The sequence below is a fragment of the Ochotona curzoniae genome, unplaced genomic scaffold (assembly GCF_017591425.1).
Source record: "Ochotona curzoniae isolate NIBS_2020 unplaced genomic scaffold, NIBS_Ocur_1.0 contig_2294, whole genome shotgun sequence".
Lineage (NCBI taxonomy): Eukaryota > Metazoa > Chordata > Mammalia > Lagomorpha > Ochotonidae > Ochotona > Ochotona curzoniae.
The window spans coordinates 272,307-341,602 of record NW_024465405.1 but is presented as its reverse complement, the minus strand read 5'-3'; the positions used below and the strand labels follow the sequence as shown (position 1 = coordinate 341,602).

Sequence of the window (69,296 nt, the reverse complement as noted above, 5' to 3'; positions counted from 1 at the left end):
ATATTTTAAAAAGCTTTATTTATTTATTTTAAAGGTAGAGCTACAGAGAGAGAGAGATGTCTGCTATCTACTGGTTCACTCCCTAGATGGCCACAATGGCCAGAACTGGGCAGAATTGAAACCAGGAGCCAGGAAGTTCTTCCAGGTTTTGCACCCTGGATGTACGACCCAAACACCTGGGCCATCCTCCATGGCTTTCCGAGGCCATAAGCAGGGAGCTGGATGGGAAATGGAGCAGCTAGGACATGAACTGGCTCTCACATGGGATACTGGTGCCAGTAGAGGATTAGCTTTCTATACCACCACATTGTTCTGTTGTGTTGGTTTTAGTCCTACATTTAGTTTACTGTAAAGTCAAGTATTATTTTTGAAGATTTATTTTTATTTGAGAAATAAACCTACAGAGAGGAAAGAGAGAGAAATCTTCCATCTGCTGGTTCACATCCCAAATGGCCACAACAGCCAGAGTTAAGCCTATCAGGAGCCAGGAGCTTCTTTGGGTCTCCCATGTGGGTACAAGGGTCCCAAGGCTTTGGGCCTTCTTCTACTGCTTTCCCAGGCTACAAGCAGGGAGCTGGATGGGAAGAGAAACACAAACTGATGCCCATGTGGGATGCAGACGCCACAGGTGGAGGCTCAGCTGGCACAGCATGGCACAGGCCCCACATTGTGGTTGTCACACGTGTTTCCCTAATGGTAATAACATGGAGCATCTTTTCACATGCCATTAACTGCTCCTTGGAGGAAATGTCTATTCAAATCCTTCGCCCATATTTTATTTATTTTTAGTTTTAGGAGTTGTCTATATATTCTGCACTTTAATCTTCTATCATATGTATTGTGGAGTTTTTAGATCATTTTGTAACTCCATAAAAGTTTTTTATTCAAACTTTTAAAAAAGACTTATTGATTTGAAAGGCAGAGGAATGGAGAGGGAAAAGCACACACACATACACATACACACACACGCACACACACATCTTACACCTGCTGTTTCACTCCCCAGTGGCCGCAGCAGTGACTAGGGCTGGTCCAACCAACACTAGGAGCCAGGAGCTCCTTCTGGGTCTCCCACGTGAATGACAAGGTCTTGAGCACTTGGGCCATTTTCTGCTGATTTCCCAGGAACGCTAGCAAAGAGCTAAATCAGAAGTGGGGAAACTGAGGCATGAACTAGGGCTCATGTGGAGGCCAGTGCTGAAGACAGTGACTTAAACCGTTATGCCACAGCACTGACCTCACATAATTTTTTTAAAAAAAGATTTAATTATTTTTATTGGAAAGTTAGATTTACAGAGAAGTAGAGACAGAAAGATCTCTCATCTGTTGGTTCACTCCCCAAATGGCCACAATGGCTGGAGCCGAGCAGATCTGAAGCCAGGAGCCTTCTGAGTCTCCCACCCGGGTGCAGGGTCCCAGGCTTTGGGTCATCCTCAACTACTTTCCCTGGCCACAATCAGGGAGCTGGATGGGAAGTGTTGGGACTAGAGCTGGCATCCACATGGGATCCTGGAGCCCGCAAGGTGAGGTAGCCTGCTAGGCCACCACACTGAGTCTGGTGCTTTTTATAAGTTGTCCCATAGCAGTATGTAAAGAGCTTCCTTCATCTTGCTTTCAGAGGCCCGTCATCCCTTGACCAACCCCTTCTTGATGTACCTTTCATCCTGATGTTCCAGTAAATCACAGGTTGGATTTGCCGATGCCATGTGAGTGCGTGCCAGGGTACATTCCAGGGGAGAATGGTAGGTGGGTCTTTTATCTGGATGAATATACTACCAAGTCTTCTTCCAACAGGGTTACACTGATTCGTGCTTCTACGGAGGCTCTTGGAGGGCGCTGGCTGCCACCTGCCTCACCCACAAAGCTCGCCGATTCCACGCCTTTGGGTAAGGGCCAATGTCGGTGGGAGGGTGTATGGTAGCCCCCTGCAGCTTGAATGTTGCGTGTTTCCTGTTGGAGGTGAGGTTGGTTGAGCCGTGTGTATTTCAGTCTACACCCTGGGCCCCTGTCTTTATTGGGTTGTTAGTCATTTTGGCACTGATTTGTTGGTGATCTGGCTTGTGAAGGTTTTTTTCACTCCCCCTCAACTTGACATTTATGTTTTGACTTGGCTTATAGTGGCTTTAAAAAGACTTTATTATTATCATCATTATTTGCAGACAGAGTAGTTTGAGAAGTGATCAGGTGAACGGGGAGAAGAGGGAAGAGGAAAGCCCCCCGAGAGAAAGCCGAGAGGTGGGGTGCCTCTTGGGAGGAGAGAGGCAGAGCACTCTATTATCATTACTACTACTATTTTAAAGCAGCTTGTGTTTTATGGGAAGTTGAGCAGGAGCTTGTCTCCCTTCCCTGGTTATTAGCACCTTGCATTTGAGTGGGACACTATTTACATCTGATGAGCCAATATTGTCCCTCCTGCTACCTGGAGTGCCTGGTTTCCAAGAGAGGCCGGTGGGGTTTCAGAGCATGTGTGACGCTGTGTGCCACGATGACGCTGTCATAGAGGACAACCTCCCTCCCCTAACCCCCCCCAGCCTCTCTACCCACCCTCCCATGCCCCATGCCCTGCGGTCCTTACACACTGTTCTCTACAGCGTAGGTATGCATTTAAGGTTGCTCCTGGTTTGTTTGTGTTTGGATAGCTCATTCATACTCTTGCATGATGCGTCATGGCTTGCCTATCCACTTGCTCATCAAAGGACAGCTTGGTAGCTTCTGACTTTTGGTTGGACCTTATGTATAGTATGCAGAGGCGTATGTTTCTGTGGACAGTTTTCTGGGCAGGAGCCTTGATGATAGGCTCCCTGGCCACCAGAACTGTTGAGAAATCTCTGTCCTTTCTACTGAACCAGCCCATGGCACTGTGTTACGGCAACAGAAAATTGGCTAAGACAATCTCCTGATGACAGCTCCCGGTCAAGTGCAGTAACATTATGCTTGCATGTTCCTCTCCTGTTCTGTTTGTGTCTGTTGAATTCGCAGACACAACTAAAAGTACCTAGTGGGTGGGGGTGAGTGGCTGTCTCCTCCCTGAAAGAACCAGTGTGTGATGACGCAGCCAGGAGCCAAGGACAGCCGTCACCTACCTGCGACAACGAAGGCTCCCGGCCCTGCGCCATCTAGGGACCTCGGCTGTGACAGTGCTGTGGCTGTGGACTCCTGTGGTGCAAGTTGTCCACCTTGTGGTGCTTCCTTGTAGCCGGCCTAGGACACGGGTCCCAGTGGGTGTCCTGGAGGACAGGACCCCTGTAACCTCACAACCAGCCCCTTCACTAACCAGCCCCTGGCTGTGTCCTTTAGCCTTGCCTCTCTTCCCTGGGGCAAGACAGGAAGAGCCAGGAGCAGATAAGGTCCGGCTGCTAAGCTGCTGGTCTGGTGGCAGCAGCGGGAACAGAATGCGCTGGGCCTGAGAAATGGTTACTTTTCACTCGGCAGATTTTAAAATCGTTACTTTCCCTCTGCCCTTGCCAGCCCGAAGCCTGGGAATTTTTTTTCCCATCATCACAGTCAGAACCTGGTGGGGTTGCTAGAGTTGAACTCTGTGGAACCGTGGGCCTCAAGTCCAGGCCAGGTGGTGCCAGCTCTCAGGCCAGGCCACCCTCACCATCTGGCGACATCTGTCACCAAGAAGACGCCCAGCTGGCTCCTGGTAAGTCCTGGCTCCTCCTCCGGCGGGCGATGGACCTCGGCGAGTTGATGACTTTATGCTGCTCTGCTTCCCTGCTCCTTGGATGGCTCTTTGCTGGCTGTCTGCGGGCGGCATTTTGTCACTCAGCATCTCGTGGGAACTTACATTGGTATGCAGATTCCCTCTTGGGTTTTTCTTTGCCAAGGGATTTTCGCCCTCTGCCGAAAGTGATAGATACACAGATGTATCTATCTGGTATAGAAATACAGAAAGACAGGTTACAATGGCCCAGAGCCTTACCAAACCCTCAGACTTTCTGTGGTTTTAAAACTTCCCTAGTAAATTTTTTAAAGTTAATTTGTTTTATTTGAAAGGCAGATTTATATAGAGAGAAGGAGAGATGGAGAGATCTTCCATCTGCTGGTTTATTGCCCAAATTGCCACAATAGCTAGACCTGTGCCAGTCTGAAGCCAGGAGCTTCGAGCTTCTTCCAGGTCTCCCATGTGGGTGTAGTTGCCCAAGGACGTGGGCCATCCTTTCCCAGGCCGTAAGTAGGGAGCCTTATGGGAAGTGGAACAGCTGAGATAGAACCGGTACCCACGTGGGATGCTAGAGCCACAGGGTGAAAGATTAGCCAATGGAGCACAGTGCCAGACTCCCTACCTTTCTTTGTAAAAACTCTACCTTACCTGCATACCTGTGTTGGTATCACAGAAGCAAGGCATGCCCATTATGGAAAGCTTGGGAATACCAGAGTATAAAGAGAACAACCTAAATGACCCCTAATCCCATGCAATTCCTGGAGCCTTTTCCACCATACGTTGTAAATACTCAGGTTGAAGGCTGAAGAATTGCAACCAACAACCTGTCAAGGATACACTTGCTGTGGATGCTGCAGACGCCTACAGAAAGGATGTGTCTGTGGCTTGGGAATGCGGCCAGGCGGGAGTGTAATCTTTGAAACCACATGGGCCTGGGTGCAGACCCTGCACCTCTAGCTCCCTGGGCAACCTTGGTCTCTGGGTCTCAGCTTTCTCACCTGCAGGGTGGGGTTGACCTGGGGTGGAAGACAGCATTTATTTCCACACATTTGGGAGCCAAGTTGTCCACTAATGGAAGGAAGGCTGAAGAGGAGCAGTGGGGTCCACACATGGCAGCATCGTGGCAGGGTATGGGGCAGGCAGTGTCCTGAGCCTTTCATGGTCCTGTGTATTCCGGTGAGAGGCCACCTACAGGTTCAGCTGTGACTTCCGACAGTGAGCAATTCAGAGTAGTGTTTTCATAGAAGGACGGTGCAGGAATGAAGACGGAGAGACCGAGTTGAATCATTGCTGCTATGTAGACCCTCGTAGGAACTGGCTCAGTTGGTCCTCAGAGGTAGCTAAGGTCTTTGGGTGGATGGTTATGACACACAGGGTGTCCACTCCCACGTCATGGGTCTGATAAGACCTTGACGGAATGTTCCAAATCAGGCTTGCAGAACCAGGAGTGACCCACAGCCAAGAACAAGATGATGATAGCAATAACCTGATGATACTTCAAGGAAGCCCTTGGCAGATGGAGAATGAAGAAGGTTCCAGAAAACTTTCCCACAAGGTCAGTGTCTTGAAAAGAGTGGGGTGACCCTCTGGATGTAAAATGTGCTTAAGTCAAACCCCAGGAGGGCATGTTTCCAGAATGTTCGCCATACAGCGATGAGGAAGCTAGGCTGGTGTCCTTGGCCCTTGGCTCCTGACCACACTCAGTGGGTATAAGAGGGCAACTTGCCCATCTCCCCACCCTGTAGGCAAAGCGTCTGAGCAGCCCAGCCTTGCTGGACAGTGGGGCCTTCCTGCTGGAGAGCCTGTGGTTGACTGCTGTCCCTGACTTTTCCAGTCCCCCACCCCCCAAGCTGTTCTGCAGGCCATGCTCAGCTCACAGCCCCTCCCTGTCTTCAGAGCCAGCAGCGGTGGGTGGAGCCCTCACACCCACTCCCCTGACTTCCTCTTCCGCCCCTAAGATGTCTTGTGATTCTGGGGTGGGGGATGTCCCACCCCTGGAGAGCTAGATATGTCTTCCAGTGGTTAGCTCATTAGCAGCCTTCATTCCCCTCACAGCCACGAGCTGTGGGGATTAGGGAGTGCATGGATATTTAGTAGATGAACATTCTAGAATCCACACAGACCACTCTCCCTTCCCCCTCACTCCAAATGCTGGTTGCTGCTGAGCTCTCCCTCCTTACTGCTGGCCATCTGGGAAGCTGCTTCTCCAGGGTCCACCATCACCCTGAGCCTTGCACTCAATGTGCGGTCTCTTTTCCTCTCCCCTGGCAGCCAGGGACACTGAGGAACATCACCCAACTGCTGAGCAGAATGGGGCGGTGGGAGAAGAGGGTTGCTAGCAGGTGGACGTTCTTGATGTAAATTCAGCCTGCCTCTCTGCACCCCCAGAGTTCAGAAAGATCATGAAGGTGCTGAGTGGCCATCAGTAGATCTGCTGGGGGAGGGGACTTTGCAGTAGCCTCAGGGCATGGAGCAGCAAGTGCACCTGGAGATGGAACCAGTGACCTTCTCCATCCCAGCACCAAGCCATGCCACCTCGGAGTGTGCCTGTGAGGTCGCCTAGGCTGGGGCACAGCTGGAGAACACGAGGAAGTGAGGGATGCCTAGAAAACCCCCCTGCACAGGATGCAGCTCCCAGCCCTCCCATCGGCACCCCTCCCTCCCATGTGCAACCTTCCCTCGCCCCGTGTAGGGTGCTGCTGGGGCAGTCCCTTGTGGCTCTAAGTGCTGGGGTCCCAGGCGATGGCAGGTTGCCGTGGGGACAGACGGAGCTGTCGGCCTTCCCCTCTCGGGGTGTAGCCCCCTCGTTGCCAGGTTTGCCTTCTAGTGACCACGCAAGGATGCTGGCAGTGTTGTACTTGGTAAATCTCTGCCCGCTTGATTGGTGAAACTATCTCATCTTCCTTTTCGGTTCTTTGATTACGTGTGAAGATGTGTGTTCAGCCTGTGCACGCTACTTCTCTTGAATGGGTTAGTCATAGTGAAAAGGTTCTTTCAAATGTCATCAAACCTCGGCGAGGATGCGAGGAAGATTGCAAGCCTGCGTGCGAAGCACAGAGTGTTTGGTTGTCCGTACTGCTTCTGTTCTGAGACTGGAGGCGGAGGGAGGGGGTAGGGGAGAAATGCCAGGAAGAGGAGAAAGGGAAACGAGAGACCCAGGATTGCTTTGCTTCTTGTGAGGATTTCATACCAGGATAAGCCCAGTCCCGTTTAGGTCCCCCTGGGTTCTGCCACACTGTGCACCGGCCAGCCATTCTCAAGGCCCCCTCTGCCCTTCCCCCCTTCACAGATATTAAAAACTAAGGACTTGGGCCCGATGGAAGATCTTCCTCTCTGACTCTTCTCCTTTCTGTATATCTGCCTTTCCAATAAAAATAAATAAATCTGAAAAAAAAAACCAAAAAACTAAGAACTTTTAAAACTTTTGCTTATACAAATTACATCCATGAGCACTTTATCAGATCAAAGTCTTAAACTACTTACATAAGTAACTATAAACATAATTACATTTTTGAAAACAAAAGTGAGAGGCAAGGCATTATTTCAATATTTTTACTTATTTCTTTGACCTCTGGCTTGGTAACAGACAGTTGGCCTCCGTCTCTACATTCACTGTTGTAACGGCACAGCCATGATACTTCTGAAAGAGTCTACTCATGAGAGGAAAAACTCAACATTACTGAAAATGCAGTTTTGACTTTGTGGATCCAATATAGTTCCACAAAACCCTCCAGAAATCCTCCAGGGGCAGCTGGGCTGTTTTGAGAAACAAGCATCTGGGCAGAGCACTGATAAAAGCTTCCTTCTCCCCTCAGGAAGGCCCACACCATCTGCCCGCGCCTTGGACACGGACTCCCTTTCAGACAACACATTTTTAAAAAAATATTTATTTTTATTGGAAAGTCAGATTTACAGAGAGAAGGAGAGAAAGATCCCCCATCAACTGGCTCACTCACCAAGTGCCCGCAATGGCCTCAGCTGAGCTAATCCCAAGCCAGGTGCCAGGGGCATCTTCCGGGTCTCCCCCGCGGGTGCAGGATCCCAAGGACTTGGGCCGTCCTCAACTGCTTTCCCAGACCACAAGCAGAGAGCTGGATGGGAAGTGAAGCAGCCGGGACATGAACTAGTGCCCACATGGGATCCTGGAAGATGCAAAGTGAAGATTTAATCATTAGGCTATTGCGCTGGGCCCAGGGAACACATTTTTATCACCAGAATGGGAACACTTTCTAAATGATCTTTAATTGGAGAACGGCATAATATATGCAGATCTTTCCACCTAGTAGGATATAACGTGGCTCAAGTTCATTATCAAAGTTACATAATAGCACAAAGTTACAAATGAGCTCTGTGCTATGCCTGCCCATCTCAGGCTTCCAGCACTTACAGACCAAGTCTGAAGAGCTCGGAGCCTGAGGCACTGCTTGGAATGCCTGCGCCCCAGCTCTGCTCCTGACCTTAGCTTCCTGGAAGGCATCAGGTAGCCCCTCAAGCACTTGCCCTCCTGCCAACGTGGGAGCTATAGATTGGGTTTCCACCTGCGTGCTTTGGTCTGGTCCAGCCCCGGCCATCGTTGGCATCTGAGGAGTGAACATGAGGCTGTGAGAGCTCTCAGCCTCCCTTTTTCTCTTCCTTTAAAGTGAAATAATTAAAGAACTAAAGCGCCAAGAGTGGGTACAGGACATAGTAGGGTAGGGCGGTGTCCAGAACTTGGAAGTGTTTACTCTTGTTTTTGGTTGATTGTCAAGGATTATTTCAATATCTAAGTTGTTTACTTATTGCAAAAACAAAAGCAAAACCAAAAGCCAAAAAATAAGTCCCCTCTAGTCAGCCTTGCTCCCTGGGGGTGCAGAATTAGGATGCAAGGTGGGCAGGTGCCTCCAGGCTTGCAGCACAGGAAGGAGGTGGAGGGAGCAGGGACACACCTGCTGAGGGAGTTCATCACAGAGGGAGGGGCGGGGCTGGGGGAGGACAGAGGCCTGGGGATGTGTTTCACTTCCCATGGCCAAGACCCTTTGCTTGAGAACAGGGTCAGGGGACACACTGGGGTCCCGGGGAGCCAGCGGAGGGCTGCTGGGGGGCACACAGGGATTGTGCCTAAAAGGGCCCAATGGGGTCAGCACCTGGTCAGGTGGATGCAGAGGCTTCCTGTGTGGGTGAGACTGGGGTCAGGTGTTGAAGCAGGAGTTGGGGAAGACTTGTTGAAACCAAACACATGGTACTTAAAAAATCCGTGAGATGAGGCCCAGCTTTGGCATCTTTGGGAGTGGGATGGGGAGTGGCTTTTGCTCTCTCGAGCTGCAGGTGTAACCATGTCCACAGTTTGGACATGAGCTTCTCTGTGGGAACATGCCTATGAGTGACACCCTTGCCTGTGACACAGGGCTGGCCGCGATTCAAGGCGCAGCTTCACCTAAAGTGATCTTGATCTCACTTCTGCTGCTGCTAAGGTCGTTTCCCATCACTGGTCTCAATGAGTTCAGTTTTTCCATCCCATGGGGATGCATGCAACAATTGGGTTCCCCTCAGCAAAAATCACAACAGAGCTAGCAAAACAAAGGCAGCCCCTACCCAGGTGAGGCGGATGCACCATTGATTGCTGTGGTGGGTGGCCCGGAAGGTACTTCTGAGATTGCGTGAACAGATCAATGGAACACGGTAGCTCTTTCTGCATCGCGTGTGTGAAAAGGGGAGGGCCTGATATAGGGAAGGTTGACTCAATCCAGTGGGCGTGGGAAAGTTGGAGGTTGGGTTGGGTTGGCCAAGCGGGATGTGACGACTTTTTCTTTGCCTCTCGGGACTCACTGAAATATGAGGTGACTCAAATGCTGTGCTCCCCAGCGTCGGGGAGAGGTTTGGGGAGCCCCGAGGTAGTCCTCTAGAAGCACCCTGACTGGCCGCTGCCCTATTCGCGAGTCACTGGAGTTCCTTGCAGGCCTGGTGGGCAGCCCCCCCCCCGGCTTCTGTTCTGCTAGGGTAGACAGTTGGGCCAGCTGTGGCCTGCATCTAGCGTGGGCCTCCTCATGTAGCATGGGGCACTCTGTTCCACTCGCTTGTCCAACCACCCTCCCCAACCTGATGTCAGGAGCTCTAGCCACGCCGCCTCACACTTACCCTGTGATGTCTTCCCCCCAGGGCCTCCTGCACACCTCCTCTCCTCCACCCCACCCCTCGGCTTCATTGAGGTCTAATCAACAGAGTTGATGTTAGCATGGAGGTAGACAGGGCAGAGTGATTAAATCAAGCTTGTGAGCACCGCTAGCCAGTCAGGTGTTCCTCGTAGGGGGAAGAGCTTCACGCAGCTCTGAGCTGTCTTGAAGCCAGCCGTTGCTGTCACCCTTGGCTGTGCACACATCTCAGAAATGGATTCCTCCGCCTCAGGGCAAGGTTGACCCCATGCCACCCTCACCCCAAGCCCCCAGCCCTGTCAGTCACCTTTCTTCCCTTCTCAGAGTTAGAATTTTTTGGATTCCATGTGGAAGAGGGGCTGTGTGGTATTTGCCTTCCTGTATCTGGCACTTGGTGTAATGTCCTCTGGGTCCATACAAGTTGTCACACATGAAAATTCAAGACCCTTTGTTTTGAAGAGAGCGTGGTCTTGGGGTAGCGGCCTGTCCATGCTTTCCATATCCAGTATGCTCTCCATGGACACTTGATTTGCTTCCATAGCTTGGCTATTGTGAGTTAAAAAGATACTTTATAATGAAATTTTCTTTTTCACCTTCTTTGTAACTTTTTAAATGGTTGCTGACTCATTTTTGTGAAAGGGGAGAGGGAAGAAAAGGAGATCTTCTATTTGCTGGGGCACCCCGCTAACTGCCTACCAACAGCCAGGGCTGGATCAGCCACAAGTCGGCTTTGAACCTCAGCAAAGGCCTGTGAATGGGCAGAGATTCCGGTATTTGAACATTACCTCCTGCCTACCAGTGTGTGCATTAGCAGGAAACTGGGCTCAGAAGTGGAGCTGAGGGGCCAGCATGATGGCTCAACTGGCTGATCCCCCACCTTGCACCTCGGAGATCCCATAGGGTGCCAATTTGTGCCCTGGCTGCCTCACTTCCCACCCAGCTACCTGCAGCTGAAGATGCTCCAAAGCCTTGGGACCCTGCACCCACGTGGGAGACCCAGAAGAGGCTTCTGGCTCCTGGCTTTGGATCACCTCAGCTTTGGCCTTTGTGACCATTTGGGAAGTAAACCAGTGGGTGCAAGATCTTTCTCTCTGCAGATCTGTCTTTCCAATAAAAAATAAATCTTATTTTGTGTAAGTGGAGTTGAGGCTAGAATCTTGGCACTTGGCTAGAGGATGGGGATGATGTGTCTGCTGCTGCAGAAACCCTTGCTGTTTCTCCACAAAGAAATGTATTTGAAAAGGTAGAAAAACCAGAAGAAGCAGAGTGTGTGTTATCTGTTGATTCCTTCCCCAGTTGCCTGCATCAGCATGGATGAGGCCTTGGGGGGCCTGGAGCTGGCAATGTGTTCCAGATTCCCTATGGGGGTGCCAGAACCCCAGCACTGGGGCCATCACTGGCTCCCCAGGGTCTGCACTAGCACAGAGCTGGTGTCTGGAGCAGAGCCAGGTGTTGAATCCAGGCATACTACTGTGGGACATGGTGTGCCTGCCCTGCAGTGCCAGCATCAGGCCACCAGCACAGCTAACAAAACACATAGGCAACCTTTACTGTTGTCCACGGCTGAATCCATCCTTGGGATTCCCTGGCAGGGTCAGAAGGTGTCCCAGATGGCTAGCTGGCTTTGAATCAGGACCACAGTGAGGGCACCTGTTATATTCTTTAACAGTTTTTCCTCTGTTCTTTTCATGTCATTGATTTGTTTAAGAAACTGGGTCACTTGCCTGGGAAGACATTGCGTATGCACAAACAAAAATAAAAGCAAAACACTCCATGCAGAAGGCGGGAGGCAGCTGTCTGCTGAATCCCACTCTCTGTTAAAGATTTATTTTATGGCAAAGGCAAATCAGATCTTTCATCCTCTGGTTCATTCTCCAAATGGTTATAATAGCCAGAACTGAGCTGACCTGAAGCCAGGAACCAGGAGCTTCTTCTGGGTCTGCCACATGGGTGCAAGGTCCCAAGGCTTAGGCTGTCCTTTGCTGATTTCCCAGACCATGAATAGGGAGCTGGATGGGAACTAGAGCAGCTGTTATACTGTTTTCCATATGGGATCTTGGCAAGGTGAGAATTTAGCTATTGAGCCATTATGCTGAGCCCATCTTCTACCCTCTCTTATAACCTATCTCTTGTCTCTTAAATCCCAACCAAAGAATGCCCCCCCCCTCAAACCCCACATCCTTTGCTCTGGAAATTCAGGCTTCTTCTTGGCTGCACTACCTGCCATCTTCTGGCCACTACAATCAGGGCTGGGGCAGATGAAGCCAAGAGCCAGCGTTGCCTCTGGGTCTTCAAACGTGGGTGTGGGGATCCAAGCACGTGGGCCAGTCTCTGCTGCTTTCCTCAGACTATTAGTAGAGAGCTAGACTGGAAGTGGAGCAACTGGGACTGGATCTGGTGCCCATATGGGACATCCAGATCTATTGTAGGCATTAGCATTACCTGCTCTGTGGCTGCTTTGTTATCAAAAAGCAGGGTGAGGACACTAGAACTAAGGGAGACAGGTAGGGAGACAGGGGCCTGATGGCACCTGGCATCCAGGTTGCAAGCACTGCATAGGGTTAGGTTTTGAGAGCCCAGGTCAGGGCTGGCTAGTTAAAACCTTCCCCAGATGCTGCTGGGTAGAAGGTGTCTCTCCCTCCTTTTACTCTGGCCCAGCAGCATGGGGAGATGCTTGTGTGGGGGCAGGCGGTGCTCCCAGGGGATTGTGGCATGCCAGCTCTCCACAGGGCAGGGGTGCCTGAAGCTGGGAGGGTGCCTTAGCTCACGGTGGCATTGTCAGGACTGGGGTGGTGCCTGCCACTCCAGGACACGAGGTGACTCCTGATTGGTCACCATGAGGTCTGGCAGTGGGCCTTTGGGGACAGTGACCACAAATTCCATGCAAACTTGTGACCTAGCCTTCGCTGGTGGCCCCTCCACCCTGGGTGATGGACTTGACCTTGGCTCTGGGTAGGGTGGGGACGTTACTTGCAGCAATTCTCACCCTCACTCACAATTGGCCCTCAGGCTGGGTCATGGTCATTTCTGCTGCAGCCACTTCCCTTGGAGTAAACCAGAGGTGGTTGCTGGAAGCACATCCCCTCCATTCTTGCCCTGACCAGGCTCGGCCCCTTCCCCTCCCCTCTCCTGGGTCTTCCTGACACTGGCTGAGGCCTGGTCCCTCTCCCATGGGGCCATGGGGCCGAGAATGGCTCCCTTCCTCTTGTCTGGGTAGTCAAGCTTGGGCAACCACAAACAAAACTTTGGGTCACACGGGTAGGGAGGTGGCTCGTTCCTTCCCACATCACAGGTTTGCCCTGTCTTCCTCGGCACAGATGGCACAGTATGTGACTTCAATAACAGGTAAGAGGGAGTCTCTCAGGTCCAGCTTCTGGACTAGGGCAGGGGCAATAAGGGCAGCCTGCAGGTGCCATGCCTGGCACTGCCTTCCAGGAGGACCTAGCACTCACGGGCTCTTGCATTAGATGAGCACAGCCATTGCTATGGCTCTAGGGCATCCTCCAGTCCAGGGATGCCTGGAGACAAGCCCGTGCCAGGTAGCTCCTCCTGAGCCAGAGCTGCCTATGCCAGTGGGGGCAGCTCCTGCGAGGAAGGGGGGCTGCCCAGGAGGGAGGGGTGCCCCAGGACATGAGTCAGCCAAGCTGGCTGCAGTCTCACAAGGGAGCTGGCCAGGGCACTGACCACAGGCCCTGCTGGGATCCCCATGCACTGACCCAAGCACTGCCCTGAATGTGGCTAGCTCCAATGGACTACTCTCAGACTTCAGTTTTCTAGTTTCTGTATTGGGCACAATTGTGATACATTCTCGGATCTTGAGAGGTCACAAGGAAGATTCTGTGGTCTCATTGTTGCTCTGGTCATGGGGAAGATGAGGAAGAAACAGATCTGCTATTTTCCTGCTGCTCCAGCCCTACTCCCTGTCCCCACCCCTGTATCTCCCCCTCTTCCTGGCTTCTTCTGAAACTGCCTTCTGCAGCTCTGGACCACCTACTCCACCCCCTGCAGCCTAACTCCCTGAGCCTTCTTGCCTGGGATCTGTCCCCACCAAAGAGATGGACACAATCTTCTGATGACCCCTGCAGGGTCCCCAGAGCTGCCTTGGGGGAATCTGCCTGGACTGAGGGCTCAGGGTTTCTATCCTTGCAGGTCCTGCCCTCCCCTGGGCAGGCCCCACTTCTTCTCCTAGTGCCCGATGCTAACCTCTTTGGAGGCAGAGTTCTGGGTTTCCTGCAGGCCTGGGCTGTGAGGGGAGGCAAAACCTCATGGCAGAGCTTGGGAGCTGGGTCCCAAGCTCTCCTGGCCGCTGAGGACCGGTCCAGTCTGGGGGAGGCCCTCCTGGCCGCTGAGGACTGGTCCAGCTGGCCAGAGGCCACCCCTGAGGAAGGCAGGGCCTGGAGGCCAGGCTGAGGTGGGAGAAGGCTGGAGTTCCTTGCCACACAGGGAGCCCCCGGTTCCTCTCCTCCACCTTTATCCTTTTCTGGGTGGGGCTGGACCTCCAAACAACAGTGTACCCTAGGATGCTCCATGGACCGCTGAGGCCCCATAAGGTCCTCCCTGCCTGGGATACTGGCCCCCGCCGGCTGTGTGTCAGAGCCTGAGTCAGGTCTTGGCGGCCTCTGGAGGCCTCTTGGTCCTGATGGTCACCTTTCTGGATCAGGGAGTCAATCATGCTTTGAAGGTGAACCCCATGCCTCGCACTCTGCCGCTCCAACATCCTTCCTCCTGGTCTAAGACTGGAGGCCAACAGTCAGGAGCCCCTAGTCTTGAGTTCTGAATTTCACTGCCAAGGTTAAGAGCCTGGAAGGAGACAGGTAGGTGAAAGGGCTGGTGCAGGCACAACCCCAACAGCCAGGACTCTGGGGGCAACTGCCAACTTTGAAGTGTAGGAATGACTGGAGCTTGGCAGATCACTTTGGTGGCCCTGGGTCTGCTGGACACAGCTGTGAATGCCCCTGAAGCTGGCAGGGGGAGTGACAGACCCTCCCCAGATACACCTTGTCACCCAAACCCCAAGTCCGATGCCACTTTAGCAGGTGCTGTTGCCTGGGTGGGAGGGGGCCATGGCAGTGGCCTTGCTTTCAGAACAAGGGCTGTCTCCGGCCACCACACTGGAATCCTGGGTTGGTCACACTCAGCTTCCACGATTGCTCCCATTCTGACCTCACTGCTGCTCTAGCTGCATGGTGGGCAAAGGTGTGCCAGGGCGCTCTGAGGCTTGGCTAGGCTGCAGGGACCATGGGAGGATAGAATCACGTGACTTAAAAGAGAGCACTTCCATTTACTGATTTACTCCCTAAATGGCTGCAATGGCCAGATCCAGGCTGGACTGAAGCTAGGAGCCAGGAACTCCTTCTGGGCTTCCCACATGGGTGCAGCAGGGAGCTGGATGCAAGTGGAGCAGCCAGGACTAGAACAGGTGCCCATGTGAGATTGCTAGTGCTTGCAAGCAGATAATTAGCCATCAATAGCACCACCTTGCTGGCCCCTCAGCAACTCTTCAAAGCCAGGCCCTCTTGGAGTTAGCTCTGGAGATGCGAAGAGACACAGCTGGAATGAATGTGTGACTGCTAGGTGCGCCTGGACCCCCGAGCCCCTTCAAGCCGTGCTACTTCCTGCAGTTCAACACTCAGGGGAATGTCTATGTCCTGAGCTGGTGATGAAATTAAGCCCAAGGGGTCCTGGAATCTGCATTTGTTCCTGCCTGATATTTCTCCCTTCCTCCCTTGCAACAGCCAGGCTGCCCTAGCCCCTCAGCAGTCAGGTACAGTGTCAGGCCAATACTGTACCCATGGGAACACGTGCCAAAGGTCAGGCTCCCGGGACTGACACCAACATTCCCCATCCCTACCTGGCTAGAGAGAGATCCGCTATACGCTCTGATCCTAGACGTCTCTAGAAGCAGGGGAAGGCATGAGGTGGTCTTTTCCAGGAAGCCAATTCCACAAGAAGCCTCGCTTCCTCATGGCCATGGTAAAGCTGTTGCAGGCGTGGTGCTCTGATGGGACACTTTATGTAAGCTCCCAATTATTAGTAACAGAATGGGCCTACCTTGGGCTTCAAAGCTTCAAGTATATTGTCCTACTGGGTAGATTTTCTATATTCTGTTGAGCATCTGTGTGGTATAGCTTGCAAAATTCAGGAAATTTGCATCAACATTCTCTCAAATGTCTTTTTGAATGAGCCAGGGCAAGATTTTTTTTCCCCCACCAATGACTTCACCAAATCCATAAAACAAACGATTTACGATTTAGCCTGTGGTAACTCTTCATAGGATGTTTCTAACCGTAAGAGTCAACTTGCTTATTTGGGTTATATAACAACTTGCAGCAAACTTCTCTTTGGAGATGTGGATGAGTGTTTCCAGGCCAGTGGCAGCAGTGAGCTGATGTCCCATATCCCGGAGGCTCCTCTGGGACCTCGCTGTGGGTTACTCCTGTGGGTAGGACTCCCCTCAGCCAGCGAGACGCTCTCCATGTCCACTGCGCAGACTTGGCCCTGGACACCACCGGCTGCCCACCAGGTTCCCTCGTCCATCATGCCATCTTGTGTCCTGATTCTTCCTTTGGCATTTGTGGCTCACAGTTCCCCTGCCCGGTACCAGCCCTGCCCCGTCTTGGCCTCTCACCCTCCTGGGCTGGTGCCAGGCACTCTTCCTGGCCCTTCTGGACCCTACACATCCAACCTCACTTCTCTCAGTCCGGTCCTGGCAGTAACTCCTCCAGGGAACCTTCACATAGCAAGAACATTTTATTCAACATTGCGTTGCAAGTGCTGTACACATAGTAGCTCAGACATCTTTCACTGTTAGCTGCAGCTCAGGATTAAGAGAGAGAGAGAGAGAGAGAACGCACAATGTGGGGAAGAGGCACGAGAGGCCACAAACACTGTTTCTATCCCAAAGGGCTGACATGGTGGGGACTGGGCAAGCCTGAAGCCAGGAGCCCAGAATTCCATCTGGGTCCCCTCAGTGGGTGGCAGGGACCCGAGTACTTGGGCCATCTCCCAGTGTGGAGCAGCTGGACAGGAACTGGCCCCAGGGAAATGTGCCTGTGCGAGCATATTTAAAAAAAGTTTTATTATTTATTTCTTATTAGAAAGTCAGATATACAGAGAGAAGAGAGAGAGGAAGATCTTCCTTCCATTGATTCACTCCCCAAGCAACTGCAACAGCCAGAGCTGTGCCAGTCTGAAACCAGGAGCCAGCAGTCTCCTCCAGGTCTCCCATACGGGTGCAGGGTCCCAATGCTCTGGGTTGTCCTCAACTGCTTTCCCAGGCCACAGGCAGGGAGCTGGATGGGAAGCAGGGTTGCTGGGATTAGAACCAGCACCCAAATGGGGTCCTGGCATGTTTCAGGCGAGGACTTTAGCTGCTAGGCCACCATGCCAACTTCTCCCCCTTTTTTAAAAGATTTATTATTTTTTTTTGAAAGGCAGATTTATAAATAGCAGGAGATAACAAAAGATCTTCTATTCACTGGTTCACAACCAAAATGGTTGCTGTGGCTGGAGGTGGACCAGTCCAAAGCTGGGAACTAGGAGCTTCTCCCACATCTCCCAAGGACCTGGGCCATCCTGTGTTGCTTTCCCATGTGAATCAGCCAGCAGCTGGATCAGAACTGGAGCAAGCCAGGGCATGAGCTGGAGCTCATATGGGAGGCCAATGTTGCAGGCAGAGAATTAGCCTGATATGCCATGGCATCAGCTTATCTTTTGTAAAACGTCAAATTGGCACGAGTGTGTTCACAGCATCAAATTCAGCAAACCCGACTCGTTTTCCATCCACAAAATTCTATTTTACTTCTACAGAGGAGATTTGACAGTTTCTTCACTGATTAATTTTTGTTTTATTTGGAAGGAGAGAGAGACTAACAGACAGACAGGTAGATAGCGACCTTGCATGCTCTGTTGTACCTCCCCCCGCAAATGCCCATGACAGCCAGGGCTGGGCTTGGAAGAAGCCAGGAACCTAGAACGCTTGAGCACTTGAGCCATCACCTGCTCTCTCCCCCAAGGTGTGCATTCATGGGAAGCTGGATGCAAGTGAAGCAGCTGGGATGCCAACCCAACACTTGGATAAGGGGTGTGGACACCCCAAGTGGTGACTTCACTACTGAGCCAACCACCTGCCCTGCAAGATTTCCGACGCTCCTGGCAGTCATTTCATTCCCTGTAGTTACATTCCTTACGCAACCCGCCTACTTGCTTGTAGCACCTGTCTCCCTGTGATGCTTTCCCGGTTGCTTTTATTGGGTTTGAGGCCCTTTGCTAACCGTGCCCTTGGTACCTCTCTAATGCCAGTTGCAAGCACCTTTGCGAACACTTCTCCACCTGCACCTGCAGTGGTGGGTGGGGCCCAGGCTTTCACGGTGATCTGTGGCTGCCATGAGGATGTCAATACCCCAGAGCAGGAAACGGACTCTCAGATCCATCCCGGTCCCCTGCGCTGGCCTCTCATCTTTAGGCTCTCCTGAAGCACCTGCCACCTTCTCCCCTTCAGTGCCTTGGGAAGGAGTGTCTGGGGGTACAGGGTGGCCAGCTGTGAGGGATCTGTGGGTGGCTGCCAAGGTGGGCCACCCTTTGGCATGTGTGTGGCCACATGCATTTCTGAGGGCGGGGTTATATGGGCACTGATTGGCTGTCAAGCTGCTTGCCATCAGTGGGGTTGACTTGTATTGTGAACCTGTGCCATTGGGTGTGCGTGAGCCTTCAGGATTATGTGTGTGTGCATGTGTCTGTGTGAACTTGGGTGTGTGAGTGGGAGTGCCTCTGAGTGTGCATGCGTGTGTGCACTGTATGTGTGTCTGAATTTTTAGGAGAGGGTATGTCCCTGGATAAGTATGTGTATGTGTCTGTGTGTGTGTGCTGGCATCTTGCAGGTGTGTCTGAGTCTTACTGTGAGCAGGTGAGAGTTTGAGAAAAGTCCTCAACACACAACTCCGCTAGTCTGGATTCTGGGACTGACTTGGCAGATGCTCCTCTGCGGGCAGTGCGAGACCCCATGCAAGGCTCCTGGGGCTGGTTGTTCAGGACAGACTTGGGGTAGACCTTTGGTACAGCAGTTAAGATGCTGCTTGGACACCCGCATCCTGCTCTGCTTCTAATCCAGCATCTTGCTAAAGTGCCTGGGAGGCAACAGGTGAAGGCTCAAGTGTCTGGATCCATGTGGCACACATGGGAGGCCTGGTTGATTGGAGTTCCTGATCCCTGGACATTTGGGAAACGAACTAGAGAATGGTCTATGTGTCTCTCCTTCCCGATGGAGAAGGTAATGAATGGCCAAGGAGATCCTGTGGTCTCTCACTCCCTGACCCCTCCCCTCCTCTAGACAGGGGCTTTGATGACCTGGAGTTAGTCCTGGACCACATACCCACACGCTAATTTCCTGTGCCTATCTGCATCTTTGTAACTTGAGATTCTTCCATAATGTGGCCCAGATCTTCTCCTGCACTGGCCACAAGCTCAACTCCAAGTCACACATGGCCCTTTATCTGGCCACAGCCACAGTAGGGTGGTGCTAGAGCCAGGCCTGTCCCCCCAGCCCACAGGGCTGAGAAGATCATGCCCCAGGTGTTTCCTCTGAAAGCTGAATGCACAGGGGCCTGTGTGTGCCCGTGTCCCCCAACATGGGAAGATGGAATCTGTGAGCCCCTACAACTAAGGATCCCCCTAGCCTCACTGAGCAGCCTTTCTCAAGGTGAGGTGACCTGGGATCCCAGGGTGTTGTGGAGCAGGTCCAGGAAAGGTAAGGGGCTCAGTGACCACAGCTGGGTTCCTCCTGGGTTCTGGCCTTCCCGCATGTCTGCCTCTCCCTGGGACCAAGGGCTGGGGGTGGGTATTCAGCAAGGGCTTGTGTGACCTGCAGCTGTGGGCATCCTTGGTCTGCAAACAAAGTTCCTGGTGAGGGAACTGCTGGGAACCCAGGAGAGTGCATCCTGGGCTGTGTGGGAGGTCTGCTGGGTTAGACATCTCTGCGCACTCCCCTCAAGAGGGAGCAGTAACTTTGGCATTGTCAGTGCAGGGGGAGGCATGGCCAGGGCAGTGAGAGTCCAGGACAGGCTCTCATGTGCCCAGCAGGGTGGCTGGGGCATTGGTCTGTTAGCTCCAGGGCCGGAAGGCAGTGGCAGGTGCTAGGCAGCAAAGTGGGGCTGGTGGAGGTGCTACAGACACAGCCGGAACTCTCAGGAATGTTAGAGGCTGAGCCCCTGTTGGGAGGGTCTGGAAATACTGCTTCCTGAAGCCCCAGCCCCAAGCCCTGCCATGGGGCTTCCCATGCCATTAACTCTGGGCCCTGCAGGGAGTGCTCAGTCTTTCTCCCAGACAGCACAGGCACTGGGACAGAGGGTGGGGCCTGCTGGGGGAGGGTGGGATCTGCCCAGGAGAGGGCAGGGCTGGCCCAGGAGAGGGCGGGGCCTGCAAGGAAAGAGGACCTGAGCTCTGAGCTCAGACAGGGCTTCCCTGGGCAGCTCTGGGGACCCTGTTGGGGCGGGGGACAACAGGAGGTTGTGCTCATCTCTTTGAATATGAACAGTTTGAATATGAACAGATCCGGGGGGCTGAGGGCTCACTGCGGGAAGGGGGACTTCCTGGACTCCCCAAGACCCTCAGGCAACCCTACCTGCTGTCCTCTGGGCAAGCGGATGGCAGAGGCTCCACACCTCCTCTCAGCTGCCCTATCTGCCCAAAGGCTGGAGGCCAGAGAAGCAGCAGGAGCTAGAGCAAGGGCAAAGATGAAGCAGAGAGAGTGGAGGGAATCAGACTGAAGTGGCAGGGAGGGAGGGACCATCGGGACTGGGGAGGAGGCTGGCTTTGTGGTTGCTCAGAGCAGAGAAAGGGGCGGGGCGGGGATGGGCAGAGGCACTGGGGCAGTAGGGGAAACAGCAGATCTGCTGCCTCTTCCTCGTTGTCCCACCTACCAAAGAGAGTGAGACCCTGGGGCTCTGAGCCTTGAGTGTCTTCCGCCCCTGTTGCTTTAGGATTTGTCCCCGTGACCTCACAAGAGGAGAGAGACAGAAGTCCTGCCTGTAGCACCCCTGTGCCCACTGTAGAGATGTGAAAACTGTGGCCCTGGTGGACTTTGTCAGAGGCAGTGCTTGGGCTAAAAAGGGTACACTTTGTCATAGGAGACCCCGAGATGAAGGGTTAAGAATGGGATGGGAGGCAGAATTGTGGGGCCATGGTGAGAGGCAGGTCCAGGGCCACAGGTCAGCTACGGATTCTGGTTTTCTCAGAAAATTGCACCCATTTCATCCTGGTGGGAATTTACTCCCTCCAGCACCAATGAGAGAAGGAACGAAGTTTCTCTTGATGTCTCTTAGCATGACTTTGCCCTAGGGACAGTGACAAGTGATGGAGCAGCTGGGAGGGGCCGTGGGACCACCCACAGCAGTGATGGAGCAGCTGGGAGGGGCCATGGGACCACCCACAGCAGTGATGGAGCAGCTGGGAGGGGCCGTGGGACCACCCACAGCAGTGATGGAGCAGCTGGGAGGGGCCGTGGGACCACCCACAGCAGTGATGGAGCAGCTGAGGGGGCAGAGGTAGAATTCCTCTCCTGTGGCTGGCTGCCTTGGGTCGAGGCCTGCCCGTGCCCTCTGCAGGCCAGCCAGGGGCACCAAGGGTTACCAGGGGACCTTGGCTTGCCCAGGGCAGAGATAAAGCTGAGGAATGAAGCCGGGGGTGGGGGGCGGGAGATGCTACAGGCAGGGACTCTGAGCAGAAGCTGCTTGCAGCACAGGGAGCCTGGCCTTCACGTCTGGTCCCCAAGGTGTTCTCTGGCATCTGCAGGGAGCTGGAGCAGGGCCCTTGGGAATGCGGAGCCTCGCTGTGGGAATCAGAGTCCGGGTGGGGCTGATTTAGCTCCAGGAGCTGGTGCACACCCCTGTCCTCCTCCCCCCAGCCTACCATAAGGCCACCAGCGTGCATGTCCCCCTTTACCCTGTTGGAGTGGCTCCCACTGGCTCAGCAGCCGGGGGTGAGGACCCACCAAGCTCAGGGGACCCAGCAGTGGAAGGTGGGGAGTTTGCAGCCCTAGGAGGAGGAGCATTTCAGGGGCAGAGACAGTGGAGCTGGGGGCTAAGACACAGGAGACCAGAGGGGGAAGCCAGGGTGGGGGTGCAGGGTGTGGGGCAGTCTCACTCAGCAACCCTGAGGCAGGAGAGGCGGTCTGTGGTTCTACTCCTTCCTCTTCCTCCTCCTCCTTCTGCCTTCCTCTTTTTTTTAAAAAAAAATTTTTTTAAAGATTTACTTTTTATTTGAAAGACAGATTTGCAGAGAAACAGAAAAATCTTTCATTCACTGGTTCACCCCCAAATTTTACAGGTAAGCCAACACAAAGCCAGGAGCTTCCTCCAGGTCTCCCTCGGGGTCCAGGATCCCAGGGACTTGGACCATCCTCCACTGCTTTCCCAGTCTATAAACAGGGAGCTGGATGGGAAGTGGAGCAGCCAGGATACAAGCTAGCACCCATATGGGATGCCGGCACTGCAAGGCGGAGGACTAACCTGTTGGACCACTGCACTTATCCCGGCTTCCTCTTCAATAGAGGAAGTGTTTCCAGATCTTGGCAAGCCGGGGTCATTCCCCTTCCCTACTGTAGCTCTGTGCCTGGCTGCTGCCCAGTTTCCCAGGGACTGTGGAGAGGGAGCCCCCGTATACCCAGGAGCCAGGGAGCAATCAGGACAAAGGGAATGGCAGGATGCAGGGGCAGGATGCAGGGGCAGGCTTTCTCCGTTCCCCTTGGCAACCCCATGTGTCAAGGCCTCTTCTTGTTTTAGGGCTTTTGCCCCCTTTGGCAAGAAAGCTCCCATCGTGCATGCAAGGCAGGCATAAAGCCAGTGTGTGTGTGTAGGAGGGTCCTAAAGACACCCTTGGAGACCAGACACAGGCTGGGCACCCACCAGGGCCTCTTGGCTTCTCACACCTGTGTCAAGCCCATTGACCACCTCCACCTGCTCTGTAACACCTGGTCAGCAAGCACTTGTGTGGCTCCAATAGACACAAGAGAAAAATGGGCTCAGAGGAGTCAGGTCTTGGGGTGGCCATGCAAGGGCCACTGAGCTTTTAAAAAAATCAGGCTGGTACAGACTGTTCTTGGGGCCCTGACACTTTCATTCTGTCCCAAGTTCTTCATGTGACCCCCAACTTGACTATACCCCAAGGGGGCCTGTTCCCCAGAGTGGTTCTTGGAGGATGTCAGCCCTTTCTCTTATGGGGCAGTCTTGGGCACACCATTGCTGTTACAGGCACTTGCTTCTGGGGTCCCCGAATGGCCCCTGCTTGCAGCTTCCAGCCCAGCTCTTGGCTGCTTCGTTGCACCCGAAGACCACAGCTGGCCCCCTCTCCAAGACTCAGAGTCCCTGCCTGTAGCATCTCCCGCCCCCCACCCCGGCTTCATTCCTCAGCTTTATCCCTGCCCTGGGCAAGCCAAGGTCCCCTGGTAACCCTTGGTGCCCCTGGCTGGCCTGCAGAGGGCACGGGCAGGCCTCGACCCAAGGCAGCCAGCCACAGGAGAGGAATTGGTGGGAGCCTGGGGCTGGCGGAGCAGCTCTAAGGGAGGCGTGGGTGGAGGGGTTGAGGGAGCCGCCCGGTTTACCGAGGCGTGGGCGGTAGGAACCAGGGTCACTGCTCGCTTTGGGCTTCTGTCTGCAGGGCAGCTAACCCTCCCTGACTCTTGGGGCTTCTGATCTGCTCTTGGCAGGTGAAAGGGTAGCCAGTTCTGGGAAGTTTGGGGCAAGCTTCTGAGAAGGGGCAATTCCCTAGACCCAGAGCCTGCTGCTTACCCCCCACTGCTCTGAGCTTGGAGTTCAGGCGTGTCTCATCTGTCCAGCACGTCTATGGTGCGAGGCTGAAGCTCGGAACACTCAGTCTTTTAGGCAGTACCAAGTCCACCTCCCCTCCAGGCCAAGGGCCCCATGCTAGTCTGGATGCTGGAACCAGGCCCTGGCAGGGACTCTGTACTGAGGCCAGAGGAGGCAGCGACCAGGAGCCTCTGCCTTCTTTGAAGAAGGTCACTAGTAATATTCCTCTTGGACCATGTGTGTTCACGTGAAAACCGCATGAATGCAAACAGGAATCACATATTCACATGGAAACCATATCCATTTGCATGTGGGAACCATGGTAACCATATACAGCCACATGGAAACATGTATCCACATAAGAACCATGTATACATATGGGAATCATGTGTATATGTCAGAACCATAAGCATGGGAAACAGTGACCAGGCAGCTTCCCTACGGCCACAAATTGTTCCCCACCAGTCACCCAGAGTCACCTCAAGGAGTTTCTATTTCCATAGGCACCTGAAAGCCACAGCACACGTGCTTCATGAAAATAACCCGGGCCTCGTCCTGTGCTCCAGTCTCCAGCTGCTCCCGGGGCTGGGGAGGCCACCCACCAGCTGGTGTCCATGCCAATTCTCCCAGCTGAAGGCCATGCAAGGAGGGTGAGGCTCGGTAGGGCCAGCCCCAGGGATGCTGAGAGACCCCAGGAAGATCACATGGGGCTAGGGGGTCCGCAAGGCCCAGGGCTGCCTCAGATTGCTGAAGGGGGACCCAGGGCGGTGCATGGGCCCAGCCCCACTGTCTGTCCCCACCAACATGCATGTGGGCACGGGGACTCCATGGCACGGAAAGGGGTAGGAGTCGGGTACTGCCCTCCTGGTGTGAGCAGCAGCAGTGCCCACTCCTGAGCCCCAGGAGTTCGGAGGCCCTGACGGTTTCTTAGCATGCTGCGTGGCCTTCAGAGCGGCAGGCCAGCATCAGAAGCTTCCAGAGGCTTCCAGAAGCTTCTAGGCCTGATGACCCAGAAACTCTTTAGAGTTTTGTGTCTGCAAGCTGGCTGAGCGAGCAGCCCCCTTCCGGGAAATTTGCTCCCCCTGCCACTTGGTGGGGAGGGCCCCCCATCAAGCCAGCTCTAGACCCGAGGCGGAAGAGCTCCCTCCGCCCGCCTGCCTGCCGCTGCGACCGCTTAAGAGCACCTGGTCGAACCGCGTCACTTTACCAGCAAGGAAGTTGAGCTCCGGAGAGGGGAAGTGCAGCTCCCTGGAGCCAGCAGCTGGCCTGTGTGGGAGGAGACGTGACAGCTCCCCGCGGCGCGCTCAGCTGCACAGCACCACCGGCAGGTAACAGCCTCTGGGCCGAGTGGGGAAACTGAGGCACGGAGCCCCCTGCCTGACCCCGATCTCCTAGGGTATGCTTTTCCTGAGGTGCGTGAGAACAGCTCTTGCTGACCTGGGTCCCGCCCACACTTGTTGGGACTTCTCCGTGGACAGGGGCGGGGCGGGGGGGGGCAGTCTTGACAGCAGTAGTGGCAGCAGGCAGACCTGACACCAGACACTGGTGACATTTCTCTCCAAACCCCCAACTTCCTCCTGTTTTGAGTCAGGGTTGCAGCATAATGTCTAGGGGTGGGGGATCCTTCCCCGCTATAGTGAGCAGGGTCCCTGTGCCCCTACCCTCTACCAAGCTACCAGCCAACACGTCAGCCAGGACGCTCTCTTGGAAATCGGCCCAGTGGTCCTGAGCAAGGTGGCAGTGGGTGACAGCCAGGGGTGGACATGGGAGCCACCTACCGGCTGTGACGTTTTCCTTGCCTCAGTTTACCCTCTGGGTCTCTTCCTGTCCGGGCTCTTGATGACAGAGTTGCTGTCCCCTTGTAAGCATAGAAATCTCTGATGGCATGTCACTTCCTAACCAGGTGGTCCTCCGGCCACCCCAGGCTAGTGTCTTTCAGTAAGGCTGAGAAGGATGAGCCAGAATCTTCTAGGTTGTTCTGAGAGGGAGAAGGTTCCTGAGACAGGAGTGGGGTGCCCACTGGCGGCTTCTCTCTCTGCCTCTGCTCCGTGTCCTGGCCCCTGGGGGAAGAGGGTAGATTCTGTAGAGTAACAGATAGTGTCATTCACTCCTTCATTTATTCATCCCCCTTCATCCAGCAAAACCTTGCCAGGGACCGGTGGCCTGGGAGGCTCGGTGGAACAGCATCAAGAAGGTCTTGTCCTTGTCTTGGGGTCGCTCTGGACCACAGGGACCCTTCTCTGGTCGGACACAGATGGCTCAGGATGGCCTGCACTCTGCCCCTTGGGCAGATTAGAGAAAGAGGGTGGATTTAGCAGGAGAGGAGAACTTAGGGGTAAGGAGAGTGGATTGGGTGGGGCAAGGCCCCTTGAGGAGTGAGGAGGGGGCTGCATTATGCAGGTGATCTTGCTGGTGGGGGCTGGGGTGGGAGGCCATGAAGGAGATACTCAGACCTGCATTCTAGCTAAATCCCTCCCTGTGTGCTTGACTGTGGGGGAGACTCAAGTCTCTGTGCCTCATTGTTCTTACCTGTGAAATGGGCACATTGATGACACCTCCCCTCCATGGAGCATGCAGCCCATCATGACTAGAATTGCAGGGCTGTTGTCTCCACTCTCCAAGCTCTACGGCCACCCCACCAAGTTCTGGCAAATTCCTGGCATCCTCTGAGGGATCTGTCCCTGCTGGGTCTCGCTGCTTCTCACTGATGCTTGAAGGCCATGTGGTGTTGGGTGTACACGTCGCTCACCTGGGCCCTGGGGCTGGGGTGTCAGGCAGGGGCCCTGGATGGACTGTCCTGCTCCCTCAGTGCCTGATCTTATCACCCACGGGGAGGCTCAGGCACCCGTGCTCCGGGCAGAGGAGGGCTGGCTTAGCCCGCAAACCTCTGCAATGCCATGCTCTTCCGGTAGGCTGCGTTGGCTGGGAAATCCAGGCCACGACGGAAGGAAGGCTGGTTTAGTGCTGAGCCACACGCAGCTCTGCTCGGGGTGCAGGTGCCCAGGAGAACAGAAGCCCAACCCTGTGCATTAGAGAGAGCTGCAGGAGGGAGAGCAGAGGCCCAGGGTTCCCAGGTCAGGCCCTTCACACGCACGCAAGACTTCCCTCTTGGTTAATCACAAGAGCACAGTAATACACTGAAAGCAGCTTTCATTTCAGAGTCCAGAGCATGCAAACAAAACCCCCTCCGGGAAGACAGTGTGTTACCTCTGCAGCATCCCAGATAAGACGTCTCCTGCTTTGGCTTGCGTGGCTCTGACACAGCTCCCCAACGAGGCTGCTTTCTTTGCTTTTTGACATTCTGGTCCAAGGATAGATGTACCTCTGCTTTAATGGCCTTGTGATGTCACCCATGGAATAGGCCTGGGCATGGGCGGGTGCCAGGAGTTGTCCTTCTGTGGCCACCTCTCCCAGGGGAGGGGATCACAGTCTAGCAGGGGTCCCCCTGTTTCTGTCCCAGGTTTTCTAAGCTTTTCTGACCTGTCCCCTGCCGTGTTACCCCAGCCTTCCATTGATGAGAGCCACGGCTGAGGTCAATCTGTATGCTGTATGCTAACATTTGTCCTAACCCAGCTACTGCTAACTGTGTTGCTAGGAGGCCATGCGCGGGACTGCACAGAAATGTCAATGACAGGCGTCCGGGGACTAGGAGGCTACGGGCCGCACAGCAGGCCTGAGCCCCGGCTGTGTTCTCTGTGGTCAGTGGCGCAGCCCTGGCTTCTGAACACCTGTGTGGGCTCGGATGACCAGCTGTCCGGGCCAGACCAGCTCTGGCCTCTGTGGATCTATCTTCTCCATGAGTCTCCCCATTTGGGGTGCTGCCTGCCCGGAACCTTCATTCCTCTGTCATCTTCTAGGATATTTTAGAAGGCCGGGGTTTCTAAGTGAACAATCATGCTTCCAATCTCCGCCCATCTCTTCTTACGTTTCTGGAAGGTTCCTATTACGATGTTCTTTGCCTTTCACATTGGCACATAAATTGAGTGCTTCAGGTTTTTGTTCTTGATTGCTACTTTTGCCATTGCAGCTCTTCTATATTACTCTGTCAATTTTTTTTTTTTACTTAGAAAGTTCATGTTCTAGCCTCTTCTTCAATATCTTTGGGCATAGTTAATCCTGACATCTTAATTCCGTTTATGCCTTTTCATTTTCTGTGTTTCTGATGGGCAAGAGGAAGGGGGTTTTTGCTTGCTTTAATGCACGCTCCTCTAGATGGGGAAGATCGATATTTAATTGCTTAGAATATTTGTGTAAACCTCCGCAACCTTGGTCCTCTCTTTGCTATCTTGAGACATCACGATTTTTCACTTTCAGTTTCTATTGTAAATTGTCTTTTTTATGCCTTTTTAAAATAGGAAAATTTAACCAAATATCCAACTTGAAAATATTTTAAGTTTTGTTTTTTTTTTTAAGATGTATTTTTGCTGGAAAGGCAGATTTACAGAGAGAAGGAGATACAGGGAGAAAGATCTTTCATCTGTTGGTTCACTCCTCATGCAGCCGCAATGTCCAGAGCTGAGCTGATCCTAAGCCAAGAGCCAGGAGCCTCTTCCAGGTCTCCCACATGGGTGCAGGGTCTCAAGGCTTTGGGTTGTCCTATACTGCTTTCCCAGGCCACAGGCAGGGAGCTGGATGGGAAGTGGAGCTGCTGGGACATGAACCAGCACCTATATGGGATTCCAGCACATGCAAGGCAAGGATTTAGCTGCTGCACCATTATGCTGGGCCCATATTTTAAGTTTCAACTTCTACATTTGCAGCAAACTTGGGGGTGATTGGAGCGGAGCCCTCTGCTATTAGCTTTGTCACCTTCCTCACCGTCCTTCGTCAGTGCGGCATGTTGAGTCTCTCTCATGTTGTTCTTTAAGCCTTGTGGTCTGCACAGTTCTCATGTAATGGCTGACCTGGGTACAGGTGAAACTTTTTGGTTTTCAATTTTTTCTGCTTCTTTTTTTAAATGCTGGGTCGGGGCTTCTTCCTGCACTCTCATTTGCTGGGGGATGTGCTGTCTCCCCCAGGCACCACCCAGGACTGCCAGCCATGCTGTTTTTGCATAAATGGGATTTCCATGAATTTTTGGAAGATGCGCCAGTTTCATGTATATATATTTCTGCACAAAAATAAACTCATCTCTCAATTCCATTTCCATTCGTTTTTGGAGTCTCTCTGGATAAGAGAACATCAAAAGCTATGTTTACCATTCTCCTCCCCGCCCCACAGCATTTATTTAAGAAACTGAAGTTGCTTATATAATAATGGTAAGTAATTAGAAAAATACCCCCAAAACAAACAAGGAGACAGATTCTGAAAGCTAGAATGCAACAACTCTTTGACATAAAGAGATTTTTTTCTAGGTTTTTTTCCCTTATGCGTGGGATTTTCTTTTTAATCATAGCTGAAATCATTCTGAATGCATAAGTCTATAGTTTGTGGGTTTTGCACAGCCTCGTCAGCATAAACATGACAGAGAAACATTTTCCATTGGGTTGATTCACCGTAGGGAAATTAAACACTTACTGCTGTTTGTACTTTTTGCTTTGAGGGGAAAAAAACTGCCAAAGTGAACATATTTCTGGACATAGGTTTTCCTTCTTTTGCGTAGCTTACTTTGGTTCTTAGAATCACCCAGTTGTGATGTCAGTTGGATGCTAATCTAGATCTTCAGTGACCATTTCCCCCAAGTCTTGCCAGCTGCTTGTTCAATTTCGTAACCAAAACTTTTATCTCTCGTCAAACCTTCTGGCAACAGCCTGCATCTTTCGCTCACATATCAGTTGTGAAGTCTGGAAAGTCCGTGCTTTTCTGTACTCGCCAGGAAAGCAATGCCATCATTTTTCTGACATTCTGGCTACAGGTTATTTGAAGGTAAAAACTTTTTGTAAAGGTCTATCGACTTAATTGAAAGTCAGAGTGATCAAGATGGAAAGCCATCTCCCACCCACTGGTTCATCCCCCCAAACTCCCACAGCAGCCAGAGCTGGCCACACCAAAGCCTGGACCCAGGAGCTCCACCCAGCACCCCTACACGGCAGCAGGGACTCAAGCACTTTGGGCCATCTCCCGTTGCTCCTGAGAAGCATTGGCAGAAAGCTACATCAGAAGCAGCTTGGTCTCAAGCACCCCAATGTGGCTTGCAGGGGTCCCCAGTGGTGGCTTACACGGACAGCCACACTTAACAGTTTTTTTTTTTTTTTTAACCAGAACATTTTCTATTTTTTGTACAGTAAAGCCTGTTTATTTTCTGCTTCTTTTGCTTTTCAGTCATTTTAAGTTGATCAAGAACTTTTCTATCCACCGACTTCTGTCGGTTCTATGTTAAATGTTCGTCTACCTTTCCTAGCGTTTGATGCTTTAAAATTTAATTCCATTTTTGAATTTAGAACTTCTTTTACAACAGTATGAGATGATCTGAACTGGGTTTTGCCTTGAAACATTTACTGCTAGATTCAACATGTTTTGCCCAAGTCTTCCTTCGGGCTTGCTGCTACTTGGGGGTGCCCCCTTATTTTTCTTATTTCTCTCCATGCTTTAGTGCATTGTCCAGGATTTCCAGGCATGTAGCAGCTGTCTGATTTCAGTGAGACCCTGCAGGGCTAGCTCACCATTGAAGACCGAGTTACCGCTGGTGGGAATAGCTTCCCTCACATGGTGTCACACTCCTTTCTGTCCCTCCACGTGGAGAACTTTGCCTGTAAACTGACGGCCTTTCAGTTTTCCTTGAATGGTGTGTGTGTTGCACAAGGATCCTAGATTTCCTAGAACTGAATCTGCCTTGTGGTACCAAGGTCAGTCTGATTTGTTCATGAGGCATAATGATAATGTACTGAATCTACCTGCCAATATTTTTATATATAATGCCTAGTATTATATATATATTTATATATACATATACAATCATAAGTGCATTTAAGTAATGGCTTCTCTCTTGTGCTATGTTTGCCAGCTTTGGGGAATCTGGGCAAGTTTAACATAGAAATTAATGATGCAGAATGTGGTGAAATGCTTTATAGAGGGAGGCACAGGCTATTTTAAGAATAATTCTTGGTGATGGTATGGCAGTGTAGCAAGCTAATCTTCCACCTGCTGATGTGAGCATCCCATATGGACGTCAGTTTGTGTCCCAGCTGTTCCACTTCCCATCTAGCTCCCTGCTTATGGCCTGGGAGAGCAGAAGACAAATCCTTGGGACCCTGCACCCACATGGGAGACCTGAAAGAAGCTTCTGGCTCCTGGCTTTGAACTGGCCCAGCTCTGACTGTTGGGTACGTTAAGGGGGGAAACCAGCAGTTGGATCTCCCTTTCTGTCTCTCCTTCTGTGTGTAGTGCTGACTTTCCAAGTAAAATAATTCAATCTTTTAACAATTCTTGACAACCTCCTCGGTGTCTTTGACAGTGCTGCGTCTGATCAGCACCGTTGCCATCTCCTTGTGTCAGTCACGCAGTTGGCGTGAAGTTCCGTCTCTGCAGTGAGTGCCCCGAGGTTGGGGGATGGATGCACACACGGCCCTCAGGCGGTGGCTCACTGCCTCTGGTCTCTTCTGCCTCTGCATCCACAAGATCACTACAGAAACGCTCCTCCACTTAGTGCTGTGCTCTGGGGAACCACCTAGCAAGTGGATTGATTTTGGTATTTCTTCTTCTTTCATTTGTGTCCGTTTTTATCTTTATAGGATTTTTTTTTCTGAATTCCCTAAGATTTTCTTTGTCTTTTTTTTTTCCTCAAAATACTCAAGTTGAGTACTTAGTTCATTCATTTGGCTTCTCCTTTTCTCTCCAAGAACCCAAACCAGTGGGGGCAGAATGTATCTCAGAATAGCTTTGAGTGCATCTTGTGAAAAAAAAATTTTAACAGCCAATCCAAAAAGTTTTTAATTACATTTCACAGATCTTATTTTGTAGTTTTCACCTTGGGATCAGAGGATCTACCTGCTTCCTCCCGTGACTATTCCACTTGCTAGGTGTGAGTAAGTGAACAGCCTGTTCATGATGAGCATTGCCACTCTGCTCTTGTTCACGGCTGTGCCACCATCGTGGGACGTCGGCTCTGAACATTCTCGTGTCCTTGAAGTGTGCGAGAACAGCGGGACTGATTTTATTTCTCAGATGAACTGAGATTAGGAAGGAACATTGTCATGTTTAGCGCTGTGATTGCCCTGTGGAGCTTCTACCCCTTGTGTCCTTTGCTGTGGACTCGGATGGTTTGTTTGTTTCCTTTTCTCTTCCTTAGTGACTTTGAAGACAGGCATCCTCTTTTGAATAACAGTCGGCGGTGACCTGAAGGTTTGCAGAAAAGCCTACACGTGTGTGCTATTATCAAAGCAAACGAGCAGCGTGGTACCTCGGCTTGCCCTTCAGAGTTCCAGCCACGAAGCTGTTGGCTTCATCACCTGCGCTGCGACTGTTCCTCAGCCTGCTCAGCACCGGGGGTGTTCTTCCTTGCTTGTTCACTTGTGCTAGGATTACAGTAACCTCTGTAGAATTGGCTGATACGGATGCCTGCCGTATTTTCTCAAATGGTTGTCTTATTTCTTTTATCTGTGTGTGTAAGGGCACAGAGGATCTCTTGTTGTTTTTCCCCTTATAGTTTGGGCTTTTTTTTGTTGTTAATATTTACCTATGTTTATTGGAAAGGCAGACTTATAGAGAGGAGAGACAGAGAAAGATCTTCCATCCATTGGTTCATTCCCAGATAGCCACAATGGCCAGAGCAGAGCCCATTGCAGCCAGGAGCCAGGAGGCTTTTCTGGGTCTCCCATGCAGTGCAGGGTTCCAAGGCTTTGGGCCATCCTGCACTTCTTTCCCAGGCCACAGGCAGGGAGCTGGATGGAAAGTGGAGCAGCTGGGACACGAACCGGCGCCCATATGAGATGCTGACATTTATAGGTGGAGGATTAGCCAACAGTGGTCGTGCTACACCCTCTTTACTTTTTCATCTTTTTATTTGAAAATCAGAGTTAGTATTAGAGAAGGAGACACACACACAGAGATCTTCCACCTGCTAGCTCACTCCCTAAATGACTGCAACATCAGGAGCTGATCCAAGCTGAAACCAAGAGCCAGGAATTTCTTCTGGGTCACCTATGTGCGTCTGGGGGCTCAAGCCTTTATGATGTCCTCGTATGCTTTCCCAGGCCAACAGCAGGGAGCTGGATTTGTAGCAGAGCACCCGGGACTCATATTGACACTTGTATTAGAATGCCAGTGCCACAGGCAGAAGCTTAGCCTACTAAGTGGCGGCACTGGTCCCTGGTCACTCATAGATCCCTGCTTCCATGATGGCTTTGCCACCTGCAGGCTTCATGGCAGTTATCTTGGGGGAGGCAGGTCTAGAGGCACCTTCCTTGCTCCACCCCAGAGAGCCGCTCTGCCCTCTTTTTTTTTTTTTAAGATTTATTTTTATTATTTTTTTATTGGAAAGGCGGATATACAGAGAGGAGAGACAGAGAGGAAGATCTTCCGTCCGATGATTCACTCCCCAAGTGAGCGCAACGGTCGATACTATGCCGATCCGAAGCCAGGAGCCTCTTCCGGGTCTCCCACGCGGGTGCAGGTCCCAAAGCTTTGGGCCGTCCTCGACTGCTTTCCCAGGCCACAGGCAGGGAGCTGGAAGGGAAGCGGGGCTGCCGGGATAGAACCGGCGCCTATATGGGATCCCGGGCGTACTAGGCGAGGACCTTAACCACTTGCGCCACCGCGCCGGGCCCGCTCTGCCCTCTTTATTCAGTGACAGTGGGTCCATTTCCCTCCCTCGAGCCTCTTCCATTGCCAGTGATCTGTTCAGAGAGGGTTCTGAGGGACCTGGTTTGCTGGCGGTGTCTGGGAGGTAAGGACCTGTAGTGATGTAGCAGAGCCCTTGAATGTGTCTCTCCTCCATCCTTGTGGTGAATCCTGGTCCTCATCCACGCCACTCACAAGCCCATTTGGCCGACCCTTCCTCCGTTCAGTTCTGCTTCTTTCCTGGCGGAACCTTGGGTTGGACCCTCCAGGAGGCAAAGGCACCTGCTACCGGGAAGTAGCAAGATATGGTCAATGTCAGCAGGGGGCGCCCCTGGGACTGGTCCTGAGGAGGTCTCCCCTGGGAAAGTGAGCAAGGCAGAGCCGCACTCGCCTGGGGCTGCTTCCAGCTGGTGACTGGCCGAGGGACACGCCTCTGTGTCATGGCCTCCCGCAGCAGCCAGCCTTGCTCCGGCCGCCGGTGGCCAAGGCCCCCTCAGAGCTGCTGGGGACCTGCTGGGGACCTGTTCCTTTCCCTTTAGGTTTCCCAGACGTCTTCCCTGTACCCCACAACTCTCCGAGGTCGTGGCCACCACCCAGCCATCAGAGCTGCAGCTGCCTTGAGTCACTGGGGACGTAGGTGGCTGTTGCAGTGTCTGGACTGGTTTTAGCAGCAGCTCTTCAAGATAAAGAGATAAAACTCACTGGGGCCTGTGGTGTTTATGCCTTTCACTCTTATTCCAGTAAAGTGTCTGATTATCATATTTTTAATCATATTTTTAAAGACTCTTAAGAAGGTGATTTCTTGAATGCCTAGAGAACATTCAGCAGATTGGCATTAGATTTCCTGCTCACTCATTAGCTAGGAGTCTGGGCCTTTGTTTTTGTTTGTTTAGATTTGTTTTGATTTGAAAGGCAAAATTACAGAGACAAGACAAAACTGCTTCCAGCTGCTGGTTCACTCCCCAAACGGCCACACCAACCGGAGCTGAGCCGATCAGGAACCAGGAACTTCTGGGTCTCTCACATCGGTGCAGGGGGCCTACTTCTGCTGTGTTCCCAGGCCATAAGCAGGATGCTGGCTGGGAAGTGGAGCAGCTGGGATTTGAACCAGTGCCCATATGAGCAGAGGATGAGTCTACTATGCCGCCACATTGGCCCCAGGAATATTTTTTTTCAAGCCAAGTCTTTCCTCCTTTTTCTTCCTTCCTTCTGTCCTTTTCTCTCTTTTCTTCCTTCCTCCCACCCTTCCTCCTTTCCTTTGCTAAGCCATTGAGGGCTTTCTCTGGCTGTCAGAGTCTGTTGATGAGCCTAGTATGTGGCCTTGTGCATGGTTCTGTCCTGCTGACAGCCAGGCCTTGCTGGGCCCATGCAGGCCCGGCCACACTCGCAGCCGCTCCCACACACTAGCACCGTCAGCTAGGCGCTTCTCAGCCCACTTGGATTCCTCTGCTCTCCATTCATTGTTTACAAACTTCAGCCCCAGTTCATGTTGGAATTTGGGGTTCTGGTTGATCTTAGGCCATCCCAGATTTTTTCCTGCTCATTTTCATGTGTCTTTGAACCACTGACTTTGGAGTCGGCCATGGAGTTGGTATAAGCACGACATAGCAAAATCATGCCCTGCATATATTTTTTTCAATGCTATGGGGATCACTTAGATTTTATGGTGTATTTTTATTTATTCTAAGGACTTGGAGAGAGAAATGAAGAGAGAGGCAGAAAGAATGCTCATCTGTTGGTTTGTACCACCTCCCCCAAGTGCCCACCAGGGTTGAGACTGAAAAGCCGGGGACTCAGAAGTCAACCCACTTCTCCTATGTGGATGGCAGGGACCCCACTCCCTGAACCATCACCGGCTGCCCCCCAGAGTGTACGTGAGTGGGGAGAGGAGCTGGGGTGTGATGCCAGCATTCCGGAATGGGATGCGGGCATGCCCAGCAGCAGCCACCTGCTCTGTCGAGTGCCCACCTCTTGTTGGGTCTCTTGAGCATCAGCCTGTGTTTGTTTGGTGCTTGGTTCCTGTAGCCTTGTGTCTCTGTGGTCACGCTCTGTGGAGTTGAGACACTTCTCCTTCAGGCCTGGCGTGACCTCTGACCCATTTTCCTCATCACCATTGGACTTTTCCTTGTTGGTTCCAAGTTATATGAGCTTCTTGGCAACAGAGGCATGTTGGCTGTGTTGGCATGGTGAGTCAGAAACAGCTGCCGCCAGCTGGTACTTTTTAAGTCTCTTAGAGCAGGGCCAGCTACCGCTCAGACCAGGACTGGCCTCACCAGGGCATCAGCCCCCGTGAGCAGAAGGGGAGTGAGAAGGCCGTGTATCTATGAAGCTCTGTAGAGCCAGGTAGTTTCTTTTTATCTAGGGCTTGAAGAGGCATCGAGAAAAGCATTCCCTATAAGGCCCTTGGAAAAGAGTATTTATTTATTTACTTTCATTTACTTGAAAGTCAGAGCAAGAGAGAGAATCCCCCACCCACACACTCGCTCTCAAAGCTAGAAGCCGGGAGCTCCCTCTGGGTCTTATGTGGGCAGCAGAGGCTTAAGCCCTCAAGCCTTTATCACGCCTTTCATGTCCTCCCCGGTGTGAGCAGAAAGCTGGATCCCAAGTGGATCAATGGCAAGCTGAACCAAGGCTCTAATATGGGGTATAGATTTCTCTAGAGAACTCCACTATGGCGTGACGCCTGCTTCCTCCCAGCGTCCTCTGCCTTAGGATTTCAAAAATACCCAAGTCCTGGGGTGGACGTTGTGTCTCAGCCAGTTAGGTCACAGGACTCCCTTATCCCAAATCCAGATGCCAGTCGGAGCTAGTGCATGGTGGCCGAAGTACTTGGATTTCCACGGAGTCCATGGGGAACACTCGGCTGGAGTCCCTGGCTCCTGGCTTCAGCCTATTAGAAAAAAAGTTACCCAAATCCTTTCTTCCCACGGGCGCCAGGGAAACAGCGATGGTGTGAGACAGCTGTAGGATGGAAATTCTCTCAGTCATGGCTGTGGAGCAGGAAAATGAGTTGCGGGGAAGTTTATTGTGACCTTGGGACATTTTTGTCAAGAGGTCCCCGAGCAGGCAGGGCACGGTTCCGTCCACACACTGGGATCAACGATGCCGTTAGAAAGAAAATGCTGACTCATCTCTGCCGCGGACCATTTCTAAGAAGCATTGTTAAAAAGCAGGAGACACTGCGAGAAGGCTTACGTACGTGTGCCCATGCATAGGTGTATGCTTGGCAAATTTCTAGGAAAAGAAACCACAGGGAATTGTTAACTGTGGTTGCCATAGGCCCTGGGGTGTAACAGAAGCTGGCTTTCCAGTGTGTACTGTTTGACTAGTTCACTGAGGGCATGGAACAGGTTTGCAATTCAACCAACGAACCAACCAGCAAACAAACCTGGTATGACAACATAGACGAAAAAAGATGGTGGCATTGGTCGCCACTGAAGGATTTGCTGATCAGGTGGTCGGTGCCTGCCTTCTGCCTTAGCCCTAAAGGTTCCCCGGGGGTGCATCAGGAGTGGCTCCCTGGTGGGGAGCGGAGAGAGTGGTGGAGGAGGAGGGAGGGCAGTGGGCGGGCAGGCAAGTAGGGGCTGCTAATTTGGATCGTCTTTCCTCCCAGGAGGACTGCCTCACGCTCCTTCCCTGGGCAGCCGCACCTGCAGCTATGATCCTCTTGTTCCTGAGTGCAGCCCTGGCTTCCTCGCTTTCTTGGGGGACCTCAAGCCCTCACTTGGTTCTCTTGGGTACCAGCACCTTCCTGACTTTCCTACCAGTAGATGGAGTCCTAGGACCCGTCCTGGAAACCCTTGTGGGAGTGTGATGGCTTTCCATGCCTGCGGATGGGTCAGAGGTTGTTCTTGAACTAATGAACGATTCAGTCCAGGAGAGGATGCTGTGACCGGCGCGGTGACCCCTGCTGCCAGTGACTGGGTCAGCCCTGTCCTGACGCGGCCCAGGAGGCGAGGGAGGGAGGATGGGGGACTGCAGGAGTGAGAATCAGAGCACTGATTCTGGGACCCAGGACACAGCCTCTGGACCTGCTCAAGCTGCACGTGTTCACGCTTCTGTTATGAGAAATGTTCTGTTTAAACCAGTTTGGGTCAGGGTTTGTGTTGTCATGACATTCAACAGAACAAATTCTGATTGCAAAAAAAAAAAAAAGCAGCATGTTTATGCATAATTGATCAACTTGTAAAAGTGTATGTGTGTGTGTAAGGAGGACGAGTCTGGAGTCCCATCCATGTGGGTCTCTGACCACCATCTTTTTACTTTATCATGGTCGTGAAGCATACCCATGCAACTGCTGGTTCCTGCTTCCGTACTCCCAAGTTGCATGAGATGTCCAATGCCCTAAGACAGGCTTTGCCTTCGGTGCTTTGGCCCAACTGCAGGCTGATGGCGCGTTCTGAGCACATCTGAGGTGGGCAAGGCTAAGCTCTGGGCGGAGCAGACACACCTGTCTTACACAGCTTTATCTGGGTGTGACCCCTCCATAAATGCAGAAAACCTGTACACAAGGTCATGGGGGGTTCCAGCTGGGTGCCAGGCTTAGAGGTCATTTCCCTTTGTTAAACTTTTCAAAATATTGTTAAACTTTTTAATTTGAAAGGCAGAGTTACAGAGAGAATCTTCTGTTTGCTAGTTCACAACCCAGATGGCCAAAATTGCCAGAGCTGAACCAGTCTGAAATTAGGAGCTAGGAGCTTCTTCCAGGTCTCCCATGGCTGCAGGGACCCAAGCACTTAGGCCAGCTTCTGTTGCTTTCTGAGGCACATTAGCAGGGAGCTGTATCAGAAGTGTAGCAGCCAGGACTTGAACTGGTGCCCATATGGGATCCAGCACTGTCAGTGGAGACTTAACATACTATAGCTTTGCGCAGTCCAGGGGAAGTACTCATTATCCTTGACTAAGTCCATCAGCTCGGGGTGGGGAATGAGGAGGCGGCCTCCCTCTAACCTGTCACTGCTGTTGCAGGCGAGAACATGAGCCCACTGAACACTAGCAGCACAGTGAACGCTAGCAGGAGCTGCTCGTTCCGGGACGTGGATGAGCTGATGCGCACACTGCAGCTGGCTGTGCACATTCCCACCTTCCTCCTGGGCCTGCTGCTCAACCTGCTGGCCATCCGTGGCTTCAGCGGCTTCCTGAAGAAGAGGTGGCCGGAGTACGCAGCCACCTCCATCTACATGATCAACCTGGCTGTCTTTGACCTGCTGCTGGTGCTCTCGCTGCCCTTCAAGTTGGTCCTGCCGCAGGTGCGGTCCCCGACGCCGGCCTTGTGCACACTGGTGGAATGCCTGTACTTTGTCAGCATGTATGGGAGCATCTTCACCATCTGCTTCATCAGCCTGGACAGGTTCCTGGCCATCCGGTACCCACTGCTGGTCAGCCACCTCCGGTCACCCTGCAAGATCTTCAGCGTCTGCTGTGTCATCTGGGTCCTGGTGTGGACAGGGAGCATCCCTGTTCACAGCTTCCATGGGCAGGGAGAGAAGTACACCTGCTTCCACAACATGTCGGACAGCACGTGGAGCGCCAAGGTCTTCCTCCCCCTGGAGGTGTTCGGCTTCCTGCTGCCCTTGGCCATCATCGGCTTCTGCTCTCTGCAGAGCATCCGTGTTCTGCTGAACCGCCGTGCCTGCACGCAGGACTGGAAGCAGCAGAGGGCCTGCATCTGGAGCATCGGCGCCAGCCTGGCCGTCTTCATCGTCTCCTTCCTGCCCGTGCACCTGGGCTTCTTCCTGCAGTTCCTGGTGCGCAATGGCTTCATCGGGCACTGTGGAGCCAAGCAGAGCATCAGCTTGTTCCTGCAGCTGTCGCTCTGCTTCTCCAACATCAACTGCTGCCTCGACGTCTTCTGCTACTACTTCGTCATCAAGGAGTTTCGCACCAACATCATGGCCCACCGGCCATCCAGGGTGCAGCTGGTCCTGCAGGACACTGTGACCTCCAGGGGCTGAAGGCAGGGAGCCCCACACAGAGCAAGGAGACCCCGGCCCTGAGCTCCCGTGTCAGCTGCGATGGGGCGGGTGAGGGCCGCCCATCCGTGGCTGTGCTTCCATGTTGATGCCCACGCACCCACCCAGCGCCAGCTTCCTTTGTTACTCCCAGAGTCCTCTCAGTGGCATGAACTGTTTGGGGCTTCTCAGATGAACCGGAAGAATTCCTGATGCCGATGGCCAAGACTAGGGAGGGAAGAGTATGATCACCCCAGCGAGGCCGTTGCCCAACTCTCCCCATTTGTCTATTGGGGAAGATTCCAGAACGAAAGAAGTGTTACAGGAAAGACTCAATGGAGTCACTCCAAGTGGCACAGACGGGATGGTAGGACCAGGTCATGCCCCTTTCTGTCTGGGGATCCCAGCATGGGATCAGACTTTGGTGTGTTGTCTGGCACAGCTCTGTCAGCTAACAGCCAGCCCAGAAGAGGAGAGCAGGTGGGTGTGGCCAGGGCAGGGCAGGTATTGGCAGGTGGTCCCAAGTTTTTCCCCAGGGCCAAAGTTTACTATGCCTCTGGGAGGATGGAGGAAAACGGAGGGCCCTGGTCCGTGCCCCAGGGCCCTAGGAAGCAGTAGACACTTGGTGGCAGCCGGGGGTAGAGAACTCTTAGGCACTGTCGACACCCAAGAGCCAGGTAGGGCAGGAAGGATACACCTGGACAGGTGTGAGACCGGCTAGGGGCTGACCACGGCCATGCATTGAGGTGTCTACTGTATGGACACTGCTCGTCTCTCAGGGCAAGGCGAGGCCCTGGCAGAGCTGGGAGACCCTGTGGGTGCATGTCCTTGAAGACACCGAGAAAGGACTGGTACAGCCACTGGAGAGGGAGGCATGGCTGGGCAGCTGGGGCTGGGGACCATCATGTCCTCGGTCCTCCGAACCAGGCCTTGAGGCAGCAGGGGCTCGGGCCTGCGAATAAGTAAGCCTGAGCTGAGGCCTCTGGAGCTGCTGCGCCAGCCTGGGCCTTCATGGGGGACAGTGCAGCTGTGGGTGCTGAGAGATGCAGCGGCACAGGCTGCTGTGGGATGAGGAGTGAGCAGAACTGGGGCAGAAAGTCAGCCTGGGAGAAGGACAGCCCCTTGGGGAGGGTGGGGGAGATAAGAGCTGGGACCCAGGAGTGGGAGAAGATAGGGGAGGAGGAGGTTGAGGGAGGAGATGGAGGGAGGGGGAGGAGGTTGTGTAACAGTCCCAGAAGGGAGTGGGGATGGGGTGGGGGTGGGGCTGCAGCTCCGAGGCCATCCCAAGCCCACCTGCCTCCTGTGGCTCTGTCTTTGCTGCCACAGGGAGCTGGCCTGGTGGCACTGGTGGGGTGGCCTGCATGTACCTGGGCTCCCAGGAGACGCTCAGGGCCACCACCTTGCTTAGAGGAAAAGGCCTCAGACCTTTCCTCCTCCCCAGGGATGTCCAAACCGAGAAACTGGTCTGCAGTAGCCGGGCCTTGCTCAGGCCCAGGTGGGGTCCAGCGGCTGCAGCCAGCATCACAGGAGTCCTAGTATCCATGGGCAGAGGTACAGGGGGCAGCCTAGGGCAATTCGCCAGCCAGGGGCAACTAGCGAGTTGAGGGAAGCCAGAACTTGGTGGCGGCCAAGGTCAGAGCGGCTAGAGGCTACCACTGGCCATGAATGTGCCCCTACAGTTAATCTGGACAAGCCAGGGACTTCCTGATCTAAGTACATCTGTAAAAGCAGCATAGTTAACTAGAAGAGCCTCCGATTTGCCAAATAAACAGCTTCACACAATCCCATGTCTTGTGTTCATTGACACTGGCTGGTTCCAGGGAAGAGCTGGTTCCCAATAGCCCAGCCAGATGACAACTGGTTCTGTCCCTTCAGTGGTCAGGTAGGCACCAAGCATGAGGCCTCAGGGAACTGCCTTCAGGCCCGTGTTGGCAACAAATGGGCAGGAGCCAGACCCTGCGGGCCCAGTGGCACCGCCCCCCAACTCCCCAGGCTGCTCGGCAACCTATAGCTCCCACTGGTCTTCAGGCCCCACACGTCCTCCATCTTGCTCCTGCCCTTTTGTCCTACCACCTGCAGCAGCAGCAGCACCACAGCCACAATGCCTGGACCCCTGTCTCCACCAAGGCCCAGTGCAAGAGGCCTGCTGATCAAAGGACTGTATCCGGAAGTCCTCCCAGCTGCCTGCAAGGTCCTTCCAGCTCTCCCACGCAGCTCAGACTGTTTCACCTGTTCCCACGTTAGTCCTACAGAGTTCATGGCCACTGGGACCTGCTAGGGGCTGGCCTGGGCTGCCCCTGGCTCCTAGTCACAACCCCAAGCACAGACCAGGTGTGGCCAGGGAGCTCGGGGCTGGCTGGGGAGGGCATGGCCTTGCCCTGGACACTTCTTACTGAAACAGGAGACCACCTGGAGGCCACATCTCCCCTGGGAAGATGTGGCCATCTGGGAAGATGCCAGACCTCAAGGGCATTTGCCCACTCTGTTCTGAGTCATCTTTTTAGGGACATTACATGAAAGTTATGCAGCAGCTGTTGGGATGCCAAGGGCAGGGGCTGTAACCCAGTACACAAATCAGACTCACCCAAGAAGACTCTGGACAGGGTGGGCGTTTTGTAACAGGCAACACCTGCCTCCCACAGCCAAATGCCGGTTGAAGTCCCAGCTGCGCTATTCTGCTGATACATACAGAGAATAGATACATTCTGTGAATCTCTTTTTAGAAGATTGATCGGAAAGGCAGATATACAGAGAGGAGAGACAGAGAGGAAGATCCGTCAGATGGTTAACTCTCCAAGCGGCTGCAATGGCTATAGCTGATCCAGCCCAAAGCCAGGAGCCTCCTCTGAGTCTGCCCTGTGGGTGCAGGGTCCCAAAGTCTTGGGCCATCCTGGACTGCATTCCCAAGCCTCAGGCAGGGAGCTGGGTGGGAAGTGGGGCCGCTGGGATTAGAACCGGCGCCCATATGGGATTGTGACGCGTTCAAGGTGAGGACCTTAACTGCTATGCTATCACGCCAGGCCCTATTCTCTGTATATATCTCATGCTACATGCTCAGCTCTGCTGAGGACAGCAGCCTGCCAGGGCCAAGGAGGAGTACTGGGGGCATCATTGAGAGGACAGGGGCTCAGAGACCCCTGAGGCCCTCCACAGATCGCTCACCACTGTGGCTTCTTCCTGTTTGCTTCCCACAGGCCACCTCTCACGCATGCCCAGGACACACAGCCATGCATGGTTGTTTGGGGAACGTGTGGACTTTGAAGCGAATCAAGGTGGACTCCGGTAGCTGGAAGTGGAGGACAGATGTCCCTCTCCACCCCTGCCAACTCCCAAGTCTTGGGCCGACTGCCCCTCCCAGGCTGGGAGCTGCTGCCAGAAGGGTTTTTGTTATAAGCTACGACAGAAGTGGGGGGTCCCCTGCACTTGGAAATCTTGCCCCAAGGAGGCAGGCCCAGACTGCCATGGGCTCTGCGTGGTGGAGGGTCAGGGTGGGAAGAGCTCACGTGGAGGTCTCTGGCAGTGTCTTGTTCTGGGGGAAACGGGGATGTTGCCTGCAGTCTAGCCCCGGAAATGCTGCTCCTTTGGGGCTCCTGAGGAAGCCACGAGGGTGCCCTGTGCTGGAGCGGCACTGCCAGGGTCCGCAGTGTGTGCGTGTGGTTCCAGCGGTGCCTTACGAGAGAGAACGAGCAGGCACCACTGAGAATGTCAGAACGGTGCACAGGGACCAGGCCAGCCTCAGCTGAGCCCAAGTGGCCAACTCTTGGTCACTGCATCGCAGCCGGTCGACTGTGTGCACCTGTGGTCACTCGTTCATTGCTGTGACAAAGCACGTGAGGCAGGCTACTTTGTAAAGAAAAGGGGTCTATGCCGACTTATAGGGGATTTGAGGTGGTTTTCTTCTTGCTGGCAGGGTTCCATGGCCCGCGGCAGGTGCATAAGTGTCCACCAACTCTCATTCTCTCTGAAGTTCAGCCTTCCCAGCCCTGCTCGCCCCCAGCCTCCAAATGCCAGTGTCCATTTGCTGCCCACCTGTTAGGACACTGTGATGGGGATTAAACTTCAGCAGCACCCCTTGAGGGAGGCAGTAGCCTGGCTCGGGGTAAACCCACAGGCCTGGATGGTTGGGAGGCCGAGCCCAAGCCCGGGAGTGGACGACGGGCTCTCCTGGTAGACATGGGGAACATCGTGAAAGGGCTGTGCAGCTGCAGCCTGGGATGTTCAGGAGCACCCCAGAGGCCGGGCCCCAGGGAGGTGTTCTTGGGGGAGTGACTGCTCCCACAGGAGCCAGGGCCTCCATGCTGCCCCTCCAGGCTCCCTGAGGCTTTGGCGCTCACTGCCAGGGGCTGCATTTGCCAAGGGTATTAACTACAGTCCGACTCCAGAGGCCAACATTGACAGAACACAGACCCTGGGCTTCAGTCCACATTACCACTGCCATGGTGCCCATTGACCAGAATTTCAGTGGAAACACCTGTGTCCCAGGTCCACACACAAGGCTGATTCTTGCAGGCCCCAGTGCTCAAAACCCCGTTTACTCTGAGGTCCCCACAGCTACTGGACTCTTCTCAGGAACCACACAGCCCAGTTCCCTCAGCCTGGGGAGCGGCACCCTAGTCCTCCCTCCGGTCTAGTCTGGGCAGCCCCTTCTCCACCGGAACTTTGCATGCAAACAGCTCCCTCTGTAGGCAGAAGGAGGAAAGACATGCTAGCCCTGAGCAATTCAAAGCACTGCTATCCTTACAGCATCATGTGCAGGAAGCCACTTTCCGTCTTGGCCTCAGCAGGGGGAGCAAGGCACTCTTAAAATTGGAGAGGTAGCAATAGAGATGTCATAGTCCCAACTGCTGCTTCATTCCCCAAATGCCTCAAACAGGCAGGTCTTTGGGATCCAAGCCGGGAGCCAGGAAGCCAATCCAAGTAGCCCTTGACCCTTTTTACCCAAATTAACTATGTAAAGATTGTCAAAAATAAATTAAAAAAAAAAAAAAGAATCTACAGGTTCCTGAGAAAGGACAAAGTCAGGTGCTGGAGCAGAAGGCCAAGGCTGAATCCTGGCTCCAGGGGCAGGCATTTGGGTGCAGTAGGTTAAACCATGGCCTGTGGTACCATAATGCCCACATGAATGCTGGACTAAGTCTAGTTGCTTTCAAACCGGCTGCCTCTTAGGCAGGGAGTAGAAGATTGAGTGCATGCCTGGGCCTTGCCGCCCAGGTGGGAGGCCTGAATGGAGTTCCTCCTGGCTCCTGTCTTTAGCCTGGCCCAGCCCCAGCCCCAACCCCAGCCATTGCACCCATTTGGGAAGAAAGCAAAAAGTAGATTAAAACTTCTCTCTCCATCTCTCTCTGTGTAACTACCTTCCAAATAAATAAGTAAATCTGGGGCTGTCACTGTGATATAGTAAGCTAAGCTTCTGCCTTGGGTGCCAGCATCCTAAATGGGCACCAGTTTGAATCTGGTTGCTCCACTTCCAATCCAACTCCCTGCTTATCAACTGTGGGAGACCCCGAGGAAGCTCTTGGCTTTGAGTTGGCTCAGCTCCAGCCTTTGAGACCATTTGGGGAGTAAACCAGCAGATGGATCTCTGCATCTCTTTTCTTACCCTGTCTTTCAAATACAGATAAAATGATGATTCTATAATTAAAGAATCTTACCCCCCCCCCCAAATCCTGGCTCTAGCCCTGGGCACCTTGTGAACCCAGCCAAGTGCTAGACTTCAACTGGAAAGCAGCTCTGACCACACATAGGACACATGGCAAGTGCCCCAGGCACAGGAGCTGTCTGACTCGCAGGCATGGCTCAGAAGGGAAGCACCAGGGGCTCTCTGTGCAGGCCGCTGCATCTGTCCCCTCCATGCCAGGGAGACCTCGTATGACCCAGGAGACCTGGGATGTCTTGGGAATTGTCTGCCCTGTGTAAGGCAGAGCATACAGGCTAACAAGTGCCTAGGATGCAAAAATGCAGTTTCCAAATCGATTCCCCCCAGTCTGGGGGCTCCCTGTCCCCAGGTTCAACCTTCCTGGGCTAGGAAAGGCTATTCCAAGATGCAGAAAAGCTGCGTCTCTGTTGAACACATTCAATCCTTCTCCAGTCCTGACTCCCTAAATAATTCAGTGCAGCAGCCATGTACCAAGCACACGTGATTGAGAGGGCAGGAGGAGTGTGTGGCTTCTATGCAAACATGACAGCACATTCTAGAAGGGACCTGGACATCTGCAGACATCCGTGGAGATGGACAGACAAGTGTGCAGCTGCCAGCACAGGAATGCTCCTTCATGCAGTCAGAGCACACAGCTAACAATCCTTGTTGTGAATTAGTGATAAACCACGTTAACATTCGGACACACCTGCAGCTACTGTGGTGTGATCTGAAGCTCTGTGGTTACCACAGGTGACTAGTCTCCAGAACCACCTGCGTGGCTGTGGGGGGATGCTGTGCACACAGAAGGCAGTCCAGCTCCAGTTAGGGATGAGTGAAAACAAGGATGTGGGGTTTCCTGCTCCGGAGCCCCTGGGTTGAGAACTTCCGGTTTGGTCAGAGATGAGGCTCCTGGGAACAGGTGTTCTTTCAGAAAAAGCTCATTCGATAAAGCAGACATGGGCTACTGGGGTCCCCTCTGGGGCTTGGGCTGTCCCAGGACTTTATCTTTTTAAGATTTGTTTTTATCTGAAAGGCAGATTTACAGAGAGGAGAGAGAGCTCTTCTCTCCACTAGTTCTTGCCCTGAATGATCAACAGCTAGAGCTGAGTCAATGCAAAGACAGAAGCCAGGAGCCACGACTTGGGCCACCCTCAGCTGCTTTCCCAGGCCATAAGCAGGGAGCTGGATGGGAAGTGGAGCAGCCGGGACACAAACCAGTGTCCATATGGGATGCTGGCGCTTGCAGGTAGAGGATTAGCTGTCCGGCCAGCTAATTCCTGGGTCCAGGACTTTCGCTTGTGGGGCTTAGCCGAGGCTGCTGCGCACTGCTGGGTTGTTGTCCTAAAGCATGGGGGTCCCTGGGGATGCCTCTGGAAGGAAAGACACCCAAATCCCAACTCCCCATCTCCGAGATGCCAAGTCAGGGCTACCTGTTCAGATGTGCTAGGGTGACCCACAGATCCGCAGGGGAAGGGCAATGAGGAAAGAGCCTGGCTGATGCAAAAAGCCCAGGGCTGAGGCCGGCGGGGGCGTGGCTGATGCTGGCCACTCTATTACCCTGCCCCCCAACGGGGTGGCTTGGGGAAAATGCAGGCCCCAAGTTCTAGTGGGGTGGCTTCCTCGCCTCTGGGGGAAGCAGCATCCTTCCCCAGGAACCGGAGCTTCACCAGTGACACCATGTGACAGCCTGGTTTAGGGGAGAAGGGGCTGGGGGAACCCATTCCTCCTTCCAGGGTGAGCAAGCACAGCTGCCCAAGGAGAAGCCCTGGGAACATTCGGAGTCAGCACCAGGTGGGGTGAATGAGCAATCGCCCAGCGGAGACATGGCTGGGATGCCTTTTACCTTGCTGTACCCACCTCCCTGGCCCCTGCCTTCAGCGAGATGGCCTCTCCCCTCCCTGAAGCCTGGCCTGTGTCAATTTGGAGAAAGGAACAGTTGGGGGTGCTGTATGTGGGCTGTGTGGGCTCAGGAAGCCACACCTCCAAGACTGGTGCTGACCTTAGGGTCAAGGTCCTGCTGACCTTCCCTCGTGTCTCCTGTTCCTTAATACACATAGAAACTTGGCTAAGTTCCCTTATCTGCACCAAGTCCGAGCTGCCCGAGAGGAAGCAGTGGCTGAGGTCTCTCCCCTCAGCGGGGCCTCCAAAACCTCCCACCCCCTTTCAAGAGAGGACCCAGACGCTCCAGGTCTCCTCCCCCACACTGAGCTCTTGGTCTTCCACCTGCTCCCACAGGCATCCTTCTAAAAGCCTGGGTTTAAAAAGCCTGGAAACCTGAGTTCTGAGTTCTGTAAGCTTCTAAGTCAAGTTTATCGCACCTGAGGAGGGGTAGAGGCAGCCCTAAGTGACAGGTCTCTTTGGGGATAGGTATTCAGCGCAAAGGTTAAAAATCCTGCCTGGGGCAACAGCATCCCACATCCAAGTGCCTGGGTTCAAGTTCCTGCTGAGGCACAGCCTCAAGCTGTTGGATCCCCGCCACCTGTAGGGGAGACCCGAGTTCCTGACTCCTGGCTTCAGCTGAGTCCAGCCCCAGCTGTGGGCATTTGGGGAATGAGCAAACCAGGAGATGGAAGCTCTCTGACCTTGCCTGTCTGCCTTTCAAGTCAGTCAAACTGAATATCTGGGTCTCGTGGCCAGGAACACAGGAGAAGGGCCTGGGGCTTGTGACTAGTGTGGGATGGTAGTGTCGGAGCCTTCCCCCTGTGGCTGACACGGTCTTCAGGTGGCCAGGGACAGAACTAACCAAATTCCAGACCCTGACCAGGGCCAGGTGTTTCGCAGAGCTAGAGGGATTGAGGACTTCGGCTCTTTGCAAATCAAGCAATCAATCTCCCAGAGCTCTGCTCGGAGCAGCTCTGCTCGGGGTGCAGGGACTGGGTCCTAGTTCATGCCTGGAACTCCCCCAGATTTAGTGGAGCTCAACCCGTTGAAATAAAGAAATGCAAAGGTGGGGCCCAGGTTACCCTTGTTAAGCTAGCATCCCTCACTGGCAGAGTCATCCCCGACAGTACCTTCCTCCCTCGTCGCCAACCTGCAGCGACACTAAACACAATGCACACTCCTGAGGGTCTGGGGAAAGCCAGAACCGCAACCGGACCCCTTATTGCCGAAAGCGACTGCTTTTATGCTCTTTCTCCACTGCTTCCCCCCTTCCCCTCCTTGCCCCCTTACCGCCCCCGTTCTCCTCGTAGGCCTTATTGCTTTTGTACCCCTCTCTGCTTTTCCCCGTTCTTTTCCCTCCGTAGGTCTATACTGCTTTTGTACCCTTCTCTGCTGCTTTTCTCCTTGTAGGCTTTATGCCTTTTTTCCCTGTAGGGCTTAGCTTTTCTCCGCTGCTTTTCTAACCCACTCTCTGCTGCCCGCTTCTGGTTCCATCCCCCTCCTTAGCGGTTAGTGGCTGCTTTTATACTGCTCTCCACCAATCACTTCTCCCCGTGGTCCACTTGGCGCTACCTGATAGGCCAGTAGCAATGACATAATCGCAGCAAGGGCTTCAGCCTATCCCTGTGACTTCCTGTTTATCTGCTGGCGAGACCAACCCCGCCTCCTGGCCCTGGGCCAGCCGCCATCTTGCGAAGGCCTTTCCTGCTCTCCATACCTCCCGGCTGCTGAACGGGGTGACCAGTAGTCCCCATTTACCCAGGCCTGGGGGTGGGGGGTGGCATTCTCTGGCTGCAGGACATTAAGTGCTAAAGCTTGAAAAGTCCCAGGACGTCTGGCTTGTCTGCACAGCAGCGCCTGTCTACGTGGAAGCACCTACCTGCCTCATTGCGCTGGTTAATCCGCCCTGGGTTGCTACGCAACAGAATCAGGTACACAAACTGGGCCAGCTCTAGAACAGCAGCAGATGCTAACAGCAGTGCAAAGGGGCAAGGTGGTGGCTGGCGGGAACAGGGCCAAAGGAGGCAGCAGAACTGGGAATCCTGAATTGTGCCGACAAAGCAGTGATCAGCTCCTGAGCCAGGACGAAGTAGAAAGCTTCCCCTGGGAAACTGGAAGACAGCTGGGTCTTGACAGAATGAGAAGGAACCCATGGCCAACCCGAGAAGAGGGAAGACGGTGAGGGTGTCGGGGTGCCAGGACCCCAGTGTCCATCACTGACATTAGGGGGCACTCAGCTTGGTCAGTGTGGTCTTTCCTGAGCCCAGCACTGTGGCCAGGGACATGAGGTGGTGACTGGCCAGCCTGAGCAGTGTGTCCATCTCAGAGAGGACTGTGATGGGTATTGATTGTGGCACCAGGAAGGCTCCTGTGGTGTGGAAGTCATGGTCCTGGGTAGCAGACTGGTACACAAGCCCCAGGTGGCACAGGGAACAGGTGGGATGGTAGAGCCTGTTTCAGAATGTGGCACTGAGCTGGCCCTGGCTTGATAATGGGCCTTGCTGGCTCCCCCATGCACAGGGCTGCCCTCCGAGGAGCTGGGTGGGCCCATGTTTCTTGAGCAGACTTCCAGGCAATGTGGGAGAAGAGTCTGTCCTACAGATTCGTCTGTGGGATGCTGACTGTCCCAACTTGCTGGTTGTGCCCAGCAGGTGCACTTAACGTCTCGTTCTCACATATGCAGGGGAACCCCACAGGTAAGGCTAAAGGCCAGGCGATGCTGGGGGTGCCTGGGTGAAATAGTGGCTGGGACTGCTGGCCAGTGTCCGAGAGAGAAGCGAGGGAATTGAAAGTGGCAGATAAGAGATGCTGGGTAGGGAGGTGGCTGGTGAGGCTGGATCAGGTAAAGCTAGAGCCCACTGTTCTCCCCCGTGCTACCCGCCCCCCTGACTCTGATGGGAGCTGAGGTCAGGGCTGCCCAGGTTTGCCCACACAGGTGGTCAGGCATCTGGGCGTAATGAGGGCAGGGAGTGGTTACAAACCCTGGGAGCCCTTGGCTCTCTTGTACATGCAGCCAAGTTCTGAATCCGCGAAGGGGATGGCAGCAGTTGTACTATAAAGTTACCCAAAGTAGGTGATTTTGCTGGAGGACCTGGGGAGGGCGGTGGAACAGCACTTGGGACCCATGCAGCCCCAGCCCAGCCCAAGAGGGAATCAAGATGGCTCTCGAGTCTACACTGCACAGGAACCAGCCCAGTAGCGTGTCGTGCCCAGACCCTGGCCCTCCCCTCTGCAGGAACAAGAAGGGGCTAGCACCTAAGGTGTGGAACATGCTGGCGAGACCAGAGTGATCCCCAAGCTGTGCAAAAGTTCAGAATGGCATCCCATGTGAACCAGACCCAAGGGCCCCTGCATTGCCAAATGGGTCCTGGCCTCCCTCCCCTACACGGGCTGACCACTGCCCCTACCACCCTGGGCCTGCCATGCTGTGGGGTCCTGTGTTACCCGTGCTTGGGTTTGACACTCCAGGCCAGAAGTCAAGTGCACTCAGGCTGGGAGGCCAGATGGAGAGTCCAGGTGTGTGGGGACAGCAGGAGTGGAAGCCCCCAGAAGGTAGGGCTGGCAGACTGTCCCCAGTCCCCCAGTCTCTGTCCAGGCCCAGACCCAGACCCTATGAGGGCTCCCAAATGCACTGAATGAGTGACTATGGCACATCTTCTGGGGCAGTTAGCAACCCAGATAAGCTGTGTGATGCTGCAGAAGAATTTAGCTTAGGAACCCTGCCTGTGCAGAGGTGGGGGTGGGGCAGGCTGTTGTCACCTGCTGGATTCCTGGTTCCCCAAGCACGGATGTGGTCACCAGGTAAAACTGAGCACAGCTCTCCAGACTCAAGGTGTGACACCACCTAAGCCCCCACCCCAGGGGCCCAGCCTGCCTGGTGGTACCAGCAAAGCCCCAGGACATGCCGCATATCCTGGTTGCCGTTGCTCTCCCTGCCCTGTGCCTGCTCTGAGTCTCCTTATGAGCAATGAAAAGAGCAGGTGGGAGATGATCTGACTGGAAACCATTTTGGTCTCTGCTCAGCCTGCCAGGCCCGGGCTCCCAGGCAACAGGGACCGAAGAATGAATGCTCTGGATAAGCTGCCTGGGAAGTCAGTTATGCTTGCATGCCCTCAGTGGACTGTACCCACTGGGTCACACCTTGTAAAATGCTATGACCCCAGCCCATTCTGCAGCTCTCTCCAAGCCCCGCCTCTGGGATCTCACAGAGGCTGCGTGTGGAGAACAGGATCCAGGTCCCATCCTTCAGCCTTGAGCCCAGCCACAGCAGCTTCAAAGGAACCTCACCACGCACACATGCTGTAGACAAGGGGACACGTGGGTGTGACTGTGCCAAGCTCCTGGGGATGCTCTGTATGGCAGTGAGGTGAAGGTGGTGACAGAGGGCTTCCGGCTACAGCACAGGACGGGCACTGCGTGCACACAGGCCAGGCTGCCCCACTGAGGGTGTGGGCTCAGCGGCTAAGCTCAGTACCCGGACTAAGCTGGGGGCACGCTCACTGGAGGTGGGGATGGAGGGTCAGAGACCCCCACTGAACGTCTCTCCAGGGAAGGGCGCTGGTGCCAGGTGTAGCCACTGACCTGCCGGTCCCTGCCTTCCTCCCCATTCTGCACCAACCCTTCAGCTGTCATGCCCAATGTGCAGCAGTCCGGGATCCGGGGGCACAGGAGCAGGGGCCTTGAGAAGCAGCTGGGCAGACTCCTCTGTGCCCCAAGCAGGCTGCACCCCGGCAGGGGAGCCGCTCGAACTTGACAGCTGTAGTCTCACCAGTTGGCGTAACTAAAGGTTGACATCCCTCAGGTTGGACTTTTGTGGCTGCTGAAAATGATTCAAGGAATTTGAATTTTCTCAGCTGGACCAGAAAGAAAAAACAGAAAAACTCTTGATTTTTACCCAAGTCAAGGGGAAGACAATCTCACCAAACAGCTTTAAAATAAAGTGAGTGGGTTTCCCTAATCCTTGATTCATCCCGCTGTAATAAATTATTTTAACATCATCTAAAATTAAAAATAATTACAATCAAAGAATAAAGTGAGTGTGGTCTGTGCCATGGTGTAGCAAGCTAAGCCTCCACTTGCAGTATTGGCATCCCATATGGGCTCTGGCTTGGGTCCCAGCTGCTCCGCTTTTGCTCCAGCTCCCTGCTAATGTGCCTGGGAAACCAGTGGAGGACAGACTGAGTCCTTGGGCAACTGCAGCCATGTGGAAGACCCAAATGAAGCTCCTGGCTCCTGGCTTCAGACCGGCCCAGTTCCATTCATTCATTGAGGCCATTTGGGGAACAAAACGGTGGGTGGAAGCTCTCTCTTTCTCTCCGTGTCTCTCCCTCTCACAGTTAATCTGCCTTTCAAATAATAAATATATAAATCTAACAACAACAAAAGTCGGCAAGTCATGCTTTCCACCACCAGACTAAGTGAGAATTTAAAAACCAAGGTGTGCAAATTCAACTATTGTCGAGAACTAAGGCGCACCCGGGCTTGCGGCTATGAGCTTCCATCACTGCCCTGACGATGCCAGCAGGGAGCGAAGGAAATCAATGAGAGTAGCAGGTGAGGCTTCAGTCCGCTGAGCCCTGGGTCCCTAACTGCTGGATCAGGGTGTGGCAGCAGGCAACACCTCCCTTGTCCTCCCCAGAATCACAGCACTGCCCTCCTTCCCCGTCAGTTCTGTTAGGGCTGGCTCTCACTCCCCTGGGACCTGCAGCGCTGGCGGTGACTCACAGCTTGCACGACCTCATCTACTCTCCTCTTTGCCCTCCAGCAGCTGGGGCGGGTGCAGTAATGCCAGGACTGACCACTTGGGCTGGCATCACCCCTTCCTGCTGCCCCCTCTCCCTGTCCCCACTGTCAGGGCACTCAGCCCCAGCAGGTCCCAGGCTCTGACTGACTGTACTCATTTCCTTGGGCCTGAGGCCCCTCCCGCACTGCCTGCCACTCCTCCTCCCCACCTTTGACACTCAGGAGAGTCCCAGGAAGCCTTTGCTGGCCACAGGCTGTCCTTTGTCACCCCTGAGCCCCATTTAGGCAGGACCCTAGGTGCCAGAGTCCCACTTCGCCTTTTCCAGAAGGGGATGCTGGGCTACCTCAGTTATCACACTGAGCCAAGGTCTTGCTGAGTCCCAGGACATGGGTTTCCCTCATCCCCTGCCTGGACAGCCTTTGGGGCCTGCTGTACTACCCCCAGCAAGGCCAGGCTGGGCAGTGCTAGCCGTCATCACACCAGGCGTGCCCATCGGAGCCCTAAGGTCCCCAACGAGTGGGACTTCAGCACCAGTGGGCGATGTCTCTTTCAGGCAGAAGGCTGAGGACGGTTTCCATGGAGTCCGCCCAGGATCTGGTTTCCAAGGCAACACTTGCAGGAGGGTTACAGAGCTTCCTATTTATGTCAGCTTAGCATTTCCAACTACTCCAGTCTTCCTGAATCTGATACAGGCTTCGCTCAAAGGCCAGAGGAGAAGTGGGTGAGACTGTGCAGGTAGCTGGGAGGTCATCTCAGCTGGCAGGTGTGGGCATTTGAACCAAGACACATGCACACGAGTCATCAGACAGCAAGAGAAGTCACAGCACCTGCAGTTCCTTGAATCCCTGCTCTGCCGAAGTAACCAGTCCTTAGAAGGCACTGAGCAATCTGCCGGAAACAGCAGGTGCACAACCACGTAGCTGCCTTTTAAACAAGTCCCAAGTGAGGAGAGCTATAAATACGCATTTGTGTGTAGACAGCCTGGCTGTGCCCCTGCTTTTCCACAATTAGAGATTCTGGAAGAACTCTTGCACTTGAGCACAAACAGATCAGCTCATCTTTGTGAACCAAATCTCTCCTTTAAGGGACGTTTGGTTTCTTGCGCTTGCAATGATTAACCCTCATTATGTATTTTTGGTTTTGGTATACTCATTTGCATACATCCAGAAGATAAATTCCTAGCAGTGAAATTTCTGGAACTGGTGTATCAGGTTAAGTCTCAGCCTGCAGTGCCAGAATCCCATACAGGTGTCAGTTCAGGTCCTGGCTGCTCCAATTCCCATCCAGCTTCCTACTAATGTTCCTGGGAAAGTAGTGGAGGATGCTCCAGGTCCTTGGCTCCCTGCACCCACATGGGAGACCCAGGTGAAGCTTTTGGCTCCTAGATTCAGACTGACTCAGCTCCAGTCATTGTGGCCACTTGAGGAGTGAACCACAGATTTAAGATCTCTCTCTCTTCTATAAATCTGCCTTTTCAAATAAAACAAATAGAAACTTTACTTTAAAAGGATATTGCATTTGAAAGTTGGTGTTGTCAAACCAACTTACTCTCATGACTAGTACAAGAGGGTTTTGCACTCTGGAGAAAACTGGGAATTTTTTTTAAAGCAAGATTTATTAGAAAAGTTGAGAAAGGATGGGAGTGGGATGACAGGAGGGGGCTCTGAGATGGAAAGGACCCTTACCCCTGCCATAGTGGCAGGAGGAAAAGTAAAAACACCCTATTTTTTTTTCTTAAAGACAAAAGTCTGGGCCCAGTGCTGTAGCCTAGCAGCTAGAGTCCTCACCTTGCATGCACCAGGATCTCGTATGGGCACCAGTTCTAATCCCAGCATCCCTGCTCCCCATCCAGCTCCCTGCTTGTGGCCTGGGAAAACAGTTGAGGACGGCCCAAAGCCTTGGGACCCTGCACTCATGTGGGAGACCCAGAAGCCCAGGCTCCTGGCTTCAGATCAGCTCAGCTCCAGCTGTTGTGACCACTTGGGGAGTAAACCAGGGGACAGAAGATCTTCTTCTTTGTCTCTCCTCCTCTGCGTATCTGACTTTCCAATAAAAATAAATAAAAATTTTTTAGAAAGCAAAAATGTCTAGAACTAATCTCCCGGGTTCGTCCTATAAGTCTAGCAAAACTTGAGCACAAAGACCAGACATGAGTGGTAGGAGGCAGAAGACCTCGGGCTGGTGTTACTAACAATCATGTAAAACTCTTAAATAATGGTCTGGCTTGATGGCTCACTTGGCTAATCCTCTCCTCGCAAGGGCCAGAATCCCATATGGCTGCTCCACTTCTATCCGGCTCCCTGCTTGTGGCCTGGAATGGAATGCCTGCCCCCTTGTAAGAGACCCGAACAGACCCTGGCTTCAGACCAGCTCAGCTCTGGCCAGTGTGGCCACTTGGGGAGTGAACCAGGGGACAGATCTTTCTCTCTGTATCTCCTTCTCCCTGTATATCTGCCTTTCCAATAAAAATCAATCAATCAATAAACAAATAATGCCTGGGTTGCCCAGCATGATTGCTCAGTAAATAAATCCTTGCTTTGAACATGCTGCAATTCCATATGGCACACGGGAGATACGGAAGATGCTCCTGGCTCCTGGCTTTGGATTATCTTGGCTCCAGCCATTGCAAGCACTTGGGGAGTGAACCAGAGGACGAAGATCTTTCTCTCTGTAAATCTGCCTTTCCAATAATAAATAATAATCTCTACAGTTCCTAAATAAAGCATTAGCACATGATATCCACCAGTATAGAAACAGGAAAACATATCTTGGGCCAATCAGCTGATGGCAGTTATTCACTGTATTGATGGATCAAACAAATGGATATGATTGTACAGAAAGCTCACGGCAAAGTGTACATTTGAAAAAAAATTCAAGTATTTTGATTTTTGCCACAGAAATAAATTTATCTTTTATTTTCATTTCCTACAAACTTTTGAATATGGATAGAAGCAGAAAAAAATGGATGAAATGATTTAGCATCCATCTCTGGTTAAAAACACTGAAAAACTAAGAGTAGAGGAAAGCCTCTATAATTCCCAAAGGAGTACTCTATTGCTAAATTATAGACAAGGGGAATTCTTCATGAAATCAGGAACAGAAAAAGATCTGCAAGTGTCACTCTGGTGAGCTACAGTACTTAGCTCACGAGGCAGGACAAGCAAGAAAAAGAAAAGTTTTAATTAATTATTGGAACAAAAAAAAAAAAAGAAAATTTGAGGATCCAGTAAGCCTAGGAAACTTATCCTAGTTTCTTAGCCATCACAGAGATGAAATTAAAAGCATAATGACATGCCATTTACAAAACTCATTTGAAAGAGAGAGAAAAAGAGAGGCTGCTTACCAACGGGTTCACACCCCAAGTGCCAGGACCAGCAAGAATCCCTCCATTCAGATCTCTGCAGGTGGTAGAGACCCAAGACTTGAGCCACCACCCAGAGTGCGCTGGCAGAAAATTGGAAGCAGAGGAGCTGGGCCTTGAACCAGGTGCCCTGTGGGATGTAGGTGTCACAGGCAATGATGGCACAGCTGTACCAAATGCCTGCCCCAAAATGCCACTTTGCACCTCACCTGTCAGCATGGAACCCTGAGTAGCTAGCTGGCAAGAGCGTGGAATGAGGTGGCAGCCTGGCAGGGCTGGCCGGCCTGGCAGCTGGTTCTTACCAAAAACAGCCTTGTACGGTTCTGCACGTCCTTACACTCTGACTTGTACGGTTCTCCACGCTCACACTCTGGGTACACACAGACATTCTATGCGTGTGTGTATACACTTCTGACACAGGGAGTAAAAGCAGGCATCTGCAGGAGCCACTTCGGATACAAGAGTGAGAGTGTGCGTCTTCCACATCCTTCCCCGGGGCTGGAGACTGCCACCCTGAGACACATGCATACACAGATATTTATATACGTATAGAGATAACCTTACTCAGGGTAGCAGTGGCCTCATATGGAATGTTCATGGACCCGGCACGGTAGCCTAGCAGCTAAAGTCCTCGCCTTGTACCCATATTGCCAGAATCCCGTATCGGTGCCGGTTTGTATCCCAGCTGCTCCAATTCCCATCCAGCTCCCTGCTTGTGGCCTGGGAAAGCAGTTGAGGATGGCCCAAATCTTTGCACCCGTGTGGGAGGCCTGGAAGAAGCTCCTGGCTCCTGGCTTCGGATCAGCTCAGTTCCAGTCATTGTGGTTGGCCACTTGGGGAGTGAACCAGTGGATGGAAGATCTTCCTCTGTCACTCCTCCTCAATGTATATCTGACTCTCCAATAAAAATAAATAAATCTTAAAGAACGCTTGCGCAAGTATTGGAACTACAACCCACAGAGCCCCACCAGCCACTATCAGCGGGCTCTGAAGGGTGTGTGCTCCTGGAATGGCCTGAGGAGGCGAAGCAACCGTACTAGAGGCACCGACGCAGACAAACCCTAGGAAGACAAGACGGAAGGGAAAAGGCAAGTGGGGGGAACAAGACGTGTATGTTGTCGCCACTTTTTCAAAGCTCAAATCCAAGCAAAATCCGCATTAAGGTTCTTAGATTTAGGGCAAGCAGAAAGCAGAGTCACCCAGTTGGCTCGTTAGACTCAAATGGGCTGACCTATGGGAGACGGGCAGAGCTCCAGCTGCCTGCGAGCTAAGAATAGCCGTGTGTCTGCACCAGCTCCGGTCCTTGCCACAGCTCACAGGAAACTGAAGCAGAGCAGGGCTGGTGGGGGCGGATGGAGGTCAAGGGCTGGACATGAGGAAGCTCCTCTCCACGCTGCAACCTCGCCTCCTCCCCACACCGAATGGACTGATCAACGGGGAGCTATGAGGCCACATTCCGGCACGTGGGCGCCAACGTGCTCCCCGAGGCCCTCTGCCAGCGGTGAGGCTGCCCGGCAGGACCATGGCCGTCTCAGCCATGCTCCCACAAACAAAGCAGGGCTGCAAGCTGGCTGCTGAGCTGAGCAACTCCCAACAGGGGGCCGCACAGTAATGGAGTGTGGGCCGGGGCTGGGGGAAGCATAGAATTTTCTGGGTGTCAGCAGACTTGTTTTTTTTTGAAAGTCAGATATATAGAGAAGAGGAGAGACAAAGGAGGAAGATCTTGCATCCCCTGGTTTACTCCCCAAGTGGCAACAATGGCCAGAGCTGAGCCAATCTGAAGCTAGGAGGTTTTTCTGGGTCTCCCACACAGGTGCAGGGTCCCAAGGCTTTGGGCCAGACTCAACACCTTTCCCAGGCTACAAGCAGGGAGCTGGATGGGAATCAGGGTCACCAGGATTAGAACTGATGCCCACGTGGGATTCCAGAGCATGCAAGGTGAGGACTAGGCTACTGCGCCAGACCCAGCAGGCTTGTTCTCTAAGTGAACCTAGTGAGTCTTCAGACACGTGTAGTCCATGCTTTGCCTTGCAATGTGATTAGTGCTTCACAATATAAAACATGCAAAAAACAAAAACTTCCCCCACCTAACCAGATATGCCGACCGCATCCTTGCTTGGCCTGCAGTTCCTCCATGGCTATGATCAAATGCGCCCTTGGAGGGGCGTGATTCACTCACACGTCCCCCACCGTGAGCAGGGCTGTCCACAGCAGAACTTCACAGATTGGGGAAAACAGCCCTTTCCCCTAGGCCCATGTGTCAGGAAGTCTCCCCCTCGCAGAGCGCAGCTTCCTCTTGCTGAATATAATGTGCACAAGGCCCCTTCCTCCCTCAAGGCCAGGTCACCTTTGTACTTCAACTTGACTCCTTTGGAACTGCCTGTGGAAGCAGGGTCCAGCATCCTCCTGCCCCAATGGGCAGCAGTCCATGTGCCCCCACTGACATGAAAGTGTCACCCTGCCTCACGTGGTACCCTAGTGGCTGAAGTCCTCGCCTTGCACGCACTCACATCCCATATGGGTGCTGGTTCATGGCCCTGGCAGCCCCGCTTCCCATCCAGCTCCCTGCTTGTGGCCTGGGAAAGCAGTCGAGGATGGCCCAAAGCCTTGGGACCCTGCACCCGTGCGGGAGACCCGGAAGAAGCTCCTGGCTTCAGATTGGCTCAGCTCTGGCCACTGTGGTCACGTGGGAGTGAACCAGGGGATGGAAGGTCTTCCTGTCTCTATTCTCTGTATATCTGACTTTCCACCAACAACACAAAGACAGAAGTTAGTTTTCAATCCTGGAGAACAGGACAGTCTACAGGCACTTGGCCTTGGATGGGTTCTGCAAGCCCGTGCTTTCACCCTCCCCCTCACCTGTAACACGTGACCTCGCCCGTCCTCACAAGTGGTCAGGGGAATGGGGGAGATGATAAAAGGGAACAGCCTACCCGCTCTGGCCCAACCAGGAAGCAGTCATCACAGAGGGGTCAGGATCTGCTGGCTTATATCCCTGCCAGGGGCCCCCTAGCACCTCTTAGCCCCCATGGGGCCCCCATCTTGCCAACCCAAGCTGAAGTCAGAAGTAAAAGACTTTATTGTTCCATAGACACTTCTGAAAAGAGATTGAACAGAAAATATACAAAGCCTGTAAGAGCCTCATCTGCAGAAAACGCCCACCCCCGGCTGGCAGGGCGCAGCCAAGGGCTCTCCTCTCCTGGGCTGACAGCGGCGAGCGAATCCCAGAAAAATCATGCAGAGGTGGGTGAGGGGCCTGGGAGGGCACTGCACCCCCTCTAGGGCAGGGGGTGGGAGCTGGAACAGAGGAGCAGGACAGACAAGTACCAGGTGGCCCCCACCCCCATCCTTGGTTCTGCCTGCCGGAGGCAATGGCCAGGGCTTGGAACCAGCAGCTTGTCCCCAGCCACCACACAGTCCCACAACACAGCCTCCCCACTCCCCCAAGCTTTCTTGCAGGAATCCCGCCTGCACTGCTGGTGCCCAGCAGGGGGCGCTGGCTTCTGGCTTCTTTGGTTCCACTCCGAAAACAATTGTGCTTGACAAACATTCCCCCCGCCCCGCCCCCCAATGCCAGGGTCCTGCTGGTGGGCTCAAGGCACTCACAGGAGTCCGGGGGAGACCCTAGGACAACCACCTTCTCTTGTGCTCTGGGGGAGTCTCCCTCCAGCCTCAGCCTGGCCGGGGAGCGGCACTGTGCAAGGGAGAAGCCATACCAAGGGGCCCGACCCCATCTCTGTCCTCCCAAACCGCCACCCTCACCTGTGGGTTCCTGCCTCGTGGCACTGCCCTTGGTAAGGCCTGACATGAAGGTGGCTACAGCGATGTGATGGTGCCCCTCCCCCAATCCAGGGTCAGCAGGGCGGGGCCTCAGGAGCTCTGGTACGGAGTTGGGGAGGGCCAGACAGGGATGGGGACAGATCACATTTAGGGAAAACAAAGGCATCCAAAGTACAAGCAAAGCGAGGGCAGGGTCCAGGGTCTGGGCGGCCCAGAGGAGGAGGAGGTGGAGAACGTGGAGGAAGAGGAGGGCAGGGTCCAGGGCCCGGGTGGCCCAGAGGAGGAGGTGGGTAGGGGCAGGGCCTGGGCAGCCCGAGAGGAGGAGGAGCAGGTGGTGGAGGAGGAGGGCAGGGGCAGGGCCCGGAGGGGGGCCGGCCTCACGCGGCCCTGCAGATGACTGTCTCCACTACGAAGGTGTTCTCAAAGTGGCGGATGGCGTTGCAGTTCTCGGCCCCTCGCTTGTTGATGCCTGGGAGGACAGGGAAAACCCAGTGAAGCCTGGACCTGCGTGGAAACTAGCCAGACCACTGAGCCCGCCAGTCTGGGAGCCCCGGGACCCTGGTGCAGGAGGCGGCCCTGGAGTGACTGTCAGTCACAGCTCCAGCAAGGGAGGAGTGGGCATTTGTGGCACAGGGGGCCGGGCCATGGCTTGAGACTCCTGCACCAGTGCCAGATGAAGTCCCCTGATCCAGCTTCCTCCTAGCACCCCTGGGGAGGCCGAGGGTGATGGCCCAAGTGCTTGGGTCCCTGACAGCCATGTACAGTTCCTGGCTCCTGGCTCTGTGACTTGGCCCAGCCCTCACTATGGTGGGCATTTAGGGAGAAAACCAGTGGATGGAAGATCAATTTCATATTACAAATAAATGAATCAGACTGTCCAGACACCCCTTGCCTTGCTATGACTGATGGTCCTCCAGGTGCCTCAGGCACCCTCCTATGGGCAGAACATCGTCCAAAGCCACCCCAGGTCCCAGGAGTGCTCCCCCGACCACTGGCTATGACAGCCATGTGGGATTCCAGTGTCGGGCTCCCCCGGGGACAGAGGCCACTCACGCCTGTGAGCCGTCCGGCGCCGCAGCCGGTAGGTGTCCTTCCCGTCACACAGGTGGTAGATGAAGGCACCCAGGGCCTCCTTGTCACTGACAGGCTCGCTCACCACCATCTCCTCCTGGATGATGTAGGTCTGTGGAAGGTAGGCCCCTCTCTGCGAGGGGCGGCCCCAGGGCTCGGTCAGCACCCACGCTGCTCCGTCCCCTGCCCATGCCCGATCACCCTCACCCCCCAATACATACACACACACCCCTGGGGCTATCACCCAGCCACCTACGACTCCCAGGGTAGCAACTGTGCCTCCGCGGTGGGAACCAATGCCAAGCAACTCCCACTGCAGAGGGTGGGTACTGTGGGGACATGGCCAACGGGAGGTCCGCCAAGCAGAGGCAGGTTGGAGTGCTGGCCTTGGGCCTCCCCTCCCCCACTGCTAAGGACCCTCTCCCCTCCACCACACCCTGGGGGTGGGGCTCGCCTTCACGTTCATGAGGAGCTCCCAAAAGTTGCGAGGGGGCAGCACAATGGTAGTGTTGAGTTCGATGACGTAGCACTTGTCCAGTGAGATGTCGTGATAGGCGGTGAGACCCTGGGCAGGAGAGGCTGTGTCAGGCCCCGGCCTGGGCTAGGGCTGGGGCTGGGGCCAGGCTGCCTCCAAGTTTTAGGCCAGCAGAGATGACAGGACCCCATGAGCCATGTCCAGGAACCTGGAAGGCAGGCAATGGCCTATGCCCTTGGTCTGCACTGTGCCTCCAGAGCCCATATTTGCCCACGGATCAAGTGCAAACTCTGGTGTGTTAGAGGCTGCACCTGCTTAGGGGTCTGTAGGGCTGGGCTCCCCAATCCTGTGCCCCACCTACCCCGTGTCCCTGGAGAGGTGCCCTGTTGTCAAGTGCCCTGTGTCTGCTGGGAGCACAATTGGGACATGGAGGGGAGGGCTGGCCATCACAGCCCCTGAGCAGCAGGTGCTGGCCAGGGAAGGCTGGGAGCATTTGTCTTGCTGCCAACAAGTTGCTACTTTGGGCAGGGGTGGCCAGAAAAGAAGGAGCACAGGGAAGCGCCAGGACACTGGAGGGTTTCAAGCTGTCGAGCTTCCCTTGTACCTTGGAGGATGCACTGTGCCCCCAGGGAACTTGGGAGCAGAGATGGGGCACCCCCGACTCACAGGCCCACCAGCACCTGCAGTTACCCGGTGGCCAGGGAGGCCGCTCACACTAGGCTGTGGCCAGTGTGCAAACATGGCCGCTGTGCAGTGTTGTCCGTGTGCTGGGCCCCGGGGCACCCCTCCTTGGCCTGCCGCAGGCTTGACCTCACCCGCTGGAAGTCGTGGATGATGTCTGCAGGGTCACCGCCGCCAAACTGGGGCACAGGAACGTTGATGCGTTCATAGTTCTCCTCGAGGTAGATTTTCACGTCCTCTTCCAGCTCCAGCCGGGTGCGCAGCTGGGATGACAGCGAGTCCTCATACAGCACGCCACAGTGGAAGAAGTTGTCCCGGGCCAGCTGGGCAAGAGGCACATGGGTTACAGGTGCAGTCGGCGTGGACAACTTCCCTCCCCATCCTGGCCTGGGGAAGCAGGGCAGGTGGCACCATGAGACCCGTCTCACAAAGGGACAAACTCAGAAATGTGAGGCCTTCGGTCAAAGCTGGGGTCTGCTGGGGCCAGTACGGACGGTGAGCCCAGCCTCGGACAAGGCCCCATGAGCCTATCTGCTGGTGCCGAAGTGAACGGCCTCTCAGGGCCTTAGTTCCCCAGCTGTAAAATACAAAGATTCCTAAGGAACCTTCTGTAGCTGTGAAATGGGGAGGCCTTGTAGGAGGAGCCAGGGTGGGGTAGGGGGAGCCAGGGCAGGGTAGGAGGAAGCAGGCAGGGTAGGGTAGGATAGGGGGAGCCAGGGCAGGGTAGGAGGAGCCAGGGCGGGGTAGGGTAGGGGGAGCCAGAGCGGGGTAGGAGGAGCCAGGGCAGGGTAGGGGGAGCCAGGGCGGGGTAGGAGGAGCCAGGGCAGGGTAGGAGGAGCCAGGGCAGGGTAGGGGGAGCCAGGGCGGGGTAGGGGGAGCCAGGGCGGGGTAGGGGGAGCCAGGGCGGGGTAGGAGGAGCCAGGGCAGGGTAGGAGGAGCCAGGGCAGGGTAGGAGGAGCCAGGGTGGGGTAGGGAGAGCCAGGGCGGGGTAGGAGGAGCCAGGGCGGGGTAGGAGGCCCTGCGGGGGTGGGTGTTCGCCTGCCTCCCCAGGTCCCTCACCTGAGCAAGGAAGAAGTATCTGTAGATGTAGACGGAGGCGAAGGCCAGGCTCAGCAGCAGCACGACCACACCCACGGACAGGTAGCACACGCCACCCACTGAGCTCCTCCGGGTGCGCTGGGCAGGGGGCCGCTCCTCCTGTGGATGGCAGGGGCAGGGTAGGGAAGGCCGCCCTAGGTGAGCGTCCCCAGGGGTGGGTGAAGTCCCCAGGGGCTGAGGCTCCGAGGGCGCACTCACAGCCCCCTAGAGGGCTCCTTGGCTGTGGCAGGTACAGTTTGACTTAGCAGGGCTTACTGCCATCACCTAGGCCGTGACCACACCTCTGCTTTCACATACTTCACGGTGCACTGGCAAGGCACTGCTACCGTCCAAACAAACACCCCTCCATCTCAGAGAGCTAGGACAAGCCGGGAGGACACCAGGGACGCCAGCCCAGGAGCCTGGAGCTTCTAGTCCAGGCTCTGCCTCCAACTTCCTGCTTAGCCCCCTCTTAAGCCTGGGGCAGCAAGGAGGATCGCCAGGCAGGTGTCCTGGGACTGGGTGAGTCAGGTGCAGGTGCTGTGCTGGCCCTGAGCTCCCAGCACAGCAGGGGTCCCAGTCTGGTGGGGGCTGGGGCTCAGAAAGCAGGGCCGAACCCTTCCCAAGAGGGGCCGTGCTTTTCCTGCTTGGCCCTGTTCCCCCTCCCACCCCGGGGGAAACAATGAGAGTGTGGAGGCTGCGGTCCTTGAACCTGCCTGTCTGTCACGCCAGCAGAAGTCTTCAGTCCTGGACCCCAGCCACTTAGCGGGCATCTGCTCAGCACCAAGGGGGTCACTAACCAAGGTCACCGGCAAGTGGCACTGACGCAGGGCCCCCCAGGGAGGTACGGGGAGGAGGGGGCAGACTGTAATGGCTTCGATTTTCCAGTGGATTCCCAAGAGTAGCAGCAGACAGAGTGACGCCACCAGCCAAGCTCTGCCAGCACCTTGCAAGCAGCAAGCTACCAGGGGCTCCTGCAAAGGAGGCAGCAGGGGGAAGGGCGGCCTCTGCCTGCAGTGGTTCTGAGGGATCAGCAGGCGAGGTGACGGACCCAGAGAGGGCCCAGGCCAGCGGCACCTGCTGAGACTCCGGTCCCTGTGCAGCAGTCAGGAGGTTAGCAAAGGCAGCCAGGCCCCTGCCCGGAAGAGACAGACAGCTGTCTCTAGCAGCAAACAGCTGGATAGACAGAGGTTTGCTCTCTCAGCTCTGCTCAGCCAAGTCTGGACATCACCACAGGAGTGTCACCTGCCGGAATCTTGAGCTGCGCAGCGAGCTTTGCAGGGGGAGTTCCTGCCCCTCTCCTCCCCTGTGTGGTCACCCCTGCTGACCCTCCAATCCCGCATTCTCCAGCCCTCCCGTAGCTAGAAATGCTACTTCAGCTTCAACTTGAAATTTTAAGACCTCGTACCTGACTCCAGTCTATCCATGTAGTAAACTCTATGCTTCCTGCCCACCTGCCTACAGTCAGTTCATTTCACGGTCACACAATCAAACCTCCAGAGGAAAAGTTCAGACTTCCCTGACATTCAGATCTGGACACCCATGGACACCCCCAGGTACACACCTGGGCTTCTGTCACCTGCTCAGCCCTGCAAGCCCTCCCAAGCACAGACTTAAGCAGCAAGCATCAGAGGCTGCCAGGAGAGAGGCAGAAAACACATCCCTGCCCAGAGGCCAAGGCACATCCAGGGAGAACATGCTGCTTCCTCCCCCTCTGCCTGCTGGGCCCAACACAAGGCAAAACTCCAGCTCAGATTCCAAAGCCCTGGGCCCGGGTGATGGACAGCGGTTAGCCTGGGGTGACCCCACACCTCATTGACTCCATCTGTCACCCACCCAGAGAAACACTGTTCTCCATTTGGGACAGTTACTGATGACTAGGCATCTGGGGACGTAGGGGGATTCTGTTCCACAAGAACAACACTGCATGGTTTCCAAGGCAACGAGGGCTGAGTGCTTCTCTGTGCACTTGGCACAGGGTGTGTGAGCCAAGTATCTGACGACCTCCTGGGGGCCTGGGCCCACGGGCCTGCAAAGGTGCCAGTGAAATGATTTAGCCAAGCCAGGGGCAAAATGGACAGCGGAAAAGAAGCCAACTGGAGCAATGTTGGCAGCCTCCATGGCCCTGGGGGTCGGATTCCCAGGGCTTTCTTCCTTCAGCTTCTACCACCAAGTGAACTGCACGCAGTCTAGGCTACAATTGCAGGCTGCTGGGGGAGGCTGCCTAAATCAGCAGGAACACCCCCCCACACAGACACAAAGGGTGCTGCTGCACCCGCTGTGGCTGGGAGGGTATGGTCTCAGCTCTCTGCCCCCTCCCTCCTTCCCACCTTCATTCTTGTCCTCAGCATCCTGAGGCCATGAGGCAGGGGTACCCGTGTGAGTGTGTGTGTGTGTGTGTGTGTGTGTGTGTGTGTGTGTGCGCACGCGTGTGTGAGAGAGAGAGACAGAGACAGACAGAGCAAGCTAGACAGGAGCCCAGCAGGGCTGGAAGGAGTGGACACAGCAGCACAGATGTCGCTGGGAACACAGTGCATACTGCCAGGGTTCAGGACTTCCTGTCAGTGGCCCTCCACCCTTTCTGCCCCTGCAAAGAACAGCAGGGGTGGCAGGGCTGGGCTCTGCTGGGGCAGAACCTGGAGGGATGGAGTAGGGCAGAATCTGGTTGTACTACTGTGACTAAACTTCAAACAACCCTCCCTCCTGGGAGATGACCTGTGCTGGCCCAGCTCCTGGCCAGCCCTCAAGCACCTGGAGATGGTGGAAAGGAGAACAGAAAATGAGAGAGAGCCTTGCCAAGTGCCACAGCCCTGGGGCAGGCTAGGGATGGGCACTCACAGCACCAGTCCTCGATGCTGCACAGAAAGGACCTCCAGCCAGCAGCACGGGCTGGGGCAGGAGAGCTCAGAACCGGAACCCTAACCCTCCCCCTAGGACTCAGGGCCCAGGGCCAGGACACACAGCAAAGTGAAATCCAATCCCCAGGTATGTGGGCTGGGGGAGGGGCGACACCGGGCCACTAATCAAAGGCAAACGTCAAGGAGAAAAATCAGAGCTGAGAGCACGCCTGTATTTAACCTGTTCCTCTCCCCGAGGGTCTCAGCCAGTGAGCTTGCACACACACACACACACACACACACACACACACACACGTACCCCTGCCTCATGGCCTCAGGATGCTGAGGACAAGAATGAAGGTGGGAAGGAGGGAGGGGGCAGAGAGCTGAGACCATGCTGGCCGTGGTCCCCAAAAGGGGACCTAGAGAGGCTGCTTCCTGTCCAGCCCACTTCCTAAGCTGCCATCACCCCATCACCCTGTCACTCAGGGACCTAGGAGTCAGTCACAACCCCAGGAGCCCACGGAGGCTGGGAGGCCCAGGGAGGCACCTGGCCCCACCCTTCCCGGCCCACCGAGGCACCTCCTTGCATGGAGAATCCTCCATAAGGTTCAATTTCTGCTGGGCAGCCAGGGGACCTCTGCCCAGAGGGCATCGTGGCAGCTGCCCTGATCCTGACGCCCTGACCCAGACCCTGATCCTGACACAGGCTACACAGGGCTCCTTCCAGGGACCACATGTTTCCATCTTGGCTGGGAGTCCAGGCCCAGACATTAAGAGGCAGAAGACACCTACTAACAGGCTCCCCTGCATGACACCTCCTCGGTGTGGGACAGAACCTGTACAGGAAGCCAGCTCCAAGGTCTGCCTGAGGTGCCGCTGGGCAAAGGCACTCCATGCCAGGTGATGGGCCGGGGGGACCCATGTGGAAGCTCATGGCCGTGAACCATTTTCCAAGGTTCCAGGTGTGGCAGCAATGGGCACAGCCCACACGTGACATCCCAAGGCTCCTTTGCAGCCAAGGAGGTCGGGGCGGAGCAACTGGCAGGTTGTGCAAATTTGCCACTTGCAGTTCTGGCTGGGATTTTAATTCCCCCTCCTCAGGCCCTGCCTCCCAAGCTCCCCTCTGCCAGCAGAGCTGCAAGGGTCGCTGGCCAGTGAGGCAGTTCTGCAGGAGCTGACAACTAGGCAGGTGCAGGCCAGGACCAGCAGCACGAGGGAAGATGTTGCTGTTTCCATTTCACGCTGGGGCAGGGAGAAGGAAGACAGTCAGCTGAAGGGCAAGATGAAAAGCCTGAAGCTGGGAAGGCGGCGCTGCTGGGAGGGTGGACAGGCCACCTCCAATACGCCTCCGAAGGAAATGTCAGGAGGCCGGGAGAGGGCAGAGGTCAGCCTCCTAAGAGAAAAGCCATTGTCAGGGAAGTCAGTGGGAAGGGTGCAAACACTGGCTCCTCGAGGTGCTCAGGAAAAAAGAGACGAGCAGCCCGCTGTGCCCTGCTCAGCCACAAACCACCACTACTGAGGTGCGCTTCCAAGCATGGGAGTTACTCCGCCATCAGCAGCTTTAATTTTAATTCTTTCTCCTCTTCCCTTCCCCAGCCCCTGTAATGAGCTCTGGCCCGCCGGCTTCCCCGTGTGCTGTGTCTCCCACGCTCCTGCACCTGAACACGCGCGGCTGCTGTGCTGTTTATCCTTCACAGTCGAAAAATCACAGAAGCTTCCGAGGGAGAAGACAAACTCACGCATCCTGACACGGGACCCTGCCCCCTGCACAGCAGGTTGCTGCAGGATGTTCAGCTCCTGACATGTGGGGGACAGCGGTGGGGGGGGGGGCTAGCAGAGCTGCCTCCAGGCCAACATCCCTGCCTATCTAGAGACTGCGAGGAAGAGGAGGAGGAGGAAGAGGAGGAGGAAGAAGGAGCTCTTAGCCCTGGGAAAGACAGGAAGGAAGGCTGGAGAGCCCCCTTGCAAACTTGGCAAGCTGCAGCCCATCACCCCCAACCAGAGACCACCACTTTGCCCTCTCCACGGGCACCTCAGGCCCAGGTGCTGCTGCCCTCCTGGGAGGGTGGGGGACACCACATCCCTCCAGCCCCTTGGAGGCCCAGGTGGCTGCTGACTTGCCCAGCCTGGTTGCTGTGGTAACCACGCAGGGGCAAGGGCCCCCACCCTCACCAGGCTGCTGACAGCTCCCACTCAACAGGATCTCTGACCAGCCTAATGTCCTTCTCGGAGGCCTCTCCCTAGTGCCTCCTCCTTCCAGGGCCCAGCTCACTCTCTCCAGGCGCCTTAACACTCCAGGGCCAGTCCATGAACTTGGCCTGCAGAGGGAAGGAAGTGGACTCGACAAAGACTTCCCTGAGTTGGGTCTCCATGCAGGCGGCTGTGGGGCTTCGTGCACCTGCCATCCCCAACCTCAGGGCACTTCTGCCTAAGTAAAATAAGGCCAGGCTGTAGCAGCTGGCCCGCCAGTAGGGCCGTCCCCCGGGTTTCCCACCTCCAACCTTGCACAGCCCACCCAGTAGAAACCGTGGCCTACGATTGAAAGCACAAGTCCCCAAAGCTGGAGCACAACCTGGAGAGTGGGGTCGTGCGCCAGACCGCACAGGACCTCAGAAACCCGGGATGTGAAAACCGAGAGGAGAGGGGGGCGCCTCTGGCCTTGCACCCCTCACCACCTAGCCCTCATCCTGGCGGAGGGTTCTGATTCGTTTTCACCTCATCACCATGCCGGATCCGTCAATTCCAGGGCTGACCCCCACACCCCGCATACACACCCAATCCAGTCCCACCGCTCCACTTTGGGGGAACAGTGGCCAATCTTCCTGGAATCTCCAATCTGAGGCCCCGATTCACGCCCCTTCCCCTTGATTGGAAGCAGATGAACCCCCTTCCTCGAACTCGGGCGCCCAACCCCCTCCACTGGCTGGGGGAACACTGGGGTCCCTCTCTGTGCACCTCCTCCCTCTACCATCACCCTGGGAAGGAGCCCGAGCGCTACCACCCGAGGACTGCGCCTCGGACCCCAGCCCACTCCCGCAGCGCCGTTCTGCCTTGGGGAGCTCGACCCGCCTTCGGAGCCTCCCAACCCCGCTTCTCTCTCACCCTGGCCGGCGTGAGCAGGATTTCAGCGGCGGCCGGGGCAGGCGCTGCGGCAGAGGCCGTGGCCGAAGCCTTGTCGGCCTTGGCGCCGGCCACGGCGGGCTGGAAGCTGATCTTCACCATGGCGGCCCCGGCCCGCGCGTCCGCCCAGCAGCAGCTTCTGCCTGCGCCCGCCGCGCGCGCTCTGCAGCAGCGTCGGCCGCGCACGGTCCCCTTTCGCTGGCGCCGCCCCCAGCCCGCCACGCCCCCGCGGGACGGCCTCTGCGCCTGCGGCGGGGGTCCCGCCAGGAGCTGGGTTCCTTCCGCTTTGCCCAGTGGTCTCCTCAGCACCCTGGCAGCCTTGATCCCATCCTGCACCCTCCCCACGAGCAACCTCGCACGACGCCGA

General features: G+C 54.5%; 2 protein-coding genes across 4 annotated transcripts; one reads left to right on the top strand and one right to left on the bottom strand.

Moving 5' to 3' along the window:
• Positions 1 to 24,847: 24,847 nt before the first annotated feature.
• Positions 24,848 to 40,432, top strand: GPR55 (G protein-coupled receptor 55). Its single transcript, XM_040972452.1, has 2 exons — positions 24,848 to 24,922; positions 38,280 to 40,432. Exon 2 carries the CDS (start codon positions 38,288 to 38,290, stop codon positions 39,263 to 39,265), a length of 978 nt encoding a protein of 325 aa, XP_040828386.1. The 5' UTR covers positions 24,848 to 24,922; positions 38,280 to 38,287; the 3' UTR covers positions 39,266 to 40,432.
• Positions 40,433 to 60,030: 19,598 nt separating this feature from the next.
• Positions 60,031 to 69,072, bottom strand: ITM2C (integral membrane protein 2C). 3 transcript variants are annotated; one of them, XM_040972449.1, is made up of 6 exons: positions 68,912 to 69,069; positions 62,952 to 63,089; positions 62,027 to 62,215; positions 61,191 to 61,301; positions 60,719 to 60,869; positions 60,031 to 60,134 (listed from the first exon to the last, which is right to left on the bottom strand). In XM_040972449.1, exons 1-6 carry the CDS (start codon positions 69,029 to 69,031, stop codon positions 60,043 to 60,045), a joined length of 801 nt encoding a protein of 266 aa, XP_040828383.1. In that variant the 5' UTR covers positions 69,032 to 69,069; the 3' UTR covers positions 60,031 to 60,042. The 3 variants fall into 3 exon arrangements, with proteins under 3 accessions (XP_040828383.1, XP_040828384.1, XP_040828385.1); XM_040972450.1 differs by lacking the exon at positions 61,191 to 61,301 and having other exon boundaries at positions 60,039 to 60,134; positions 68,912 to 69,072; XM_040972451.1 differs by lacking the exon at positions 62,952 to 63,089 and having other exon boundaries at positions 60,039 to 60,134; positions 68,912 to 69,072.
• Between the last annotated feature and the right edge of the window lie 224 nt (positions 69,073 to 69,296).

What these genes read in the sequence shown, in the direction of transcription:
- ITM2C (XM_040972449.1), bottom strand. Translation starts at nt 69,031, where the DNA reads ATGGTGAAGATCAGCTTCCAGCCCGCCGTGGCCGGCGCCAAGGCCGAC. An exon ending in TCCTGCTCACGCCGGCCAGG is followed by an intron (nt 63,090 to 68,911) that starts GTGAGAGAGAAG and finishes TGCCATCCACAG; the next exon opens with GAGGAGCGGCCCCCTGCCCA. An exon ending in TCATCCACGACTTCCAGCGG is followed by an intron (nt 61,302 to 62,026) that starts GTGAGGTCAAGC and finishes TCTCCTGCCCAG; the next exon opens with GGTCTCACCGCCTATCACGA.
- GPR55 (XM_040972452.1), top strand. Translation starts at nt 38,288, where the DNA reads ATGAGCCCACTGAACACTAGCAGCACAGTGAACGCTAGCAGGAGCTGC.